The sequence below is a fragment of the Chamaea fasciata genome, unplaced genomic scaffold (assembly GCF_029207755.1).
Source record: "Chamaea fasciata isolate MVZ Bird 193981 ecotype frontalis unplaced genomic scaffold, bChaFas1.0.hap1 SCAF_43, whole genome shotgun sequence".
In the NCBI taxonomy this organism is placed as follows: Eukaryota; Metazoa; Chordata; class Aves; order Passeriformes; family Sylviidae; genus Chamaea; species Chamaea fasciata.
Genome location: NW_027094128.1, coordinates 869,000 through 941,088, shown reverse-complemented (window position 1 = coordinate 941,088; position 72,089 = coordinate 869,000).

Sequence of the window (72,089 nt, the reverse complement as noted above, 5' to 3'; positions counted from 1 at the left end):
AAAAAAAACAAAAAACCAAAAAACAAAACCCTCTGCAGCCACATGACAAGCAGTCTATAAGATGTGAACCTCAGATAAAATCATCCATTCCGTTCTTAAGATTGATTAATAGTTTAAATTCCTATTTAAAATATCTCCTTCTTTAGTTATTCTTTTAGGTTTAGGGAATGTTTTCCTCAAACAAAATCTTGCACTTGTAATACACCACTCTTAAAAGAGATTTTAACTCTTATGTACCTTCCTATCTCAATTTCATAGAGGGATTATAACAGGTTTCTTCCAGAGGGACAGCACAGGCCCCAAGATCCCAAACCCAGGGAAACAGAGAGAGTGAACACTCCCAACACTCCAGCTGTGGTTGGGAAAAGCCATAACAATGACACAAAGGACACATCTCACATCCCAGAGCACCAGCCCTGGAATGGCAACATCACCCAGACAGGCGTCTCTGAAAGGATCCAAAAAGGTGCAGTCTACAACAGGGTTATCCCACACAGGCAGTTGCAGCTACATTAGCAAAAACATTTCCAGAAAATCTCCATTTTCTACTCTGTCCCTCATTCCCGTTCTGAAAATTCCCTTTTTCCAGCTAAAATTCATTTGAAAACACAATCTACATGCACACGGCGAGCACAGGACTTTGCAGCAAGCCCAGCACCCTTGCTGGCACTCTGGAAATGCCAGCACAGTGTGCCGGGACAGTGGCGGCGGCCTCGGGGACACGCAGCGGGAAGGTGGGGCAATGCTGACACCCCATGGCTGCTCCTGCACCACCGACGGCAGCGGCACAGCCAGCACCCCAAAGGCTGCCTGCAAATTGCCTCACGTCTCACACACCTCCCACTGAGCCCCCGGTGCTCCGACAAAACCACCTCAGCGTCCTCCTGCTCAAGCTCCAACTTCCCCGGTGCTTTGCACGCATCCAAAACACGGCCCAGCAATCGCCGGCCCTTCTGTCCAGAACACAATTAAAACTCGGATTCAGCCCCCAAGGACAACTTGCAGAGCCCTGTATACAGCAAGTCTGGCCTGATCTCACCGTGCATTTACAGGCATGGCATTTCTCCTGGGGGTTAAGGAACAGAACCTGGTCATTGCACGCAATCACAGACATAAGGCAAAATAAATCTGGAAGTCTCTTCAACATTTGTTGCTTAAAGCTCTTTAAACCAGCCTATTCTCTGGCTCAGAAATTAAGTGGAAAATGACAAATGCAATCACTTGCAGTGCATCTGAGCCCTGAATGATCTCATGACACAAGTCAAGCCTGTCTAGGCCCAACACCATCTTTCGAGAACATTTCATTCAAGCTGAAAGAACACTCATTTCCACCTACAAGAACCCTAAAGAAATCATTGCAGGAAAAAAGCTGTCATTAGTACCAGAACATGTCTCAAATACCTGCAATGTCATTTAGAAACTGCATTGCACCATGACAGCAACTTATTTCTAGAACACTCTTTTGGACAGATACAGTGCTATTGCACTAAAAATAACCTGGGTCAAACAATGAGGAAAGGAGGATGTTCTAACACAGACACAGCTTACCGCATTTGGACAATATTTCAGCATCATCTAGAAAGAAGGGAAATCTTGTTTGAAGGCCTGACAGCAAGTTAAAAGTTGAGCATTCTGGTTGGGTCACAGGGTGCAAGTAACTCAGCCACCACCACAGGCCTGCTGGCAGGAGGGCTTCCCTGCTGGCAGGAGGGCTTCCCTGGCACAGTTGATCCTCCAGAGCCTCCTGAGGCCTCCCCCTGCCCTCAGGCACAAGGCTGCTCTGCCCAGGGCCGTACCCAGCACTGCACACTGACCCCAAACACTCCAGGAGCCCACTGGGGCCACAGCAACCGCCTGGCGCCCCCAACACTCGATGGACGTCAACCCATTATGAGCATTGCAACAGCCTGGCACCCAAACATTCCCACCACTGCTGTCTCCTGGGAAACAGATGCAGAACCCAGCAATAGGATTACCCCTATTAGCAGTACCACAGACACAGGCTGCCATTGCAACCAGTGATAAAAATTCAACCAAAATCCCATCCATTTCATTCTGCTGCCAACCCTCTCTGATTTAGCTAAGAGAATCATCTGCGTTTCTTCCCAAGATCTGATCTACTTCATAAACCATTTCTTTCCAGTTTCAAACCAAACGACATGCATATCAATATTTTTCAATTTCCCTAAATAATATCCACATTTACCTGAAAACCATTTACTGCATCTCTACCTTAAGTGTTGTTTCTCACAGCTGAAAGTTAATTACAAATACAGGCTCCAATTTAGCCCAACATTTCCAGCCTCTCCAAAGTGCACTTCCATTTGTACACTGGATTTCCATCTTATCTCAATACATAGGATGTAAAAGAAAGGACATCATGCATTCCCTTGAATTTTATCCACAAATTTGGGGAAGACAACACCACCAAAAAAAGCAAATCCAGACTCCTACCTTGTCACTGTTGTAGATGTGCTCTCAGTAGAGCACATTTCTGCCATTTCTGCACTATTTCCTCTCTCTGCTTGATACTCCTCCTCTTCTTTTCAAAATCCTTTCACACTGAATTGACCATACAAGTGGGATGTCACCCGTATTAGTACCAAATGCCCCTCTGCTGCAACTAAATTCTACTTTTCCTATGAATTTATCATCATTCAGGTTTTGTCCGCAAAGAGTCACACCGAATAGTCACAATAAATTTTGAAGCTTTGCTCAGAAAGTGCCTTGTAACCCAAGAATGCCCCTGCTCACAAAAAGTGCACTGAGTAATAATACACTGGTCTGTGTTAGCACAGCTCACTAAACGGCCCAGTTATTCTGCCTAACGGTGTCATCTCCCCCATTTACCAAACCATTCATTCTTATCACCCACAGTACCTGTCATTTAAGTGTTATCATTAGTTCTGCTTCAACAATGAACATACATAGAGATGCTCTGCCAGCCTGGGCAGACCATCCTGTTTCCCCACACACACACACACACAACTTCTCTGAGCTCTCTATTTAAGCTCTAGGAACACTTGGAGAATAGTTTTTTAATCTTCAATTATTGCAATTTACCCCCGTATCCACAGCACTATTAAAATGCTTTCTCTTAGCAAGATGAAATACTGCTCCTATTTCTGCAATTCATCAGCTGATAAAGGGCAGTGCTACAGAGAGCTTCTAAACCAAACACCACTGACATGGCATCAGGATCAATTTAAAAGCATTTGATTTTCTAGTTGCAATTATGCTTGAACCAGATTTTTCACAAAAGAAAACCAAAAAACAAAAAAAATAAAACCCTCTGGAGCCACATGACAAGCACTCTGTAAGATGTGAACCTCAGATCAAATCATCCATTCCATTCTTAAGATTGATTAATAGTTTAAATTCCTATTTAAAATATCTCCTTCTTTAGTTATTCTTTTAGGTTTAGGGAATGTTTTCTTCAAACAAAATCTTGCACTTGTAATACACCACTCTTAAAAGAGATTTTAACTCTTATGTACCTTCCTATCTCAATTTCATAGAGGGATTATAACAGGTTTTTTCCAGAGGGACAGCACAGGCCCAAAGATCCCAAACCCAGGGAAACGGAGAGAGTGAACACTCCCAACACTCCAGCTGTGGTTGGGAAAAGATATAACAATAACACAAAGGACACATCTCACGTCCCAGAGCACCAGCCCTGGAATGGCAACATCACCCAGACAGGCGTCTCTGAAAGGATCCAAAAAGGTGCAGTCTACAACAGGGTTATCCCACACAGGCAGTTGCAGCTACATTAGCAAAAACATTTCCAGAAAATCTCCATTTTCTACTCTGTCCCTCATTCCCGTTCTGAAAATTCCCTTTTTCCAGCTAAAATTCATTTGAAAACATCATCTACATGCACACGGCAAGCACAGGACGTTGCAGCAAGCCCAGCACTTTTGCTGGCACTCTGGAAATGCCAGCACAGTGTGCCGGGACAGTGGCGGCGGCCTCGGGGACACGCAGCGGGAAGGTGGGGCAATGCTGACACCCCATGGCTGCTCCTGCACCACCGACGGCAGCGGCACAGCCAGCACCCCAAAGGCTGCCTGCAAATTGCCTCACGTCTCACACACCTCCCACTGAGCCCCCGGTGCTCCGACAAAACCACCTCAGCGTCCTCCTGCTCAAGCTCCAACTTCCCTGCTGCTTTGCACGCGTCCAAAACACGGCCCAGCAATCGCCGGCCCTTCTGTCCAGAACACAATTAAAACTCGGATTCAGCCCACAAGGACAACTTGCAGAGCCCTGTCCACAGCAAGTCTGGCCTGATCTCACCGTGCATTTACAGGCATGGCATTTCTCCTGGGGGTTAAGGAACAGAACCTGGTCATTGCACGCAATCACAGACATAAGGCAAAATAAATCTGGAAGTCTCTTCAACATTTGTTGCTTAAAGCTCTTTAAACCAGCCTATTCTCTGGCTCAGAAATTAAGTGGAAAATGACAAATGCAATCACTTGCAGTGCATCTGAGCCCTGAATGATCTCATGACACAAGTCAAGCCTGTCTAGGCCCAACACCATCTTTCGAGAACATTTCATTCAAGCTGAAAGAACACTCATTTCCACCTACAAGAACCCTAAAGAAATCATTGCAGGAAAAAAGCTGTCATTAGTACCAGAACATGTCTCAAATACCTGCAATGTCATTTAGAAACTGCATTGCACCATGACAGCAACTTATTTCTAGAACTCTCTTTTGGACAGATACAATGCTATTGCACTAAAAATAACATGGGTCAAACAATGAGGAAAGGAGGATGTTCTAACACAGACACAGCTTACCGCATTTGGACAATATTTCAGCATCATCTAGAAAGAAGGGAAATCTTGTTTGAAGGCCTGACAGCAAGTTAAAAGTTGAGCATTCTGGTTGGGTCACAGGGTGCAAGTAACTCAGCCACCACCACAGGCCTGCTGGCAGGAGGGCTTCCCTGCTGGCAGGAGGGCTTCCCTGGCACAGCTGATCCTCCAGAGCCTCCGGAGGCCTCCCCCTGCCCTCAGGCACAAGGCTGCTCTGCCCAGGGCCGTGCCCAGCACTGCACACTGACCCCAAACACTCCAGGAGCCCACTGGGGCCACAGCAACCGCCTGGCGCTCCCAACACTCCATGGACGTCAACCCATTATGAGCACGGCAACAGCCTGGCACCCAAACATTCCCACCACTGCTGTCTCCTGGGAAACAGATGCAGAACCCAGCAATAGGATTACCCCTATTAGCAGTACCACAGACACAGGCTGCCATTGCAACCAGTGATAAAAATTCAACCAAAATCCCATCCATTTCATTCTGCTGCCAACCCTCTCTGATTTAGCTAAGAGAATCATCTGCGTTTCTTCCCAAGATCTGATCTACTTCATAAACCATTTCTTTCCAGTTTCAAACCAAACGACATGCATATCAATATTTTACAATTTCCCTAAATAATATCCACATTTACCTGAAAACCATTTACTGCATCTCTACCTTAAGTGTTGTTTCTCACAGCTGAAAGTTAATTACAAATACAGGCTCCAATTTAGCCCAACATTTCCAGCCTCTCCAAAGTGCACTTCCATTTGTACACTGGATTTCCATCTTATCTCAATACATAGGATGTAAAAGAAAGGACATCATGCATTCCCTTGAATTTTATCCACAAATTTGGGGAAGACAACACCACCAAAAAAAGCAAATCCAGACTCCTACCTTGTCACTGTTGTAGATGTGCTCTCAGTAGAGCACATTTCTGCCATTTCTGCACTATTTCCTCTCTCTGCTTGATACTCCTCCTCTTCTTTTCAAAATCCTTTCACACTGAATTGACCATACAAGTGGGATGTCACCCGTATTAGTACCAAATGCCCCTCTGCTGCAACTAAATTCTACTTTTCCTATGAATTTATCATCATTCAGGTTTTGTCCGCAAAGAGTCACACCGAATAGTCACAATAAATTTTGAAGCTTTGCTCAGAAAGTGCCTTGTAACCCAAGAATGCCCCTGCTCACAAAAAGTGCACTGAGTAATAATACACTGGTCTGTGTTAGCACAGCTCACTAAACGGCCCAGTTATTCTGCCTAACGGTGTCATCTCCCCCATTTACCAAACCATTCATTCTTATCACCCACAGTACCTGTCATTTAAGTGTTATCATTAGTTCTGCTTCAACAATGAACATACATAGAGATGCTCTGCCAGCCTGGGCAGACCATCCTGTTTCCCCACACACACACACACACAACTTCTCTGAGCTCTCTATTTAAGCTCTAGGAACACTTGGAGAATAGTTTTTTAATCTTCAATTATTGCAATTTACCCCCGTATCCACAGCACTATTAAAATGCTTTCTCTTAGCAAGATGAAATACTGCTCCTATTTCTGCAATTCATCAGCTGATAAAGGGCAGTGCTACAGAGAGCTTCTAAACCCAACACCACTGACATGGCATCAGGATCAATTTAAAAGCATTTGATTTTCTAGTTGCAATTATGCTTGAACCAGATTATTCAAAAAAAAAAAAACAAAAAACCAAAAAACAAAACCCTCTGCAGCCACATGACAAGCAGTCTATAAGATGTGAACCTCAGATAAAATCATCCATTCCGTTCTTAAGATTGATTAATAGTTTAAATTCCTATTTAAAATATCTCCTTCTTTAGTTATTCTTTTAGGTTTAGGGAATGTTTTCCTCAAACAAAATCTTGCACTTGTAATACACCACTCTTAAAAGAGATTTTAACTCTTATGTACCTTCCTATCTCAATTTCATAGAGGGATTATAACAGGTTTCTTCCAGAGGGACAGCACAGGCCCCAAGATCCCAAACCCAGGGAAACAGAGAGAGTGAACACTCCCAACACTCCAGCTGTGGTTGGGAAAAGCCATAACAATGACACAAAGGACACATCTCACATCCCAGAGCACCAGCCCTGGAATGGCAACATCACCCAGACAGGCGTCTCTGAAAGGATCCAAAAAGGTGCAGTCTACAACAGGGTTATCCCACACAGGCAGTTGCAGCTACATTAGCAAAAACATTTCCAGAAAATCTCCATTTTCTACTCTGTCCCTCATTCCCGTTCTGAAAATTCCCTTTTTCCAGCTAAAATTCATTTGAAAACACAATCTACATGCACACGGCGAGCACAGGACTTTGCAGCAAGCCCAGCACCCTTGCTGGCACTCTGGAAATGCCAGCACAGTGTGCCGGGACAGTGGCGGCGGCCTCGGGGACACGCAGCGGGAAGGTGGGGCAATGCTGACACCCCATGGCTGCTCCTGCACCACCGACGGCAGCGGCACAGCCAGCACCCCAAAGGCTGCCTGCAAATTGCCTCACGTCTCACACACCTCCCACTGAGCCCCCGGTGCTCCGACAAAACCACCTCAGCGTCCTCCTGCTCAAGCTCCAACTTCCCCGGTGCTTTGCACGCATCCAAAACACGGCCCAGCAATCGCCGGCCCTTCTGTCCAGAACACAATTAAAACTCGGATTCAGCCCCCAAGGACAACTTGCAGAGCCCTGTATACAGCAAGTCTGGCCTGATCTCACCGTGCATTTACAGGCATGGCATTTCTCCTGGGGGTTAAGGAACAGAACCTGGTCATTGCACGCAATCACAGACATAAGGCAAAATAAATCTGGAAGTCTCTTCAACATTTGTTGCTTAAAGCTCTTTAAACCAGCCTATTCTCTGGCTCAGAAATTAAGTGGAAAATGACAAATGCAATCACTTGCAGTGCATCTGAGCCCTGAATGATCTCATGACACAAGTCAAGCCTGTCTAGGCCCAACACCATCTTTCGAGAACATTTCATTCAAGCTGAAAGAACACTCATTTCCACCTACAAGAACCCTAAAGAAATCATTGCAGGAAAAAAGCTGTCATTAGTACCAGAACATGTCTCAAATACCTGCAATGTCATTTAGAAACTGCATTGCACCATGACAGCAACTTATTTCTAGAACACTCTTTTGGACAGATACAGTGCTATTGCACTAAAAATAACCTGGGTCAAACAATGAGGAAAGGAGGATGTTCTAACACAGACACAGCTTACCGCATTTGGACAATATTTCAGCATCATCTAGAAAGAAGGGAAATCTTGTTTGAAGGCCTGACAGCAAGTTAAAAGTTGAGCATTCTGGTTGGGTCACAGGGTGCAAGTAACTCAGCCACCACCACAGGCCTGCTGGCAGGAGGGCTTCCCTGCTGGCAGGAGGGCTTCCCTGGCACAGTTGATCCTCCAGAGCCTCCTGAGGCCTCCCCCTGCCCTCAGGCACAAGGCTGCTCTGCCCAGGGCCGTACCCAGCACTGCACACTGACCCCAAACACTCCAGGAGCCCACTGGGGCCACAGCAACCGCCTGGCGCCCCCAACACTCGATGGACGTCAACCCATTATGAGCATTGCAACAGCCTGGCACCCAAACATTCCCACCACTGCTGTCTCCTGGGAAACAGATGCAGAACCCAGCAATAGGATTACCCCTATTAGCAGTACCACAGACACAGGCTGCCATTGCAACCAGTGATAAAAATTCAACCAAAATCCCATCCATTTCATTCTGCTGCCAACCCTCTCTGATTTAGCTAAGAGAATCATCTGCGTTTCTTCCCAAGATCTGATCTACTTCATAAACCATTTCTTTCCAGTTTCAAACCAAACGACATGCATATCAATATTTTTCAATTTCCCTAAATAATATCCACATTTACCTGAAAACCATTTACTGCATCTCTACCTTAAGTGTTGTTTCTCACAGCTGAAAGTTAATTACAAATACAGGCTCCAATTTAGCCCAACATTTCCAGCCTCTCCAAAGTGCACTTCCATTTGTACACTGGATTTCCATCTTATCTCAATACATAGGATGTAAAAGAAAGGACATCATGCATTCCCTTGAATTTTATCCACAAATTTGGGGAAGACAACACCACCAAAAAAAGCAAATCCAGACTCCTACCTTGTCACTGTTGTAGATGTGCTCTCAGTAGAGCACATTTCTGCCATTTCTGCACTATTTCCTCTCTCTGCTTGATACTCCTCCTCTTCTTTTCAAAATCCTTTCACACTGAATTGACCATACAAGTGGGATGTCACCCGTATTAGTACCAAATGCCCCTCTGCTGCAACTAAATTCTACTTTTCCTATGAATTTATCATCATTCAGGTTTTGTCCGCAAAGAGTCACACCGAATAGTCACAATAAATTTTGAAGCTTTGCTCAGAAAGTGCCTTGTAACCCAAGAATGCCCCTGCTCACAAAAAGTGCACTGAGTAATAATACACTGGTCTGTGTTAGCACAGCTCACTAAACGGCCCAGTTATTCTGCCTAACGGTGTCATCTCCCCCATTTACCAAACCATTCATTCTTATCACCCACAGTACCTGTCATTTAAGTGTTATCATTAGTTCTGCTTCAACAATGAACATACATAGAGATGCTCTGCCAGCCTGGGCAGACCATCCTGTTTCCCCACACACACACACACACAACTTCTCTGAGCTCTCTATTTAAGCTCTAGGAACACTTGGAGAATAGTTTTTTAATCTTCAATTATTGCAATTTACCCCCGTATCCACAGCACTATTAAAATGCTTTCTCTTAGCAAGATGAAATACTGCTCCTATTTCTGCAATTCATCAGCTGATAAAGGGCAGTGCTACAGAGAGCTTCTAAACCAAACACCACTGACATGGCATCAGGATCAATTTAAAAGCATTTGATTTTCTAGTTGCAATTATGCTTGAACCAGATTTTTCACAAAAGAAAACCAAAAAACAAAAAAAATAAAACCCTCTGGAGCCACATGACAAGCACTCTGTAAGATGTGAACCTCAGATCAAATCATCCATTCCATTCTTAAGATTGATTAATAGTTTAAATTCCTATTTAAAATATCTCCTTCTTTAGTTATTCTTTTAGGTTTAGGGAATGTTTTCTTCAAACAAAATCTTGCACTTGTAATACACCACTCTTAAAAGAGATTTTAACTCTTATGTACCTTCCTATCTCAATTTCATAGAGGGATTATAACAGGTTTTTTCCAGAGGGACAGCACAGGCCCAAAGATCCCAAACCCAGGGAAACGGAGAGAGTGAACACTCCCAACACTCCAGCTGTGGTTGGGAAAAGATATAACAATAACACAAAGGACACATCTCACGTCCCAGAGCACCAGCCCTGGAATGGCAACATCACCCAGACAGGCGTCTCTGAAAGGATCCAAAAAGGTGCAGTCTACAACAGGGTTATCCCACACAGGCAGTTGCAGCTACATTAGCAAAAACATTTCCAGAAAATCTCCATTTTCTACTCTGTCCCTCATTCCCGTTCTGAAAATTCCCTTTTTCCAGCTAAAATTCATTTGAAAACATCATCTACATGCACACGGCAAGCACAGGACGTTGCAGCAAGCCCAGCACTTTTGCTGGCACTCTGGAAATGCCAGCACAGTGTGCCGGGACAGTGGCGGCGGCCTCGGGGACACGCAGCGGGAAGGTGGGGCAATGCTGACACCCCATGGCTGCTCCTGCACCACCGACGGCAGCGGCACAGCCAGCACCCCAAAGGCTGCCTGCAAATTGCCTCACGTCTCACACACCTCCCACTGAGCCCCCGGTGCTCCGACAAAACCACCTCAGCGTCCTCCTGCTCAAGCTCCAACTTCCCTGCTGCTTTGCACGCGTCCAAAACACGGCGCAGCAATCGCCGGCCCTTCTGTCCAGAACACAATTAAAACTCGGATTCAGCCCACAAGGACAACTTGCAGAGCCCTGTCCACAGCAAGTCTGGCCTGATCTCACCGTGCATTTACAGGCATGGCATTTCTCCTGGGGGTTAAGGAACAGAACCTGGTCATTGCACGCAATCACAGACATAAGGCAAAATAAATCTGGAAGTCTCTTCAACATTTGTTGCTTAAAGCTCTTTAAACCAGCCTATTCTCTGGCTCAGAAATTAAGTGGAAAATGACAAATGCAATCACTTGCAGTGCATCTGAGCCCTGAATGATCTCATGACACAAGTCAAGCCTGTCTAGGCCCAACACCATCTTTCGAGAACATTTCATTCAAGCTGAAAGAACACTCATTTCCACCTACAAGAACCCTAAAGAAATCATTGCAGGAAAAAAGCTGTCATTAGTACCAGAACATGTCTCAAATACCTGCAATGTCATTTAGAAACTGCATTGCACCATGACAGCAACTTATTTCTAGAACTCTCTTTTGGACAGATACAATGCTATTGCACTAAAAATAACATGGGTCAAACAATGAGGAAAGGAGGATGTTCTAACACAGACACAGCTTACCGCATTTGGACAATATTTCAGCATCATCTAGAAAGAAGGGAAATCTTGTTTGAAGGCCTGACAGCAAGTTAAAAGTTGAGCATTCTGGTTGGGTCACAGGGTGCAAGTAACTCAGCCACCACCACAGGCCTGCTGGCAGGAGGGCTTCCCTGCTGGCAGGAGGGCTTCCCTGGCACAGCTGATCCTCCAGAGCCTCCGGAGGCCTCCCCCTGCCCTCAGGCACAAGGCTGCTCTGCCCAGGGCCGTGCCCAGCACTGCACACTGACCCCAAACACTCCAGGAGCCCACTGGGGCCACAGCAACCGCCTGGCGCTCCCAACACTCCATGGACGTCAACCCATTATGAGCACGGCAACAGCCTGGCACCCAAACATTCCCACCACTGCTGTCTCCTGGGAAACAGATGCAGAACCCAGCAATAGGATTACCCCTATTAGCAGTACCACAGACACAGGCTGCCATTGCAACCAGTGATAAAAATTCAACCAAAATCCCATCCATTTCATTCTGCTGCCAACCCTCTCTGATTTAGCTAAGAGAATCATCTGCGTTTCTTCCCAAGATCTGATCTACTTCATAAACCATTTCTTTCCAGTTTCAAACCAAACGACATGCATATCAATATTTTACAATTTCCCTAAATAATATCCACATTTACCTGAAAACCATTTACTGCATCTCTACCTTAAGTGTTGTTTCTCACAGCTGAAAGTTAATTACAAATACAGGCTCCAATTTAGCCCAACATTTCCAGCCTCTCCAAAGTGCACTTCCATTTGTACACTGGATTTCCATCTTATCTCAATACATAGGATGTAAAAGAAAGGACATCATGCATTCCCTTGAATTTTATCCACAAATTTGGGGAAGACAACACCACCAAAAAAAGCAAATCCAGACTCCTACCTTGTCACTGTTGTAGATGTGCTCTCAGTAGAGCACATTTCTGCCATTTCTGCACTATTTCCTCTCTCTGCTTGATACTCCTCCTCTTCTTTTCAAAATCCTTTCACACTGAATTGACCATACAAGTGGGATGTCACCCGTATTAGTACCAAATGCCCCTCTGCTGCAACTAAATTCTACTTTTCCTATGAATTTATCATCATTCAGGTTTTGTCCGCAAAGAGTCACACCGAATAGTCACAATAAATTTTGAAGCTTTGCTCAGAAAGTGCCTTGTAACCCAAGAATGCCCCTGCTCACAAAAAGTGCACTGAGTAATAATACACTGGTCTGTGTTAGCACAGCTCACTAAACGGCCCAGTTATTCTGCCTAACGCTGTCATCTCCCCCATTTACCAAACCATTCATTCTTATCACCCACAGTACCTGTCATTTAAGTGTTAATATTAGTTCTGCTTCAACAATGAACATACATAGAGATGCTCTGCCAGCCTGGGCAGAACATCCTGTTTCCCCACACACACACACACACAACTTCTCTGAGCTCTCTATTTAAGCTCTAGGAACACTTGGAGAATAGTTTTTTAATCTTCAATTATTGCAATTTACCCCCGTATCCACAGCACTATTAAAATGCTTTCTCTTAGCAAGATGAAATACTGCTCCTATTTCTGCAATTCATCAGCTGATAAAGGGCAGTGCTACAGAGAGCTTCTAAACCCAACACCACTGACATGGCATCAGGATCAATTTAAAAGCATTTGATTTTCTAGTTGCAATTATGCTTGAACCAGATTATTCAAAAAAAAAAAACAAAAAACCAAAAAACAAAACCCTCTGCAGCCACATGACAAGCAGTCTATAAGATGTGAACCTCAGATAAAATCATCCATTCCGTTCTTAAGATTGATTAATAGTTTAAATTCCTATTTAAAATATCTCCTTCTTTAGTTATTCTTTTAGGTTTAGGGAATGTTTTCCTCAAACAAAATCTTGCACTTGTAATACACCACTCTTAAAAGAGATTTTAACTCTTATGTACCTTCCTATCTCAATTTCATAGAGGGATTATAACAGGTTTCTTCCAGAGGGACAGCACAGGCCCCAAGATCCCAAACCCAGGGAAACAGAGAGAGTGAACACTCCCAACACTCCAGCTGTGGTTGGGAAAAGCCATAACAATGACACAAAGGACACATCTCACGTCCCAGAGCACCAGCCCTGGAATGGCAACATCACCCAGACAGGCGTCTCTGAAAGGATCCAAAAAGGTGCAGTCTACAACAGGGTTATCCCACACAGGCAGTTGCAGCTACATTAGCAAAAACATTTCCAGAAAATCTCCATTTTCTACTCTGTCCCTCATTCCCGTTCTGAAAATTCCCTTTTTCCAGCTAAAATTCATTTGAAAACACAATCTACATGCACACGGCGAGCACAGGACTTTGCAGCAAGACCAGCACCCTTGCTGGCACTCTGGAAATGCCAGCACAGTGTGCCGGGACAGTGGCGGCGGCCTCGGGGACACGCAGCGGGAAGGTGGGGCAATGCTGACACCCCATGGCTGCTCCTGCACCACCGACGGCAGCGGCACAGCCAGCACCCCAAAGGCTGCCTGCAAATTGCCTCACGTCTCACACACCTCCCACTGAGCCCCCGGTGCTCCGACAAAACCACCTCAGCGTCCTCCTGCTCAAGCTCCAACTTCCCTGCTGCTTTGCACGCGTCCAAAACACGGCGCAGCAATCGCCGGCCCTTCTGTCCAGAACACAATTAAAACTCGGATTCAGCCCACAAGGACAACTTGCAGAGCCCTGTCCACAGCAAGTCTGGCCTGATCTCACCGTGCATTTACAGGCATGGCATTTCTCCTGGGGGTTAAGGAACAGAACCTGGTCATTGCACGCAATCACAGACATAAGGCAAAATAAATCTGGAAGTCTCTTCAACATTTGTTGCTTAAAGCTCTTTAAACCAGCCTATTCTCTGGCTCAGAAATTAAGTGGAAAATGACAAATGCAATCACTTGCAGTGCATCTGAGCCCTGAATGACCTCATGACACAAGTCAAGCCTGTCTAGGCCCAACACCATCTTTTGAGAACATTTCATTCAAGCTGAAAGAACACTCATTTCCACCTACAAGAACCCTAAAGAAATCATTGCAGGAAAAAAGCTGTCATTAGTACCAGAACATGTCTCAAATACCTGCAATGTCATTTAGAAACTGCATTGCACCATGACAGCAACTTATTTCTAGAACACTCTTTTGGACAGATACAGTGCTATTGCACTAAAAATAACCTGGGTCAAACAATGAGGAAAGGAGGATGTTCTAACACAGACACAGCTTACCGCATTTGGACAATATTTCAGCATCATCTAGAAAGAAGGGAAATCTTGTTTGAAGGCCTGACAGCAAGTTAAAAGTTGAGCATTCTGGTTGGGTCACAGGGTGCAAGTAACTCAGCCACCACCACAGGCCTGCTGGCAGGAGGGCTTCCCTGCTGGCAGGAGGGCTTCCCTGGCACAGCTGATCCTCCAGAGCCTCCGGAGGCCTCCCCCTGCCCTCAGGCACAAGGCTGCTCTGCCCAGGGCCGTACCCAGCACTGCACACTGACCCCAAACACTCCAGGAGCCCACTGGGGCCACAGCAACCGCCTGGCGCTCCCAACACTCCATGGACGTCAACCCATTATGAGCACGGCAACAGCCTGGCACCCAAACATTCCCACCACTGCTGTCTCCTGGGAAACAGATGCAGAACCCAGCAATAGGATTACCCCTATTAGCAGTACCACAGACACAGGCTGCCATTGCTACCAGTGATAAAAATTCAACCAAAATCCCATCCATTTCATTCTGCTGCCAACCCTCTCTGATTTAGCTAAGAGAATCATCTGCGTTTCTTCCCAAGATCTGATCTACTTCATAAACCATTTCTTTCCAGTTTCAAACCAAACGACATGCATATCAATATTTTACAATTTCCCTAAATAATATCCACATTTACCTGAAAACCATTTACTGCATCTCTACCTTAAGTGTTGTTTCTCACAGCTGAAAGTTAATTACAAATACAGGCTCCAATTTAGCCCAACATTTCCAGCCTCTCCAAAGTGCACTTCCATTTGTACACTGGATTTCCATCTTATCTCAATACATAGGATGTAAAAGAAAGGACATCATGCATTCCCTTGAATTTTATCCACAAATTTGGGGAAGACAACAACACCAAAAAAAAGCAAATCCAGACTCCTACCTTGTCACTGTTGTAGATGTGCTCTCAGTAGAGCACATTTCTGCCATTTCTGCACTATTTCCTCTCTCTGCTTGATACTCCTCCTCTTCTTTTCAAAATCCTTTCACACTGAATTGACCATACAAGTGGGATGTCACCCGTATTAGTACCAAATGCCCCTCTGCTGCAACTAAATTCTACTTTTCCTATGAATTTATCATCATTCAGGTTTTGTCCGCAAAGAGTCACACCGAATAGTCACAATAAATTTTGAAGCTTTGCTCAGAAAGTGCCTTGTAACCCAAGAATGCCCCTGCTCACAAAAAGTGCACTGAGTAATAATACACTGGTCTGTGTTAGCACAGCTCACTAAACGGCCCAGTTATTCTGCCTAACGGTGTCATCTCCCCCATTTACCAAACCATTCATTCTTATCACCCACAGTACCTGTCATTTAAGTGTTATCATTAGTTCTGCTTCAACAATGAACATACATAGAGATGCTCTGCCAGCCTGGGCAGACCATCCTGTTTCCCCACACACACACACACACAACTTCTCTGAGCTCTCTATTTAAGCTCTAGGAACACTTGGAGAATAGTTTTTTAATCTTCAATTATTGCAATTTACCCCCGTATCCACAGCACTATTAAAATGCTTTCTCTTAGCAACATGAAATACTGCTCCTATTTCTGCAATTCATCAGCTGATAAAGGGCAGTGCTACAGAGAGCTTCTAAACCCAACACCACTGACATGGCATCAGGATCAATTTAAAAGCATTTGATTTTCTAGTTGCAATTATGCTTGAACCAGATTATTCAAAAAAAAAAAAACAAAACAAAAAACCAAAAAACAAAACCCTCTGCAGCCACATGACAAGCAGTCTATAAGATGTGAACCTCAGATAAAATCATCCATTCCGTTCTTAAGATTGATTAATAGTTTAAATTCCTATTTAAAATATCTCCTTCTTTAGTTATTCTTTTAGGTTTAGGGAATGTTTTCCTCAAACAAAATCTTGCACTTGTAATACACCACTCTTAAAAGAGATTTTAACTCTTTTGTACCTTCCTATCTCAATTTCATAGAGGGATTATAACAGGTTTCTTCCAGAGGGCCAGCACAGGCCCCAAGATCCCAAACCCAGGGAAACAGAGAGAGTGAACACTCCCAACACTCCACCTGTGGTTGGGAAAAGCCATAACAATGACACAAAGGACACATCTCACGTCCCAGAGCACCAGCCCTGGAATGGCAACATCACCCAGACAGGCGTCTCTGAAAGGATCCAAAAAGGTGCAGTCTACAACAGGGTTATCCCACACAGGCAGTTGCAGCTACATTAGCAAAAACATTTCCAGAAAATCTCCATTTTCTACTCTGTCCCTCATTCCCGTTCTGAAAATTCCCTTTTTCCAGCTAAAATTCATTTGAAAACACAATCTACATGCACACGGCGAGCACAGGACTTTGCAGCAAGCCCAGCACCCTTGCTGGCACTCTGGAAATGCCAGCACAGTGTGCCGGGACAGTGGCGGCGGCCTCGGGGACACGCAGCGGGAAGGTGGGGCAATGCTGACACCCCATGGCTGCTCCTGCACCACCGACGGCAGCGGCACAGCCAGCACCCCAAAGGCTGCCTGCAAATTGCCTCACGTCTCACACACCTCCCACTGAGCCCCTGGTGCTCCGACAAAACCACCTCAGCGTCCTCCTGCTCAAGCTCCAACTTCCCCGGTGCTTTGCACGCATCCAAAACACGGCCCAGCAATCGCCGGCCCTTCTGTCCAGAACACAATTAAAACTCGGATTCAGCCCCCAAGGACAACTTGCAGAGCCCTGTATACAGCAAGTCTGGCCTGATCTCACCGTGCATTTACAGGCATGGCATTTCTCCTGGGGGTTAAGGAACAGAACCTGGTCATTGCACGCAATCACAGACATAAGGCAAAATAAATCTGGAAGTCTCTTCAACATTTGTTGCTTAAAGCTCTTTAAACCAGCCTATTCTCTGGCTCAGAAATTAAGTGGAAAATGACAAATGCAATCACTTGCAGTGCATCTGAGCCCTGAATGATCTCATGACACAAGTCAAGCCTGTCTAGGCCCAACACCATCTTTTGAGAACATTTCATTCAAGCTGAAAGAACACTCATTTCCACCTACAAGAACCCTAAAGAAATCATTGCAGGAAAAAAGCTGTCATTAGTACCAGAACATGTCTCAAATACCTGCAATGTCATTTAGAAACTGCATTGCACCATGACAGCAACTTATTTCTAGAACACTCTTTTGGACAGATACAGTGCTATTGCACTAAAAATAACCTGGGTCAAACAATGAGGAAAGGAGGATGTTCTAACACAGACACAGCTTACCGCATTTGGACAATATTTCAGCATCATCTAGAAAGAAGGGAAATCTTGTTTGAAGGCCTGACAGCAAGTTAAAAGTTGAGCATTCTGGTTGGGTCACAGGGTGCAAGTAACTCAGCCACCACCACAGGCCTGCTGGCAGGAGGGCTTCCCTGCTGGCAGGAGGGCTTCCCTGGCACAGCTGATCCTCCAGAGCCTCCGGAGGCCTCCCCCTGCCCTCTGGCACAAGGCTGCTCTGCCCAGGGCCGTGCCCAGCACTGCACACTGACCCCAAACACTCCAGGAGCCCACTGGGGCCACAGCAACCGCCTGGCGCCCCCAACACTCCATGGACGTCAACCCATTATGAGCACGGCAACAGCCTGGCACCCAAACATTCCCACCACTGCTGTCTCCTGGGAAACAGATGCAGAACCCAGCAATAGGATTACCCCTATTAGCAGTACCACAGACACAGGCTGCCATTGCTACCAGTGATAAAAATTCAACCAAAATCCCATCCATTTCATTCTGCTGCCAACCCTCTCTGATTTAGCTAAGAGAATCATCTGCGTTTCTTCCCAAGATCTGATCTACTTCATAAACCATTTCTTTCCAGTTTCAAACCAAACGACATGCATATCAATATTTTACAATTTCCCTAAATAATATCCACATTTACCTGAAAACCATTTACTGCATCTCTACCTTAAGTGTTGTTTCTCACAGCTGAAAGTTAATTACAAATACAGGCTCCAATTTAGCCCAACATTTCCAGCCTCTCCAAAGTGCACTTCCATTTGTACACTGGATTTCCATCTTATCTCAATACATAGGATGTAAAAGAAAGGACATCATGCATTCCCTTGAATTTTATCCACAAATTTGGGGAAGACAACACCACCAAAAAAAGCAAATCCAGACTCCTACCTTGTCACTGTTGTAGATGTGCTCTCAGTAGAGCACATTTCTGCCATTTCTGCACTATTTCCTCTCTCTGCTTGATACTCCTCCTCTTCTTTTCAAAATCCTTTCACACTGAATTGACCATACAAGTGGGATGTCACCCGTATTAGTACCAAATGCCCCTCTGCTGCAACTAAATTCTACTTTTCCTATGAATTTATCATCATTCAGGTTTTGTCCGCAAAGAGTCACACCGAATAGTCACAATAAATTTTGAAGCTTTGCTCAGAAAGTGCCTTGTAACCCAAGAATGCCCCTGCTCACAAAAAGTGCACTGAGTAATAATACACTGGTCTGTGTTAGCACAGCTCACTAAACGGCCCAGTTATTCTGCCTAACGGTGTCATCTCCCCCATTTACCAAACCATTCATTCTTATCACCCACAGTACCTGTCATTTAAGTGTTATCATTAGTTCTGCTTCAACAATGAACATACATAGAGATGCTCTGCCAGCCTGGGCAGACCATCCTGTTTCCCCACACACACACACACACAACTTCTCTGAGCTCTCTATTTAAGCTCTAGGAACACTTGGAGAATAGTTTTTTAATCTTCAATTATTGCAATTTACCCCCGTATCCACAGCACTATTAAAATGCTTTCTCTTAGCAAGATGAAATACTGCTCCTATTTCTGCAATTCATCAGCTGATAAAGGGCAGTGCTACAGAGAGCTTCTAAACCAAACACCACTGACATGGCATCAGGATCAATTTAAAAGCATTTGATTTTCTAGTTGCAATTATGCTTGAACCAGATTATTCAAAAAAAAAAAAACAAAAAACCAAAAAACAAAACCCTCTGCAGCCACATGACAAGCAGTCTATAAGATGTGAACCTCAGATAAAATCATCCATTCCGTTCTTAAGATTGATTAATAGTTTAAATTCCTATTTAAAATATCTCCTTCTTTAGTTATTCTTTTAGGTTTAGGGAATGTTTTCCTCAAACAAAATCTTGCACTTGTAATACACCACTCTTAAAAGAGATTTTAACTCTTATGTACCTTCCTATCTCAATTTCATAGAGGGATTATAACAGGTTTCTTCCAGAGGGACAGCACAGGCCCCAAGATCCCAAACCCAGGGAAACAGAGAGAGTGAACACTCCCAACACTCCAGCTGTGGTTGGGAAAAGCCATAACAATGACACAAAGGACACATCTCACATCCCAGAGCACCAGCCCTGGAATGGCAACATCACCCAGACAGGCGTCTCTGAAAGGATCCAAAAAGGTGCAGTCTACAACAGGGTTATCCCACACAGGCAGTTGCAGCTACATTAGCAAAAACATTTCCAGAAAATCTCCATTTTCTACTCTGTCCCTCATTCCCGTTCTGAAAATTCCCTTTTTCCAGCTAAAATTCATTTGAAAACACAATCTACATGCACACGGCGAGCACAGGACTTTGCAGCAAGCCCAGCACCCTTGCTGGCACTCTGGAAATGCCAGCACAGTGTGCCGGGACAGTGGCGGCGGCCTCGGGGACACGCAGCGGGAAGGTGGGGCAATGCTGACACCCCATGGCTGCTCCTGCACCACCGACGGCAGCGGCACAGCCAGCACCCCAAAGGCTGCCTGCAAATTGCCTCACGTCTCACACACCTCCCACTGAGCCCCCGGTGCTCCGACAAAACCACCTCAGCGTCCTCCTGCTCAAGCTCCAACTTCCCTGCTGCTTTGCACGCATCCAAAACACGGCGCAGCAATCGCCGGCCCTTCTGTCCAGAACACAATTAAAACTCGGATTCAGCCCACAAAGACAACTTGCAGAGCCCTGTATACAGCAAGTCTGGCCTGATCTCACCGTGCATTTACAGGCATGGCATTTCTCCTGGGGGTTAAGGAACAGAACCTGGTCATTGCACGCAATCACAGACATAAGGCAAAATAAATCTGGAAGTCTCTTCAACATTTGTTGCTTAAAGCTCTTTAAACCAGCCTATTCTCTGGCTCAGAAATTAAGTGGAAAATGACAAATGCAATCACTTGCAGTGCATCTGAGCCCTGAATGATCTCATGACACAAGTCAAGCCTGTCTAGGCCCAACACCATCTTTCGAGAACATTTCATTCAAGCTGAAAGAACACTCATTTCCACCTACAAGAACCCTAAAGAAATCATTGCAGGAAAAAAGCTGTCATTAGTACCAGAACATGTCTCAAATACCTGCAATGTCATTTAGAAACTGCATTGCACCATGACAGCAACTTATTTCTAGAACACTCTTTTGGACAGATACAGTGCTATTGCACTAAAAATAACCTGGGTCAAACAATGAGGAAAGGAGGATGTTCTAACACAGACACAGCTTACCGCATTTGGACAATATTTCAGCATCATCTAGAAAGAAGGGAAATCTTGTTTGAAGGCCTGACAGCAAGTTAAAAGTTGAGCATTCTGGTTGGGTCACAGGGTGCAAGTAACTCAGCCACCACCACAGGCCTGCTGGCAGGAGGGCTTCCCTGCTGGCAGGAGGGCTTCCCTGGCACAGTTGATCCTCCAGAGCCTCCTGAGGCCTCCCCCTGCCCTCAGGCACAAGGCTGCTCTGCCCAGGGCCGTACCCAGCACTGCACACTGACCCCAAACACTCCAGGAGCCCACTGGGGCCACAGCAACCGCCTGGCGCCCCCAACACTCGATGGACGTCAACCCATTATGAGCATTGCAACAGCCTGGCACCCAAACATTCCCACCACTGCTGTCTCCTGGGAAACAGATGCAGAACCCAGCAATAGGATTACCCCTATTAGCAGTACCACAGACACAGGCTGCCATTGCAACCAGTGATAAAAATTCAACCAAAATCCCATCCATTTCATTCTGCTGCCAACCCTCTCTGATTTAGCTAAGAGAATCATCTGCGTTTCTTCCCAAGATCTGATCTACTTCATAAACCATTTCTTTCCAGTTTCAAACCAAACGACATGCATATCAATATTTTTCAATTTCCCTAAATAATATCCACATTTACCTGAAAACCATTTACTGCATCTCTACCTTAAGTGTTGTTTCTCACAGCTGAAAGTTAATTACAAATACAGGCTCCAATTTAGCCCAACATTTCCAGCCTCTCCAAAGTGCACTTCCATTTGTACACTGGATTTCCATCTTATCTCAATACATAGGATGTAAAAGAAAGGACATCATGCATTCCCTTGAATTTTATCCACAAATTTGGGGAAGACAACACCACCAAAAAAAGCAAATCCAGACTCCTACCTTGTCACTGTTGTAGATGTGCTCTCAGTAGAGCACATTTCTGCCATTTCTGCACTATTTCCTCTCTCTGCTTGATACTCCTCCTCTTCTTTTCAAAATCCTTTCACACTGAATTGACCATACAAGTGGGATGTCACCCGTATTAGTACCAAATGCCCCTCTGCTGCAACTAAATTCTACTTTTCCTATGAATTTATCATCATTCAGGTTTTGTCCGCAAAGAGTCACACCGAATAGTCACAATAAATTTTGAAGCTTTGCTCAGAAAGTGCCTTGTAACCCAAGAATGCCCCTGCTCACAAAAAGTGCACTGAGTAATAATACACTGGTCTGTGTTAGCACAGCTCACTAAACGGCCCAGTTATTCTGCCTAACGGTGTCATCTCCCCCATTTACCAAACCATTCATTCTTATCACCCACAGTACCTGTCATTTAAGTGTTATCATTAGTTCTGCTTCAACAATGAACATACATAGAGATGCTCTGCCAGCCTGGGCAGACCATCCTGTTTCCCCACACACACACACACACAACTTCTCTGAGCTCTCTATTTAAGCTCTAGGAACACTTGGAGAATAGTTTTTTAATCTTCAATTATTGCAATTTACCCCCGTATCCACAGCACTATTAAAATGCTTTCTCTTAGCAAGATGAAATACTGCTCCTATTTCTGCAATTCATCAGCTGATAAAGGGCAGTGCTACAGAGAGCTTCTAAACCAAACACCACTGACATGGCATCAGGATCAATTTAAAAGCATTTGATTTTCTAGTTGCAATTATGCTTGAACCAGATTTTTCACAAAAGAAAACCAAAAAACAAAAAAAATAAAACCCTCTGGAGCCACATGACAAGCACTCTGTAAGATGTGAACCTCAGATCAAATCATCCATTCCATTCTTAAGATTGATTAATAGTTTAAATTCCTATTTAAAATATCTCCTTCTTTAGTTATTCTTTTAGGTTTAGGGAATGTTTTCTTCAAACAAAATCTTGCACTTGTAATACACCACTCTTAAAAGAGATTTTAACTCTTATGTACCTTCCTATCTCAATTTCATAGAGGGATTATAACAGGTTTTTTCCAGAGGGACAGCACAGGCCCAAAGATCCCAAACCCAGGGAAACGGAGAGAGTGAACACTCCCAACACTCCAGCTGTGGTTGGGAAAAGATATAACAATAACACAAAGGACACATCTCACGTCCCAGAGCACCAGCCCTGGAATGGCAACATCACCCAGACAGGCGTCTCTGAAAGGATCCAAAAAGGTGCAGTCTACAACAGGGTTATCCCACACAGGCAGTTGCAGCTACATTAGCAAAAACATTTCCAGAAAATCTCCATTTTCTACTCTGTCCCTCATTCCCGTTCTGAAAATTCCCTTTTTCCAGCTAAAATTCATTTGAAAACATCATCTACATGCACACGGCAAGCACAGGACGTTGCAGCAAGCCCAGCACTTTTGCTGGCACTCTGGAAATGCCAGCACAGTGTGCCGGGACAGTGGCGGCGGCCTCGGGGACACGCAGCGGGAAGGTGGGGCAATGCTGACACCCCATGGCTGCTCCTGCACCACCGACGGCAGCGGCACAGCCAGCACCCCAAAGGCTGCCTGCAAATTGCCTCACGTCTCACACACCTCCCACTGAGCCCCCGGTGCTCCGACAAAACCACCTCAGCGTCCTCCTGCTCAAGCTCCAACTTCCCTGCTGCTTTGCACGCGTCCAAAACACGGCGCAGCAATCGCCGGCCCTTCTGTTCAGAACACAATTAAAACTCGGATTCAGACCACAAGGACAACTTGCAGAGCCCTGTCCACAGCAAGTCTGGCCTGATCTCACCGTGCATTTACAGACACGGCATTTCTCCTGGGGGTTAAGGAACAGAACCTGATCATTGCACACACTCACAAACAAAAGGCAAAATAAATCCGTAAGTCTCTTCAACATTTGTTGCTTAAAGGTCTTTAAACCAGCCTATTCTCTGGCTCATAAATTAAGTGGAAAATGACAAATGCAATCACTTGCAGTGCATCTGAGCCCTGAATGACCTCATGACACAAGTCAAGCCTGTCTAGGCCCAGCACCATCTTTCGAGAACATTTCATTCAAGCTGAAAGAAAACTCATTTCCACCTACAAGAACCCTAAAGAAATCATTTCAGGAAAAAAGCTGTCATTAGTACCAGAACATGTCTCAAATACCTGCAATGTCATTTAGAAACTACATTGCACCATGACAGCAACTTCTTTCTAGAACTCTCTTTTGGACAGATACAATGCTATTGCACTAAAAATAACATGGGTCAAACAATGAGGAAAGGAGGATATTCTAACACAGACACAGCTTACCGCATTTGGACAATATTACAGCATCATCTAGAAAGAAGGGAAATCTTGTTTGAAGGCCTGACAGCAAGTTAAAAGTTGAGCATTCTGGTTGGGTCACAGGGTGCAAGTAACTCAGCCACCACCACAGGCCTGCTGGCAGGAGGGCTTCCCTGCTGGCAGGAGGGCTTCCCTGGCACAGCTGATCCTCCAGAGCCTCCGGAGGCCTCCCCCTGCCCTCAGGCACAAGGCTGCTCTGCCCAGGGCCGTGCCCAGCACTGCACACTGACCCCAAACACTCCAGGAGCCCACTGGGGCCACAGCAACCGCCTGGCGCCCCCAACACTCCATGGACGTCAACCCATTATGAGCACGGCAACAGCCTGGCACCCAAACATTCCCACCACTGCTGTCTCCTGGGAAACAGATGCAGAACCCAGCAATAGGATTACCCCTATTAGCAGTACCACAGACACAGGCTGCCATTGCTACCAGTGATAAAAATTCAACCAAAATCCCATCCATTTCATTCTGCTGCCAACCCTCTCTGATTTAGCTAAGAGAATCATCTGCGTTTCTTCCCAAGATCTGATCTACTTCATAAACCATTTCTTTCCAGTTTCAAACCAAACGACATGCATATCAATATTTTACAATTTCCCTAAATAATATCCACATTTACCTGAAAACCATTTACTGCATCTCTACCTTAAGTGTTGTTTCTCACAGCTGAAAGTTAATTACAAATACAGGCTCCAATTTAGCCCAACATTTCCAGCCTCTCCAAAGTGCACTTCCATTTGTACACTGGATTTCCATCTTATCTCAATACATAGGATGTAAAAGAAAGGACATCATGCATTCCCTTGAATTTTATCCACAAATTTGGGGAAGACAACACCACCAAAAAAAGCAAATCCAGACTCCTACCTTGTCACTGTTGTAGATGTGCTCTCAGTAGAGCACATTTCCGCCATTTCTGCACTATTTCCTCTCTCTGCTTGATACTCTTCCTCTTCTTTTCAAAATCCTTTCACACTGAATGGACCATTCAAGTGGGATGTCACCCGTATTAGTACCAAATGTCCCTCTGCTGCAACTAAATTCTACTTTTCCTATGAATTTATCATCATTCGGGTTTTGTCCGCAAAGAGTCACACCGAATAGTCACAATAAATTTTGAAGCTTTGCTCAGAAAGTGCCTTGTAACCCAGGAATGCCCCTGCTCACAAAAAGTGCACTGAGTAATAATACACTGGTCTGTGTTAGCACAGCTCACTAAACGGCCCAGTTATTCTGCCTAACGCTGTCATCTCCCCCATTTACCAAACCGTTCATTTTTATCACCTACAGTACCTGTCATTTAAGTGTTATCATTAGTTCTGGTTCAACAATGAACATACATAGAGATGCTCTGCCAGCCTGGGCAGAACATCCTGTTTCCCCCCACAGACACACACAACTTCTCTGAGCTCTCTATTTTAATTCTAGGAACACTTGGTGAATATTTTTTTAATCTTCAATTATTGCAATTTACCCCCGTATCCACAGCACTATTAAAATGCTTTCTCTTAGCAACATGAAATACTGCTCCTATTTCTGCAATTCATCAGCTGATAAAGGGCAGTGCTACAGAGAGCTTCTGAAACAAACACCACTGACATGGCATCAGGACCAATTGAAAAGCATTTGATTTTCTAGTTGCAATTATGCTTGAACCAGATTATTCAAAAAAAAAAAAAAAACCAAAAACCAAAACCCTCTGGAGCCACATGACAAGCCGTCTGTAAGATGTGAACCTCAGATAAAATCATCCATTCCATTCTTAAGATTGATTAATAGTTTAAATTCCTATTTAAAATATCTCCTTCTTTAGTTATTCTTTTAGGTTTAGGGAATGGTTTCCTCAAACAAAATCTTGCACTTGTAATACACCACTCTTAAAAGAGATTTTAACTCTTATGTACCTTCCTATCTCAATTTCATAGAGGGATTATAACAGGTTTCTTCCAGAGGGACAGCACAGGCTCCAAGATCCCAAACCCAGGGAAACAGAGAGAGTGAACACTCCCAACACTCCAGCTGTGGTTGGGAAAAGCTATAACAATGACACAAAGGACACATCTCACGTCCCAGAGCACCAGCCCTGGAATGGCAACATCACCCAGATAGGCGTCTCTGAAAAGAATCCAAAAAGATGCAGGCTACAACAGGGTTATCCCACACAGGCAGTTGCAGCTACATTAGCAAAAACATTGCCAGAAAATCTCCATGTTCTACTCTGTCCCTCATTCCCGTTCTGAAAATTCCCTTTTTCCAGCTAAAATTCATTTGAAAACATCATCTACATGCACACGGCAAGCACAGGACTTTGCAGCAAGCCCAGCACCCTTGCTGGCACTCTGGGAATGCCAGCACAGTGTGCCGGGACAGTGGCGGCGGCCTCGGGGACACGCAGCGGGAAGGTGGGGCAATGCTGACACCCCATGGCTGCTCCTGCACCACCGACGGCAGCGGCACAGCCAGCACCCCAAAGGCTGCCTGCAAATTGCCTCACGTCTCACACACCTCCCACTGAGCCCCCGGTGCTCCGACAAAACCACCTCAGCATCCTCCTGCTCAAGCTCCAACTTCCCTGCTGCTTTGCACGCGTCCAAAAAACGGCGCAGCAATCGCCGGCCCTTCTGTCCAGAACACAATTAAAACTCGGATTCAGCCCACAAGGACAACTTGCAGAGCCCTGTCCACAGCAAGTCTGGCCTGATCTCACTGTGCATTTACAGACATGGCATTTCTCCTGGGGGTTAAGGAACAGAACCTGATCATTGCATGCAATCACAGACATAAGGCAAAATAAATCTGTAAGTCTCTTCAACATTTGTTGCTTAAAGCTCTTTAAACCAGCCTATTCTGTGGCTCAGAAATTAAGTGGAAAATGACAAATGCAATCACTTGCAGTGCATCTGAGCCCTGAATGACCTCATGACACAAGTCAAGCCTGTCTAGGCCCAACACCATCTCTCGAGAACATTTCATTCAAGCTGAAAGAACACTCATTTCCACCTACAAGAACCCTAAAGAAATCATTGCAGGAAAAAAGCTGTCATTAGTACCAGAACATGTCTCAAATACCTGCAATGTCATTTAGAAACTGCATTGCACCATGACAGCAACTTATTTCTAGAACACTCTTTTGGACAGATACAGTGCTATTGCACTAAAAATAACCTGGGTCAAACAATGAGGAAAGGAGGATGTTCTAACACAGACACAGCTTACCGCATTTGGACAATATTTCAGCATCATCTAGAAAGAAGGGAAATCTTGTTTGAAGGCCTGACAGCAAGTTAAAAGTTGAGCATTCTGGTTGGGTCACAGGGTGCAAGTAACTCAGCCACCACCACAGGCCTGCTGGCAGGAGGGCTTCCCTGCTGGCAGGAGGGCTTCCCTGCCGGCAGGAGGGCTTCCCTGCTGGCAGGAGGGCTTCCCTGGCACAGCTGATCCTCCAGAGCCTCCTGAGGCCTCCCCCTGCCCTCAGGCACAAGGCTGCTCTGCCCAGGGCCGTGCCCAGCACTGCACACTGACCCCAAACACTCCAGGAGCCCACTGGGGCCACAGCAACCGCCTGGCGCCCCCAACACTCCATGGACGTCAACCCATTATGAGCATTGCAACAGCCTGGCACCCAAACATTCCCACCACTGCTGTCTCCTGGGAAACAGATGCAGAACCCAGCAATAGGATTACCCCTATTAGCAGTACCACAGACACAGGCTGCCATTGCTACCAGTGATAAAAATTCAACCAAAATCCCATCCACTTCATTCTGCTGCCAACCCTCTCTGATTTAGCTAAGAGAATCATCTGCATTTCCTCCCAAGATCTGATCTACTTCATAAACCATTTCTTTCCAATTTCAATCCAAACGACATGCATATCAATATTTTACAATTTCCCTAAATAATAGCCACATTTACCTGAAAACCATTTACTGCATCTCTACCACAAGTGCTGTTTCTCACAGCTGAAAGTTAATGACAAATACAGGCTCCAATTTAGCCCAACATTTCCAGCCTCTCCAAAGTGCAGTTCCATTTGTACACTGGATTTCCATCTTATCTCAATACATAGGATGTAAAAGAAAGTACATCATGCATTCCCTTGAATTTTATCCACAAACTTGGGGAAGACAACAACACCAAAATAAAGCAAATCCAGACTCCTACCTTGTCACTGTTGTAGATGTGCTCTCAGTAGAGCACATTTCCGCCATTTCTGCACTATTTCCTCTCTCTGCTTGATACTCCTCCTCTTCTTTTCAAAATCCTTTCACACTGAATGGACCATTCAAGTGGGGTATCACCAGTATTAGTATCAAATGCCCCTCTGCTACAACTAAATTCTACTTTTCCTATGCATTTATCATTATTCGGGTTTTGTCCGCAAAGAGTCACACCGAATAGTCACAATAAATTTTGAAGCTTTGCTCAGAAAGTGCCTTGTAACCCAAGAATGCCCCTGCTCACAAAAAGTGCACTGAGTATTAATACACCGGTCTGTATTAGCACAGCTCACTAAATGGCCCAGTTATTCTGCCTAACGCTGTCATCTCCCCCATTTACCAAACCATTCATTTTTATCACCCACAGTACCTGTCATTTAAGTGTTATCATTAGTTCTGGTTCAACAATGAACATATATAGTGATGCTCTGCCAGCCTGGGCAGAACATCCTGTTTCCTCACACACACACACACAACTTCTCTGAGCTCTCTATTTAAGCTCTAGGAACACTTGGAGAATAGTTTTTTAATCTTCAATTTTTGCAATTTACCCCCGTATCCACAGCACTATTAAAATGCTTTCTCTTAGCAACATGAAATACTGCTCCTATTTCTGCAATTCATCAGCTGATAAAGGGCAGTGCTACAGAGAGCTTCTAAACCAAACACCACTGACATGGCATCAGGACCAATTGAAAAGCATTTGATTTTCTAGTTGCAATTATGCTTGAACCAGATTATTCAAAAAAAACAAAACAAAACAAAACAAAACCCTCTGAAGCCACATGACAAGCAGTCTGTAAGATGTGAACCTCAGATAAAATCATCCATTCCGTTCTTAAGATTGATTAATAATTTCAATTCCTTTTTAAAATATCTCCTTCTTTAGTTATTCTTTTAGGTTTAGGGAATGTTTTCCTCAAACAAAATCTTGCACTTGTAATACACCACTCTTAAAAGAGATTTTAACTCTTTTGTACCTTCCTATCTCAATTTCATAGAGGGATTATAACAGGTTTCTTCCAGAGGGACAGCACAGGCCCCAAGATCCCAAACCCAGGGAAACAGAGAGAGTGAACACTCCCAACACTCCACCTGTGGTTGGGAAAAGCTATAACAATGACACAAAGGACACATCTCACATCCCAGAGCACCAGCCCTGGAATGACAACATCACCCAGACAGGCGTCTCTGAAAGGATCCAAAAAGGTGCAGTCTACAACAGGGTTATCCCACACAGGCAGTTGGAGCTACATTAGCAAAAACATTTCCAGAAAATCTCCATGTTCTACTCTGTCCCTCATTCCCGTTTTGAAAATTCCCTTTTTCGAGCTAAAATTCATTTGAAAACATCATCTACATGCACACGGCAAGCACAGGACTTTGCAGCAAGCCCAGCACCCTTGCTGGCACTCTGGAAATGCCAGCACAGTGTGCCGGGACAGTGGCAGCGGCCTCGGGGACACGCAGCGGGAAGGTGGGGCAATGCTGACACCCCATGGCTGCTCCTGCACCACCGACGGCAGCGGCACAGCCAGCACCCCAAAGGCTGCCTGCAAATTGCCTCACGTCTCACACACCTCCCACTGAGCCCCCGGTGCTCCGACAAAACCACCTCAGCGTCCTCCTGCTCAAGCTCCAACTTCCCTGCTGCTTTGCACGCATCCAAAACACGGCGCAGCAATCGTCGGCCCTTCTGTCCAGAACACAATTAAAACTCAGATTCAGCCCCCAAGGACAACTTGCAGAGCCCTGTCCACAGCAAGTCTGGCCTGATCTCACCGTGCATTTACAGACATGGCATTTCTCCTGGGGGTTAAGGAACAGAACCTGATCATTGCACGCAATCACAGACATAAGGCAAAATAAATCTGTAAGTCTCTTCAACATTTGTTGCTTAAAGCTCTTTAAACCAGCCTATTCTGTGGCTCAGAAATTAAGTGGAAAATGACAAATGCAATCACTTGCAGTGCATCTGAGCCCTGAATGACCTCATGACACAAGTCAAGCCTGTCTAGGCCCAACACCATCTTTTGAGAACATTTCATTCAAGCTGAAAGAACACTCATTTCCACCTACAAGAACCCTAAAGAAATCATTGCAGGAAAAAAGCTGTCATTAGTACCAGAACATGTCTCAAATACCTGCAATGTCATTTAGAAACTGCATTGCACCATGACAGCAACTTCTTTCTAGAACACTCTTTTGGACAGATACAATGCTATTGCACTAAAAATAACCTGGGTCAAACAATGAGGAAAGGAGGATATTCTAACACAGACACAGCTTACCGCATTTGGACAATATTTCAGCGTCATCTAGAAAGAAGGGAAATCTTGTTTGAAGGCCTGACAGCAAGTTAAAAGTTGAGCATTCTGGTTGGGTCACAGGGTGCAAGTAACTCAGCCACCACCACAGGCCTGCTGGCAGGAGGGCTTCCCTGCTGGCAGGAGGGCTTCCCTGGCACAGCTGATCCTCCAGAGCCTCCTGAGGCCTCCCCCTGCCCTCAGGCACAAGGCTGCTCTGCCCAGGGCCGTGCCCAGCACTGCACACTGACCCCAAACACTCTAGGAGCCCACTGGGGCGACAGCAACCGCCTGGCGCCCCGAACACTCCATGGACGTCAACCCATTAAGAGCACGGCAACAGCCTGGCACCCAAACATTCCCACCACTGCTGTCTCCTGGGAAACAGATGCAGAACCCAGCAATAGGATTACCCCTATAAGCAGCACCACAGACACAGGCTGCCATTGCTACCAGTGATAAAAATTCAACCAAAATCCCATCCACTTCATTCTGCTGCCAACCCTCTCTGATTTAGCTAAGAGAATCATCTGCATTTCCTCCCAAGATCTGATCTACTTCATAAACCATTTCTTTCCAATTTCAATCCAAACGACATGCATATCAATATTTTACAATTTCCCTAAATAATAGCCACATTTACCTGAAAACCATTTACTGCATCTCTACCACAAGTGTTGTTTCTCACAGCTGAAAGTTAATGACAAATACAGGCTCCAATTTAGCCCAACATTTCCAGCCTCTCCAAAGTGCAGTTCCATTTGTACACTGGATTTCCATCTTATCTCAATACATAGGATGTAAAAGAAAGTACATCATGCATTCCCTTGAATTTTATCCACAAACTTGGGGAAGACAACAACACCAAAATAAAGCAAATCCAGACTCCTACCTTGTCACTGTTGTAGATGTGCTCTCAGTAGAGCACATTTCCGCCATTTCTGCACTATTTCCTCTCTCTGCTTGATACTCTTCCTCTTCTTTTCAAAATCCTTTCACACTGAATGGACCATGCAAGTGGGATATCACCAGTATTAGTATCAAATGCCCCTCTGCTACAACTAAATTCTACTTTTCCTATGCATTTATCATCATTCGGGTTTTGTCCGCAAAGAGTCACACCGAACAGTCACAATAAATTTTGAAACTTTGGTCAGAAAGAGCCTTGTAACCCAAGAATGCCCCTGCTCACAAAAAGTGCACTGAGTAATAATACACCGGTCTGTGTTAGCACAGCTCACTAAATGGCCCAGTTATTCTGCCTAACGCTGTCATCTCCCCCATTTACCAAACCATTCATTTTTATCACCCACAGTACCTGTCATTTAAGTGTTATCATTAGTTCTGGTTCAACAATGAACATACATAGAGATGCTCTGCCAGCCTGGGCAGACCATCCTGTTTCCCCACACACACACACAACTTCTCTGAGCTCTCTATTTAAATTCTAGGAACACTTGGTGAATAGTTTTCTAATCTTCAATTATTGCAATTTACCCCCGTATCCACAGCACTATTGAAATGCTTTCTCTTAGCAAGATGAAATACTGCTACTATTTCTGCAATTCATCAGCTGATAAAGGGCAGTGCTACAGGGAGCTTCTAAACCAAACACCACTGACATGACATCAGGACCAATTGAAAAGCATTTGATTTTCAAGTTGCAATTATGCTTGAACCAGATTATTAAAAAAAAAAAAAAAAACAAAAAACAAAACCCTCTGGAGCCACATGACAAGCAGTCTGTAAGATGTGAAGCTCAGATCAAATCATGCATTCCATTCTTAAGATTGATTAATAGTTTAAATTCCTATTTAAAATATCTCCTTCTTTAGTTATTCTTTTTGGTTTAGGGAATGTTTTCCTCAAACAAAATCTTGCACTTGTAATACACCACTCTTAAAAGAGATTTTAACTCTTATGTACCTTCCTATCTCAATTTCATAGAGGGATTATAACAGGTTTCTTCCAGAGGGACAGCACAGGCCCAAAGATCCCAAACCCAGGGAAACAGAGAGAGTGAACACTCCCAACACTCCAGCTGTGGTTGGGAAAAGCTATAACAATGACACAAAGGACACATCTCACGTCCCAGAACACCAGCCCTGGAATGGCAACATCACCCAGACAGGCGTCTCTGAAAGGATCCAAAAAGGTGCAGTCAACAACAGGGTTATCCCACACAGGCAGTTGCAGCTACATTAGCAAAAAACATTTCCAGAAAATCTCCATTTTCTACTCTGTCCCTCATTCCCGTTTTGAAAATTCCCTTTTTCCAGCTAAAATTCATTTGAAAACATCATCTACATGCACACGGCAAGCACAGGACTTTGCAGCAAGCCCAGCACCCTTGCTGGCACTCTGGAAATGCCAGCACAGTGTGCCAGGACAGTGGCGGCGCCCTCGGGGACACGCAGCGGGAATGTGGGGCAATGCTGACACCCCATGGCTGCTCCCGCACCACCGACGGCAGCGGCACAGCCAGCACCCCAAAGGCTGCCTGCAAATTGCCTCACGTCTCACACACCTCCCACTGAGCCCCCGGTGCTCCGACAAAACCACCTCAGCGTCCTCCTGCTCAAGCTCCAACTTCCCTGCTGCTTTGCACGCATCCAAAACACGGCGCAGCAATCGCCGGCCCTTCTGTCCAGAACACAATTAAAACTCGGATTCAGCCCACAAGGACAACTTGCAGAGCCCTGTCACCAGCAAGTCTGGCCTGATCTCACCGTGCATTTACAGACATGGCATTTCTCCTGGGGGTTAAGGAACAGAACCTGATCATTGCACGCAATCACAGACATAAGGCAAAATAAATCTGTAAGTCTCTTCAACATTTGTTGCTTAAAGCTCTTTAAACCAGCCTATTCTGTGGCTCAGAAATTAAGTGGAAAATGACAAATGCAATCACTTGCAGTGCATCTGAGCCCTGAATGACCTCATGACACAAGTCAAGCCTGTCTAGGCACAACACCATCTTTTGAGAACATTTCATTCAAGCTGAAAGAACACTCATTTCCACCTACAAGAACCCTAAAGAAATCATTGCAGGAAAAAAGCTGTCATTAGTACCAGAACATGTTTCAAATACCTGCAATGTCATTTAGAAACTACATTGCACCATGACAGCAACTTATTTCTAGAACACTCTTTTGGACAGATACAATGTTATTGCACTAAAAATAACATGGGTCAAACAATGAGGAAAGGAAGATATTCTAACACAGACACAGCTTACCACATTTGGACAATATTTCAGCGTCATCTAGAAAGAAGGGAAATCTTGTTTGAAGGCCTGACAGCAAGTTAAAAGTTGAGCATTCTGGTTGGGTCACAGAGTGCAAGTAACTCACCCACCACCACAGGCCTGCTGGCAGGAGGGCTTCCCTGCTGGCAGGAGGGCTTCCCTGGCACAGCTGATCCTCCAGAGCCTCCTGAGGCCTCCCCCTGCCCTCAGGCACAAGGCTGCTCTGCCCAGGGCCGTGCCCAGCACTGCACACTGACCCCAAACACTCCAGGAGCCCACTGGGGCCACAGCAACCGCCTGGCGCCCCCAACACTCCATGGACGTCAACCCATTATGAGCACAGCAACAGCCTGGCACCCAAACATTCCCACCACTGCTGTCTCCTGGGAAATAGATGCAGAACGCAGCAATAGGATTACCCCTATTAGCAGTACCACAGACACAGGCTGCCATTGCTACCAGTGATAAAAATTCAACCAAAATCCCATCCATTTCATTCTGCTGCCAACCCTCTCTGATTTAGCTAAGAGAATCATCTGCATTTCCTCCCAAGATCTGATCTACTTCATAAACCATTTCTTTCCAATTTCAATCCAAACGACATGCATATCAATATTTTACAATTTCCCTAAATAATAGCCACATTTACCTGAAAACCATTTACTGCATCTCTACCATAAGTGTTGTTTCTCACAGCTGAAAGTTAATGACAAATACAGGCTCCAATTTAGCCCAACATTTCCAGCCTCTCCAAAGTGCAGTTCCATTTGTACACTGGATTTCCATCTTATCTCAATACATAGGATGTAAAAGAAAGTACATCATGCATTCCCTTGAATTTTATCCACAAATTTGGGGAAGACAACAACACCAAAATAAAGCAAATCCAGACTCCTACCTTGTCACTGTTGTAGATGTGCTCTCAGTAGAGCACATTTCCACCATTTCTGCACTATTTCCTCTCTCTGCTTGATACTCTTCCTCTTCTTTTCAAAATCCTTTCACACTGAATGGACCTTTCAAGTGGGATGTTGTTGAAGAATGGTTAGCAGAGCAAGGCCACCGATATTTAGAGGCCTTATGGCCCGATACGAAGTGCTAGCAGCCTACGCGCTGCTGAGACAAGCTGTCTTTGGGACAGCAGTAAGCATGGATACAGGCCAAAGATAAAAAGAACTTGTAGTTAATACAGCGTAGCAGTAGCACATATACAAAGTTTTCAGCATGCCAAGAGGAGGAACCTTCTCACGCTTGATATAGCCAATCAAGTATAGATGAGTAGTGTATGCTAACCAATTATAATTTGACAAGTATGCTAAATGCTTCAGGCAAAAGTATAAGAACGGATGTTATGAGCAATAAAGTTGAACAATGCTTTACCAATCATATTGATTGATTGCATTCTTCCCTCGTCGAAATCCTCTGCAGTTGGTGAGCCCCGACGTGGTAGCGACTGGGACTGCACTCGTGATACTCACCCGGAGGTAAGCGAGCGGCGGAGCTCCGAGAAGCAGCGCTCGGAAGGCAGAAGGGCTCCTGTACGCTGGCGTACACCCCGCTCTGTGCCTAGGCTGACCTTACAGAAGGAAGCTTGCTAAACCGACGTAGTGCCATCTCGCACAGGCTGCATGCGCGCGCACTGGTAAAAGGTACAGCTTTTCCTGACTGCTCCCCTTGAGATAGTTTGTTAGGGGTAGCAGTGGAGAAACAGGTGGCCTATGATTTGTTTAAATGCTTTTTAAAAAAGCGGGGCGTGCAGGAGGTAGATTTGAAAAAGGAACTTCCTGGCCTCCTAGAGTATGCCGAGAAAAAGGTTTTTTTCCGAGACCCTGACAGCGTATATCAGTTCGAGGAATGGCAAAAGGTGGGGGATTGCCTGTGGCAGGCTGTAAGAGATGATGATAAGGCGGCAATAAAGTTAACTCGACCGTGGCACGCTGTTGTTAATTGCCTAGAAAAATTTAAAGCAGAAAGACGCGTTGCCGTAGCAGCAGCCTTGCACTTGGAAGGGAAATCAGCTCCTGCAAAGGAGGGAATGATTACGTTTGGTGGGGAAAACATGCCACAGCCGATCACTGTGAATGGGCTGACATTACCACCTAGGACCCCAGATGAGCCCTTGCCGTCCGCCCCGCCGCATCCGAGCGATTGGGGGGGAGGACTGTCACCCTCTGAGGAAGCTACCTTAGAGGATGAGGCAGCCCGTTATCATGAGAATGGAAACAGTGCTCAAAAGGGTCGGTGCAAAATTAGGGGCAGAGTTGATTGGCAGAGCATTATGAGGGAAGCTTTGGAGAGCGGAGATTCAGGTGCTGTAGCAACATGACAAGAAATACAGGAAGATAAACAAGCGTTTCCAGTGGTATACATGCCTAACGCTGCAGGAGGGATGGATGTAACAGTATCCCCTTTAGATTGGAAGCTATTAATGCAATTGCGGAACACGGTCAATGAATCTGGACTGCAGGGTGAGCCTACCAAACAAGTGCTAAATTATATTTGGGGAGCTGGACTGTTGCTCCAGGAAGACATGAAAAATCTTTTGAAAATGATTATGTTTCAATCACAAATAATGCTTTGGCAGGCTCATTGGCAGGCATTGTGTCAAGAAGCAATTAATGTGCAGAGGGGGCCAGGTGATCCTTTGCGGGGGGCCACACTAGAGCATTATATGGGAACAGGAAATTTTTCAACACCACAGGCTCAGGCAATGTTAGGTCCTGATCTCATAAGAGAGACTCTGCGGCTAGCAAGGCTGGCATACAGAAAGGTTAGAACTGATAGTGCTGCACCGTCTTATATGAATGTGAAGCAGGGAAACCAAGAGTCATTTTCTGCATTTGTCGATCGTGTCTCAGCAGCAATTGAAAGGGCTGGTGTTCCTTTATACATGCAAGGAGCACTTTTGCGGGAGTGTGTCATGCAAAATTGTAATCCCCAAACAAAAGCAATTCTTGTTACTCTCCCGGGCGATTGGGGTGTAGTGCAGTATTTAGATCATATGAGTAGGATCCCTCAGGGAATGCAGGCTATGCTAGTTGAGGCTGTTAAGGACCTGACAGAAACTATCAAGGGGGGGCAGTCACAAACTCAGGCTTTTGCTGCTGCCGTGCTGCAACCATTACGTGCAGGAAGGAACCAAGGGTCCACTAAGCCTAAGGCGCAGTTAAAATGCTTCCGATGTGGCAAGTCCGGACATATGAGGAAGGAGTGCCGAGTGGGACAAGTCTGGTGCCAGAATTGTCAAGCGGACAACCACTCAACAGACGCCTGCCGAAAGAAGTCGGGAAACGGAGGGCGGAGCGCGAGGAGCCGCGGCGCAACGACACCAACAGCAGCTCAAGTCTACCCAGCCTCCCCCTCCTCCCTGCCGGCAGCCTACGCCCTGCCACAAGGAGAAGCATGGGCCTGGACTTGGCAGCTGCAGTAGATGTTGCGCTAAAGGACAATAAACCTATTAAAATCCCTACTGGAATTAAAGAACCTGTTAAAGTTAATGGACAGTCATTTGGAGCTTTGTTACTGGGACGGTCATCTGCCGCCCTGAAAGGACTAATGATAATACCCGGAGTAATTGATGCTGATTACACTGGAGAAATCATGATAATGGCATTCACACATTTTCCTCCACTAAGAATTCCAGCAGGAAGCCGAATAGCCCAACTACTTCCAGTGCCTCAGTTGGTGCAAGAAGCTAAGGGACCACTGCGGGGAACAAGAGGATTTGGTTCCACCGGAGGACTGGTTCTGCTCACCCTCTCTATGGAACAGCGTCCGCTTGTAATAGCTTTTCTTCAACAAGAACAACATCGCATTCGCCTTCGAGTGCTTCTAGACACAGGTGCAGATCTAACTATTGTTTCCAGATGCTGTTGGCCATTACAGTGGCCTCTCCAGAGTAGGGCAGATTCAGTTGAAGGAGTGGGAGGCATGAAACCAGTACAAAGAAGCCTCAAACCAGTCTCTATCACCATTGACAGAAAATCTGCATCCACAACAGTGACAGTAATGAACCTCCCTACAGGAGTGCAGGCCCTGATCGGTAGAGACATTTTATCCCAGCTGGGCCTCAAATTGACCACGGGTGATGGCCCTTTTTGAGTGCGGTCACTTCTTGGGCTTTCCCAATCCAATTGACATGGTTGACGGATACACCTGTATGGATTGAGCAGTGGCCGCTGAAAAAGGAAAGCCTCTGCCAAGCACATGCCTTGGTCAAGGAACAATTATAGGAGGGGCATGTACGGCCTTCCACAAGCCCATGGAATACCCCTATCTTTGTCGTAAGGAAGAAATCTGGCAAATATCGGCTGCTTTGCAACCTTCGTGCCGTCAATAACCAAATGCAGCCAATGGGGGCATTGCAACCAGGGCTACCCAATCCGGCTATGATGCCTCAAAACTGGTTTATTTTGATTGTTGATCTTAAGGATTGTTTTTTCACAATTGCCTCGCACCCAAAGGACACTCAGCGGTTTGCCTTTACCCTGCCTGCAGTTAACAGGGAGGCAATTTCTCAACGCTTTGAATGGGTGGTCCTTCCGCAAGGCATGCGCAATTCACCGACTCTGTGTCAGCTGTTTGTTGCTACTGCCTTACAGCCCTTGCATCAAGCTTGGCAGCACACGGTGATTTACCATTATATGGATGATATTCTCCTTGCGCAAAAGGACCCATTCACCGGGCAGCAGGAGGAAATTCTTGTTACCACACTGGCAAAGAATGGACTGGTAGTAGCTCCTGAAAAAATCCAGCGCACTGCTCCTTGGAGGTATTTAGGGTGGATGATAGCTGACATTACCATCTCACCACAGAAGCTGGAGCTGCGGACTCAGATTGCCACTCTACATGATGCACAGCACCTTCTTGGAGATCTCCAGTGGCTCCGGCCTGTGGTTGGCTTCTCCAAGGACGATTTGGAAGCCCTTCGTCCACTGCTGAAAGGCACTGATCCTGCATCGCCAGTTGTGCTGTCTCAGCAACAGCACGGACTGCTGCAACAGTCAGCAGATACCATAGCTAACCGAACTGTGTCACGGATGCTACCCGATACTGCAGTGGATCTCACGATTCTTGCTGGGCCAAACCATTTTATGGGAGCTCTCACCCAGCTGGATGCCAAGGATATGCCACTGGTGCTGGAATGGCTTTTCACAATGGTACAGCCCCGTACCAAGATTCAGAGCCGTGTTGCTAACCTTGCTGCCTTAATTAAAAAAGGCCGAATTCGGTGCCGACAGGTTACAGGGGCAGAACCGAACACAATCTATCTGCCACTTCAGAATGAGGACCTGACGTGGTATCTTTATCATTCCCCTGAATTACAGGACAGTCTTTTGGGAACAGCACAGGATGTGCAGTTAAGATCGCTCAAAAACCCTGTACTACAGTGGGTGCGCTCCAATGAATGGATAGACAAACCACGTGTGTCCCACAGAGCGTTGGAAAATGCGCTGACTGTATACACAGATGCGGGCAGAAAATCCAGACGAGCAGCAGCTGTTTGGATGGAGGAGGGCACGTGGATGAAGAAATCATTGGACGCGACTACTGAGGACACATTGCAGACGCTAGAATTAAGGGCTGTCCTTTGGGTCATTATGAATTGGCCTGGTCCTGGTGTAAATGTTGTCACAGACTCATTATACGTAGTAGGGGTGGTGCTGCGGATTGCGGATGCATTGATAAAGGATATAAGGAATGACAGGTTATGGGAACTTTTGAGACAGCTGAGGCAAGCTGTTCGGCTGCGCTCAGCTCCTTTTGCAATTTTGCATATTCGAAGCCACAAATGGTCAGAAGGTTTGGGTCAGGGTAATGCCATAGCTGATCAGTTGGTTTCTGTTGCAGTACCACAAGACGAATTTCAGCAGGCACGTATTGCTCATGAGACTTTTCACCAGAATGCGCGAGGCCTAAAGAAACAGTTTCGCATATCTCTGAATGATGCCCGTGGTATTGTCAGATCCTGTCCTCTCTGCAGTCAGCATGGGCCTGGACTAGGGATGGGAGTAAACCCAGGGGACCTTGGACCCAATCAGATCTGGCAGATGGATGTAACTCACGTATCCTCCTTTGGTAGATTGAAATATGTGCATGTTACAATTGATCCTTTCAGTAAATTTATTTGGGCTTCAGCGCAGCCGGGAGAGAAAGCTCTCCACGTGGTACAACACCTAACTACTTGCTTTGCGGTGATGGGGGTGCCAGAACAGATTAAGACAGACAATGGCCCTGCATATGTGAGCAGCAGGATCCAAAGGTTCTTACAGAAGTGGGGTGTGACACACATCACAGGTATCCCACATTCACCAACAGGTCAGGCGACTGTGGAGCGAGCCCACCAAACACTCAAGGATTATCTGTTAAAATAGAAGGAGGAGGTGGATGTGCAGACCATGCTATCAAAAACACTATTTGTATTAAACTATCTGTGTGTAATGGGGGACTACTCGGAGCCCCCTGCGGTCATCCACTCAGGGGAAGTAAAGGAGGAAGCAACTAAGCCATTGTTTAAAGTCATGTACCGAGATCCCACAACTGGAGTATGGGAAGGTCCCGCAGAGGTTCAGTACATGGGTAGAGGTTATGTTTGTGTTCTTACCCCCACAGGGCCCCAGTGGATACCTAGTAAATGGATCCGTCCTGCTAATGACCCTGCAAGAGCGACATCGATACGGGACATCCAGGGTTAGAGGCAGTACACTTAATTGAAGACTTAAGGGCAAGAGAAAACCTACAACTGCTCTGGCAGTTTGACAAGGTAGTACAGAGAGATCACTCCATGTCAATTCATACCCAAATAGCTAAGTTGCAAGAACTCACTAGTCATTTGCAGCAAGACACAGGCTTGGCTTTAACAGATTGGCTATGATCTTTCGGGCTAGGGCCTTGGATAACCTCCCTACTGCAACATGTAATCAATATTGTGACTGTTATTTTACTGCTTGTCCTTTTTGTACCTTGCTTTTTTCGCTGCTTGCAACAGATGATGTATCGCGTAGCAGAAACAGTAACTACTCAACGCGCTGCGTTTGTTGCACAAAATAAAAAAGAGGGAATTGTTGAAGAATGGTTAGCAGAGCAAGGCCACGGATCATTAGAGGCCTCATGGCCCGATACCAAGTGCTAGCAGCCTACGAGCTGCTGAGACAAGCTGTCCTTGGGACAGCAGTAAGCACGGACACAGGCCAAAGATAAAAGAACTTGTGGTTAATAGAGCATAGCAGTAAGCACGTATACAAAGTTTTCAGCATGCCAAGAGGAGGAACCTTCTCACGCTTGATATAGCCAATCAAGTATAGATGAGTAGTGTATGCTAACCAATTATAATTTGACAAGTATGCTGAACGCTTCGGGCAAAAGTATAAGAACGGATGTTATGAGCAATAAAGTTGAACAATGCTTTACCAATCATATTGATTGATTGCATTCTTCCCTCGCCGAAATCCTCCGCAGTGCAGCACATCCTGCGTGGGAGACGGTCCTGGTGTCCCAGAGGGAATTGTGCGTGGCTTTGCGGACAGTGGTGCAGATGGAGCCCAGGTCGCTGAGGGCCAGGTTGAGCAGGAAGAAGAACATGGGGCTGTGCAGGTGGTGGCCGCAGGCTACGGCGCTGGTGACCAGGCCGTGGCCCAGGAGGGCAGCCAGGGAGATGCCCAGGAAGAGGCAGAAGTGCAGGAGCTGCAGCTGCCGCGTGTCTGCCAACGCCAGCGGGAGGAAGTGGCTGATGGAGCTGCTGTTGGACATTTGCTGTGGCTGCATATGGGGACATGTTCATGGATAAAGGACAGTGACAAGTCAGGACTGGCTGCTTTGAGCCAAACCCGTGCCATTCCCTGTAGCCTGTCCTGCTGGTGTTGGTGTCTTTGGGGCGGACCCTGACTGCCGACACAACAGCAACACATTCGCTTAAGAGCTGGACTAGGTCAGTGCAAAAGATGGCGGCCAGGGCTGAGGGAGCCACACACAAGATGGCGGCCAGGGCTGGAGAACCACACACAAGATGGCGGCTGGGGCCGGGCTGCCAGGGCGGCTGATCTCACTAGGAGGCGCAGCCTCAGCCCTCTGGCTGCCATCCTGTGTGGGGCAGGCTGAGCCCCCCTGAAGTGTCTGTTGGAATGGACATTAACGGACACCCGGGAAAAGGACACGGTCTGGCACCTTTGCTCTGTGCACACAAACACAGACCAGCCAGTTTGGAACGCCAACTGGCAGTACTTTGATGTCAAGGCAATTCAAATAGGGGAAAATAGAATGAAACTCCAGGCACTGAACGTTTTAAAATAAAAACTTTTTTTTTTTTTTTTGAAAGAGGGCTAAAAGCACTTCTTGTGCACATGGACTCCAATTAGCATCAAGCAGCATCACAAGTGGTTTCATCCAGGCAGGAGTCACAGTGAGTGTGAGGTGATGAAAACGGAGATGGGATCTGCTTGAGGCGGATGGTGCAGCGGCTGCTCACCTGCGACGTGTATCCCTCAGGGTACCCATTTCTTTAGAACACTATGAAGAATAGAGGGAATTGAAAGTCCACTGCAGTTTAGGTTGTTCTTCACGAGATTGTTCAAGTCGAGCACAGCCATTCTGTTCAGCAGACACACGGGCAGGGGCTTCTTGGAGCGCTGCTCTGGCACCCATTCTTTGGAGGAGGGGATTGCAGGAAAGAAGAAAAGAAGCTCATCAACTACTGAAGAGGAAGAGTCACTGACAGGAAGCAGTGGGTTAAGAAATGTGAGGGGAAAAAAGGCAGAAAACATGAGGTGACAAGTGTGAGAAATGGGAGTGGAAAAAGGAGGGAAGTGTGAGGGAGGAAAAGGGAAGGAAACCTGAGTGGGAAAGGCTGAGAAAACTGAGGGGAAAATGGTGAAGATGTGAGTGAAAATAGGAGAGGAAGGTGAGAGGAGGAAAAGGCAGGACATATGACGGGAAAATTCTAAGAAACATGATCAGGGAAGGCTGAAAAACATAGAGGAAAAAATGGAGGGAAATGTGAGGGGAAGAGAGTGAGAAAATTACTGGCAGAGAGAGAGAAACAGGCAGCAAATGTGAGGGGAACATTGTGAGAATCCTGAGGGGAAAAGAGGGAGAAACCAGAGGGCAGAAAAAGGCAGAAAACATTAGGGGGGAAAAAAGGGTGGGAAGTTGGATGGGAAAAGTGGCAGAAAACAGGAGTGAAAAAAGGGCACAAAATGCTAGAGGAAAAGTATAAGCAACATGAGGGGGAAAGAATGATGAACGTGAGGGGAAAAGTGGGAGAAATGTAAGAGGGAAAGCCTGGGAAACATGAGGGCAAAAGTGAGAAACATGAGGAGACAACTTGGAGAAAAATGACTGAGGAAAGGAGAAAAGCATGAGGGGAGAAAAGGGCAGGGTAAGTGAGGGGAAAATTGTGAGAATCATGAGAGAACAAAAAAGCAGGAAAAAGCGGGAAGTTGGGGAAATGTGAGAGGCAAAGTGTGAGGAAAGGGAGCTGAAAAGGGTGGGGAAAAGAAGTAAAACTTGGGAGGCAAACATGACAGGAAAACTGTGAGACTCGAGAGGGGGAAGGGGTGGAAATGTGAGAGGGAAAAGAACAGGAAACGTGAAGGGAGAAAAGGAGAGAAGGCAGGATTGGCATGACAGCTGAAATGATTCCTAACACATTCCCCCATGCATTTGCCCATTTATTGCACTAGCCCAGGGCTTCTCTGTATGTCCGTCTCCCCCTGTGCCTTGATTCCTGTTTGGAAGCAGTAGAAGTGCAGGATGTGCCCACCAGCAGGAGCTGCTCCAGGCTGGGAAGGGGCCAGGTGGTGCTGATTTCCAGTGGCTTCTGTGTCCCAGGTGAGGCCAGGGCAGGAGTGGGTTGAAAGGTGCTGCTGCTGCTCCTCTGTGCCAGAGAGCCCTGGCTGGGCAGGGCACGGCGCCCACTGCACTGCGGGCTCTTTCTCCTGCCACAGCTGGGCACACCTGGCAACAAATCATGATGACTTGTGGGGAAACCAAGGGCTTTGTGGAGGCTGCATTGCTCTGCACACACCCGGGCCACCTGCAGCACAGAGCTTTGGCCCCCAGAAATGTAAACCCGAGGGGAACAGCTGGAAACGGTTTCATTTTCACCTGTCAATAGAAGCGACTAAAATCAAAGTTACCAAGAAGGGCTCCGATCCCTGGTGCCAGCTCGGTGTGAGAAAGGAGGCATGACTTTATTTCAGTGCTGGGTGCGTGGGGAATCACTTTCCTAACACGTGCTCAGCCAGAAATCCCACCTACTCATTTGTAACCATGGAAATAAGACCTACTCATTACTTTGCTGAAACTCACAGGTTAAACATTCCCTCAAATTAGTTGACATATTTAAACCACTTCTCAGAAGTTACTGACAGGAGAGTAGGGCTCTCTTGAGAGTCTCGGGTGGTCATTTGGGGAACATCCCATTCCTGCAATTCTCCTCTGATGCCCAAGAGCCTCCTACAACCACTCTTTTCCCCTTGAATGCATTCCAGCTACATTCTTAGGAGGACTATTCTATTCTCAAGGCTAAGGTAGCCACTTGCACACATCAATCACTGCTCCGGAGGAATAGAGGGCTCAACACTCTGTTAATGCAAAGGGAATTCACAATTTGTTACAGTTCAACATTTTCTCAAAACCTGCCTTCTCTGGGAATTGCTCACAAGCATGTCCTCAATGCACCTTGAAAATGTTTTTGCTGACTGAAGCCAGAGTGTGTCTTTCCTTCAGCAATTCAGAAGAAAAACACAAACTGCCTACTGAAACCCTTCTGCTCCCTTCCAAATCAGTTCACTGCTCAAGCACGAGCCACAGGCTCATGCCCGATTCCCTCAGTGAGATAGGAGGTAATATTTTGCTGCAGCTGCAGAGTTATTAGAAGAAAGAACGAAAGCTGTTGGTTCTTGGGGTTGTTATTAAGAGTTTGGATTGGTTCTAGTTGATTTGTTGGGTGTTGCTGTGAGCTGGGAGAAAGGCCAGCGTGAAGACCAAACCAAAAGGGAAGTAGGAGAAGAGGGGAGGGGACAGAAAAGGAGGCGGTGGGGACAGAATACAAGTTTCCTATTTCCTGGCCAAAGGGAAAGGGGACATGGTTCGCCCTGGGCTGGGAAAGGCAGTAAAAAGCAGCATTTTCTGTGTGTGTGTTGTGTGTGTGTTTGGCTCTTGGGAGAGGGAGATACACACCCAGCTCAGGTGAATCCTTCCTAAGAAACAGTTCTCTTTGGCTTTGATGACTTTGTCTCCCCATTTAATTTCATCTAAGAGTTGGCTCCTTTCTAACACCCCTCTCCCAACAGCTCAGGGCTGCATTGCACAGTGCTTGCTGTGTGCCAGAGAGCTCAAAGCAGGCTGGCCTGGTGCCCCGGAATATTTCTGCAGAACACTCTGCATTTCACCCCTTTGCTCTGGCTCAGTGCACAACTCCAGCACTGCAGGCGCTTCCTCCCAGAGCCGTGTGAGACCCCGGCTCCTGCAGATGTGACCTGACAAGCTGTCCCTGCCTGCCGCTGGCCTCAGTTCCCCCGGCAGAAGCGCCGTGCCTGAAGGAGGCTGCCCTGTGCCGGAGCCTGCGGAGCAGCCCGGCTCCCTCCCCTGTGCCCAGAGCGCTGCACACACTGCTCACCTTGGCCAGGAGTAAGAGGGCAGCCGGCACAAGGGTGGCAATCCTCAGCCAGGCCTGCAGCCCTCGGCTGTGGTTTGCCTTTCTCTGCTCCTGTGCACGCTCCGGACGGCCGTTGCCACCGGTCTGTGCTGTGCCCAGCACGGCCACGCTTCCCCTCGGGAGCAGCCGGCTGTCAGCTGGGCTCTGAGAGCGCAGGATTCGCCCGGGGCCCCCAAGAGGCACCCAGGGCCGGGCTGCTGCCTCTTGCAGCTCCAAGGGCCTCCTTGCAGCTGCCTCTGCCCCGGCTCAGGCTGCTCCGGGCTCTGCCAGGGCTCTGCTGGGGCTCCAGCCTGGGCAAGGTGGGGCCTGGGCTCACCCTGCAGCCGCTGACAGCTCTGCACCAGCTCTGCGCCTTTCCCAGCAGCCTCCCTGATCTTTCTGCTGTCTCACTTGGGCAAAACTCTCCCCCAGACAGAGAGATTGCACTTAGGGATACAAATGCAAGTGGCAGCAACCCAAAGGCTCTCGAGTCAGAGCTCAAGGCCTGCATCTGCACAGGGTATTTGGGCTGCCCCACTCGTCCTTTGGTTCTGCCTGCAAATGCCACTGCCCTTTCTGCCTCAAACACAAGTGCCACAGCTGGGTAAAACCCAGCCCCTGGGCCATATTCCAAAGGCACTGCGGTCCGGAGAGCATGACGAAAGAAGAGCCTACTCCCCCTTCAAACCGTACCAAAGAAGGCATCAATGTCACTTTCCACCTCTAAGCAAAAATGGACAGTTCAGAAGGAAATGTTGAGCATTCTCACAGGCTCAGAAGGAGGAGAATCTTCAAAATGACTTGAGGTTTCAGAAACTTTATTTACAATCCTAAGCCAAAATACTACCCTACAATCCTAGGCTAAAATCCTACTCTACAGTCCTAGCTACAATCCTACTCTACAATCCTCAACAATGCTGGTGATGGAAGAAAAAATTTTTAAGTGACTGGTCCATTCCTGTCAACTCCTTCCACTTCTTAAATGTAAGGATGAGTGGCACCAGGCTGGATGTAGGCTTGGCCGATGTTACAAATGGATGCTGCACAAAAAAAAAAAAAAAAACAAGAATGAACCATTACTTTTCAAGCTAAGAGCCCCAAAGGCAGGGTAATCTTTTTTTCAATGAAAAGGGGATTGAGTCAGAGTAGGTCTAAGGAGCAACAGTGGGACAACAGTGGCACAGCTTACTGCAAGAGCTGCTAAATGCCCCAGGCCTGGAAACATTTCAGGTCTGAGCATCCTGATCTCTTGAAAGACGCCCCTGCTCATTGCAGGGCACTTGGACCAGATGACCCTTACAGGCCCCTGCCAGCCCAGCCCAGTCTAGGATTCCTGGCTGTTCTCATTTGAACAGCACCAAGAGTGGAGGCGAGGAGGAGGAGGCTCATCTGATGCCTGGCACTTCAGTGCAGGAGGAGCCCGTCCCTGGGACACTGTTTCCCCTGCAGCCCCTTGGCATTTTACCTGCAGCAGCTCCTTGGCAGACCAGCGCCGCTCCTCGTCTCTCTGCAGGCAGCAGCTCAGGAAGTCACGCAGAAAAGGGGAGAGGAGCTTGGGCTGCCGCAGCTCTGGGATCCCTTTGATGGCTATCAGGAATCGAGCCTGGAGAAAAAGGAAATATGAGTCTCTCAGATGCTTCTTTCACATCTGGAACTGCTCTCCCAGATCCCATTGTTTCAGCTGCACTCTGCAGTGGCTGTTTCTGCCGTGGCACAGAGGCAGAGATGACTTTCCTGGACCAACAAAAAACCCAAAGCCTGATGCAGTCACAGCTTTTCCAGCATCCAGCAGATCTTGCCCTGGCAGCTGATTTCATTGACTGACCTCCTTAGTGGAAACTACATCAGCAAAAGCACCTTTGCTTCTCCGAGGATTCACCTGACCAGCTTGACAGGCTAGTTGGAAGAGGGACTTTGCTCTACTAACTCACTCTAGTATTTCCAAGGAGTATTATATGAAAAGCATCTCTGCAGCACTTGTTGGTCCCTTAAGCACAGCTGCTATAAAAGTCATCAAGCTTTTTCCTTGGTTCTTGAAAACAATGGTAATTAAAAGTAAAGAAAGGAAATCCCTCAGTTAAGGCAAGTTTCCCTGTGAGAAGAATGGGGGTACACTTCTCTCCAAACCACTGTTTTAGAAACTTTGTTGGGTTTAGGTTTCTTTCTTTCATTTCAGGAAAGATAACAGCAGCTCTAAGATGCTTGTTTGCTGCTATTAGGGCCATCTACAAAGCCAAAAGAGCTGGAACGACTTCTAAGCCAAAGCCCAGTGTTGCCTGAGAAGGGAGATGGTTTACCTGGGCTAAGGCTTGAGTTCCCCCACGGATGCAACCAAAACCCCAGCAGATGCTGATGTGCTGCAGGGACATTTTCAGAAAGGGACCGTGGTGGAAGTAGTTCCAGCAGATGGCAATGGGATTTTGTCCAATGGCACACAGAACGTGGGATGGGGGAGAAAGACAGCGGGATCAGAGAGTATTTACACCTTACCACGAGAGGACCTTTATTCCAGTAAGGAGGTTTTCCTTCCACCATTTCAATGCCCACAATTCCAAAAGACCAGATGTCTGCTTTGGGGCCATAGGACTCAGCTTTTGCAATTTCAGGCGCCATCCACCAATCAGTCCCGGTCACCGATCTCCGTCTACTCTGCTCAGGGGTGAGTTGAGCAGAGAGGCCAAAATCAGCTGGGGAGAAAGCAAAAGAAGGTTTTTATTTGAATCCTGTGCAATTAGGAAAGCAAGGAAAAGAATTGCCCAGTTGAAGTTGGAGAATGTGCTGCTGAATCTCCTGGACAACTGTCCCTGCTCTGTTTCCTCAGGACTTTAGCCAAGGAAATATGGTGCTGGCTGCTTCAAAAATCCCCACATTTTTTACACGGCCTCCAGCAGTGTCTTTTGTTCCCCTGAAGCTTTAGACCTGTAGCCCCCTCCCTCTGGAAGGGACACGCACAGAGCAATGCCACTGTGCACTGCTCGATCCTTGCCATAGGTCTGTGCACGTTGCCACTGCGTGGTCAGCTCACAACAGGCTCCCTGCACTGCCACCAGCACCATTTTGGGGGGGCTGGCACTCACTCAAAAGCAGCCCCACAGCCCACATATCCCTGGAACGCTGCACCTGCCCAAGAATATACTGACCCAGCTTGACAGAGCCATCCGTTTTGAGGAGAATGTTGAGGCTCTTCACATCTCGGTGTATCACGTGGTTGGAATGGAGAAAATGCAGTCCTTGCAGGCACTGAGAGAGAAACCAGAAACAGGAGGGCAAAAATCAGTGATGTGATTTCATCACACAAGAAAGGAAAGAGCTCTCCAAGATTCCCTCTCCAGGGGAATGAGGAGTAATGGCAGAAGACAGTGCCATTGAGGGCAAGAGCTCGCTGCTCCAACACAGGCAGAGCAGCACCTTTCTAAAGAAAGGCATGTCAGCTTGTCAAAGAGCAACAGCAACTGCTGGTGTAGACTCTGCCCTGCAAACCAGCCAGGACGACTGCTGCTGCAGTGGATGTGCTCAGAAGTACAGAGCATTCTGGCTGCACTGCTAACCTTTCCAGCTGAGGACTCAGAGAAATGAGTCTCTCTTTCTTCTTTGCTGCTGCTTTCAAACAGTGCCACCCCCACCTTTGCTTTTACAGGCAAGGAATGCAGTGCAGACAGACCAAAGTTTAGAGAGGCAAGATGGAGAAGAGCAAATACAAGAGCCAGAGTGAGAATGCAACAGCAGGAGAGAAGAGGACAAGAACAGAGTCCAGTGAGTGCAGGGGCACTGGCAGGCACTTCGCTTGAGAGGCTCTTGCTTGCCCAGAGCATATCAGCCACACAGAAACAAAGCCTGGCTCACGGAATCGCTCCTGTCCTGAGCCCCTTTCCCAGACAATACTGCCCAAGCCCTGGGACGCACAGATGGGATCCCTCACCTCTCGACTGATGGTTGCAACGTGGTGTTCACATATGGGAACCTCAGCGATGACATCATCCAGAGAGCCTCCATCCATGTACTCCATCACCAGCCAGAGTTCGTTGAGCACAAGGTAGCTGAAAGAAGGGAACAAGGCCATGCAGATGAACATGCATACATTGGTTTCTTTGCTTGATTCTTGTTTCCGGGTCCCTTTGTGACATAGACAGAATTCAAGGAATAGACATTCCCTCCAGGCTGTGCATTGTTTGCAGTCTGTGCAGTCTCAAGGAGAACAGCACATCTGTGAAAAAGGAGATATTTTAGATGGCCAGCAAGCAAAAAGTACAGTTTAGTATCAGCCAAGATGAAAAACCTGTCCCGCATGGTATTTCTGGAAAGGAACACCTAGTGTTCCTGGCATGGCCAGCCCTGGAAAAGAGGCAACAATCCAAGGGAAATCCTCTCTAGCATGCTTCATCAGCATTGAAGAAACTTGAAAAAATCAATCCTGAGACAACATGGAGGCAGTGAGCTTACTTAGTATGGGAGGGTTGATTCAGGTTTTTGGCCAATGTTCCAACTCAGTGTTTGAAAGCCAGGGAAGACACATGCAGGCAAAATACACTCTCTTCCCATCCACTGGAGATGAGTAGAGAAATAATAATTAACTGATTATTAACAGCTCTATTTTCTGCCAGTGTCCAAAGTGGGTTTTTAACCTCGCATGCTTTAACTATGTAAACAAACCTTCATGGGAAGAGACCATGACCACTCACCTGTCTAAATAATCCACAATATGGGGACTCTTATTCTTCTTCATGATCATGATTTCATTTAGTGTTTGTTGATTCCTATTCAGTCCTTGAAGATTGATTTTCTTGATGGCCACCTAGAATGACACAGAAAATCAGTAACTTTAGAAGCTGGTGGAAGGAGACCAAAACACACATGGAGCGAGTGATTTTGCAATGACACAGGTGAGCTCTGCCAAAGTGCCTTGCGATTAGACAAAGGAGTAATTAGGAACTGACATTCCTACAGCTCATTTCTCTGCTCTTTTGGGGGCCAGTTCCAGGACACGTGGCCACTGACCACATTTTGCCTTGTCCACTTGTTAGCAATGGTGTGTCAACTCTCATCCCCAAAGCTCTGAGCACACTCTCTGTTTCTCTGTCCGTACTTCAGAGGAAGAAATGCGTGCCTTGGTACTCTGTGGATACATCTTGGGCTCTAGGCAGGGCTTGGGGCTTTCAGGGACGCCTTGCAGATCTCTCCCTATGTGCAGTTCCCAAGTGCAGCACTGCAGGTGGCTAAGGAACTGCCAGGAACATTCAGATGTATTTGCTGGAAGCCAGAAATGGGAATTCAGGACTCTGAAGCCGTAGCCCCAGAGAGCAGTGAGATGCTCCAAGGCACCACCTTTGTTGGAGCAACTGAGAGCCAGGGAGAGCGTCCTTCTCTGAAAGGAACCGCTGCCCTCCTTGCCTTCCTTCTGGCAGCTGAGCAGGACAAAGACTGTCCCAAATGCAGCTGGCTGGCTGGCACCAGTCTGTGCTTCTTGTGCCTTTGCAGCACAGCTCTAGCCACAGCTGCAGCCACAGCTGACACGAGAGAGGAAAGCCCTGGAGAGCAGCAGAATCTGCGGGGGCTCTTGACATTTACCTGTCGTCCTGTGGCAGTGTCGATGGCTCTGCAAACCTCTCCAAAAGCCCTAGAAACAAAACAGCAGCAAAGAAAGGAGAAGCCATTTAGACCTTGGAGTGAAAGCCAGCCCAGACAGGAGATGTCTGCTGGAAACGCCTCCAACCTGCAGCATGCAGGAGGGCTCTGCCAGAAGGCAGATGATGCATTTTCCTCTCCAGTGCATGGGCACTGGGCCTGTTTCTGAAGCATTGGGGTTTAGTGCCTCAGCTCAAAAGGCCAGGTGATTCTTTCGTCTTGGATTTCAGTTTCTAAACTGGGCAGTTTTTATCCTGATCACACTATTTCCTTCAGCAAACTCTTGGGAAGAAATGTTCCTTCAAACAGTTATCTGCCTGCTACAAAAAGGGGTGGTTGCTGTTTCTGGCAATGAAATCCAAGTGTCTTTGACAATTCCTTCTGACCACACTTCCAAATTCTGGCTGGTACTGAGAGATGGGGCAGACTAACCCCAGTGTCTGAATATGTTTGCAACTTGCCTGACTTCACCCTTGACAGATATTCCAGCAGCAAATCGTTGCCCCATGATTGCGTACAAGTAACTGTGGTTGGACTCACCCTCTGCCAACAATTTCCTCTTCCATGTATTTCCTTCGGGGATTTTCCATGCTCGCCCTTTGCCCTGAGGGAAACAAAATGCAAGATGCTCACTTGAAAGCAGACATCCCACCATCCAAGAGATACAAAAGGCAGCCCTGCTGGGGCTCTACAGTCTGGCCTTCTGAGTCCTTTGTGGCCAGCTGGGTAACAACAACAACAACAACAATTGCAACAAGACAGGCAGCTCTGCAGCACAAGCAGGCCAGCACAGAGAATGATTTTCTACAGTCCTTTGAAGAGATGCCTTGGCAGAAAACAAAGCACAGGGAGATGCATTCCCAGGAGAGGAGGGCATCTTCCCCACCTTGCAGCAGTTTGCCAAAAGAATGCCTTTCCCTTTGTAAACCCAAGCAGCTCATGCTCTAACCAACCCCAAGGGGCCTTCAGCAGCAGGACCCTCACCCTTGATGAGCAGGCTGAGCTGGAAGACGCCCTTGCCCGTGGCCCACGTGAAGAACCACACTGCTTCTCCTCCCCCTGACAGCAGGGATCAGTCCCTGCCATTGCACTCGCCCTCTCAGCCCCGCACACGTGCCCACCTTCCCGCAGCGGGCAAGGGCAGCAAGGACAGCAGTGCTCCTCAGGTGCCGGCGGGACACGGACAGCTGCCCAGAGGAGATGCTGACCCTCTGTGAGCCCAGCCCAGGCCGTGCAGGAGCCGGCCCAGAGCAGGGGCTGCTGCCTCGGGGCAGCTCCGCGCTGCAGCGGCCGGCCGGCAGCGGGACTCTCCCAGCTAAGGAAGGCTCCAGCCTCGGCACTCACACCAGCCCTCAGGGCCAGGGCAGCCACCGCCACAAAGCTGCCAAAGCCCAGGCACCAGCACTGACAAGCAATGGCAAGAAGGCACGGCCACACCCAGCCCCTTCCAAGCTGCTGCCCCCACTGAGGACACAGCAGGATTGGCTTGGAGAGCAGACACACCCAGGTGCACATCAGTGCCCTTTTGTGCCAACAGGTGACGGGAGACAGACAGTCAGCTGGGCTCTCTTCTCAGCCCCACCAGGTCTTATCTGAGGGCACAGGACCGGCAGCTGCTCTGGGCAAGAAGCAGCTTCAATGACTTGTGCTGTAGAATCACAAAGGGCTTGATGTGTTTTCCTTGAGACTGGTCTGAGCAGGGCTTGGGCCAGTGGGTAGCATTCTAACAGTCATGGGAATGACTGGGAATCAGGTAGGAAAAAGTGTCATGGATCTGAGGAATATACAGCAGAGGGGCTGGAGGCTCACTCCTGAGAAATGCCTACAGCGCACTTTTATCTGATCATGTCCCAGGCCTATGTCTCTTGGATGCATCTTTCTAGGAACAAAACTAGGATATGAAATACAGATTGTAATAAAAAGATCTGGTTTTTTTCATTGGGGGCACAAAAAAACCAGATCTTGCTCTCTGTTTCTGCTGTCACCTGATGTTCTTTCCAAAGAGTCCTCACTGACAAATATATAATATTCTCATTAAAAAACCTGCAGATGTAGTAGTGGTAAATAAGAACAGTCATCAAAATGACGCCACTAAGACACATGGGGCAGAATAGCTCCTTCAAGATGGAGAAAAAACCTCTACCCAAAAAAAATCCGTAAAAAAACCTAAACTAAAACCACAACCAGAAGACAAAATGCCAAAACCAATCAATTTCCGTGAAGGTTTTTTTTGCTCGGATGGCGGATGAGAAGTCAGGAGTCTAAGGAGAATTTAGGAAGCTGACTATTCTGTCCAGTTTGGCCACTAGCACACAGGACTTGCCCAGATCATTTGCTAGCTCACAGCCTTCTGCTGATGCAAGGACAACCCCTGCTTCTGCCTTTAGCAGCTGGGGAAGCTCAGGCAAACCCCAGGCACGTCCAAGCTGCCCTCAGAGGCAGCGGGAACACCCAGAGCACTCTCTTGCTGCCTTGGAGCACAGCCTTTCCTGTGGGGAGCCCTAAATGCTCCTGGGACACCAAAGTGAGGAGGATCATTGGGTCCAGCTGTGCTGGCACGTGCACACCATACACTGTCCCTCAGAGAAGAAAGACACAAGACATACTCAGGAGCTGCAGGGACTCATCCTCATCATGCTCCATCTCCTGTTGCTGAGCAGAAGCCGTGTCAGTGCTGGAGATGAACGAACTGCCCGGGTTCCACTGCACAGCTTGGCCAGCACTAGTGCCTTCAGGTGACACTGCTGCTCCTGCAGGTTCAACAGAAGAGCCTGTGGAGATCTGAGACAACAAAGGAGTTGGTGTCAGAAAGAAAAGTGGCTGGCAGAGATTAGCTCCAGATCCCATTTCAAATGCAAGCCCTTAGCAAGATGCTGTCAGCCACATGCAGGGCTCTGCCATGGGTTTGTTTTGATGTCCACTCCTCAAACTGGATGGCTCAAAGCCAAAGGCTGGTTTGACTGGAGTGCAAGGCCAGATTCATTGTCTATTTTCTCCAAAATGCATTTGCGTGGGTTTTCTGAAGGGTGACTGCAAAAATGACCATTCCACTTTCTCCCAAGGACGCTTTTCCCCCTCCAAGGGCTGCAGACACACTTGCAGCTCTTTGTTCAAATGTTCTACCTTCTCCCATGGAGTCCTCTTTTCCTCTGGCATCTTCTGAACGTGCCCAACCGGCAGCGCTGCTGCTTGGGACAGTTTCTGTGCCTCACAGGAATCTTGGGCCTCCTTGCTGCCAGTCACTTGACGGAAATCTTTGCAGGCTGCCAGGCGAGATGTCAACACTTCCACCTCAAGTCAAAGAGAACAAAGCAGTCAGAGAGTCCAGCTTGTCCCTGTCAGCCAAGAGTCATCGACTGTGAGGAAAGGGAGAGGACCAGATTCACAAGGGATACAGACAGCTTCTTTCCAGATCCATCTGGGTCACCGTGTTCACCTGCAAGAACATCTCAAGAAACAAGGAGAGCGGGAAGAGGCCAGCAGGAATGCATTCAGATGACTGCTGGCCAAAAGGCCAAAGCACTAGTGACACTGTGCAGGGCAGCAGCTGAGATTCAGCAGAGCAGGGAGTGTCCTTCAGAGTGCCTGTGACACACACTGGAGCAGGACGGCACTCAGAGGCATCACCCCACCCCCCTGCTGCTCTGCAGGGGAAAGGCAAGAAGGGCAGAAAGCACCAGGTTGGTGACTGCAGTGGCTATTGCTCTTTCACTCACTTGTTTCTGTAGAGCCTCTTGCTTCTCAAGGAGGAGACAAATTTTCGCTCGGCATTCTGTTTGAATCTCCATTTCTTCCTCCAGCCTCTTCTCCCATGCCTTGATCCTAGCCCGAGTTTTCTGCAGCTCTGCCTGCAGCTTGTCTCCAAAGTTCCGTAAAGAACAGGAGACAGAACCTTCCAGCAGGGGAGTGGCTACTACTCCTCCGCTTACATGGTTTTGTTGATTGCCCCTCTCCTGATGGAGTTTCCATTGATCCTCAGTTCTCCTGATGTCTTCCCTGCTCTTCCTCCTCGCTGCCATCGTGTCACTCGGAGGTTTGGGCGGTTCTGCTTGTGCCTCTGCCTCCACGTTCTGTACACACAAATGCAGAGCAAGTGACTGGGAGATGCCATCAGGCTCAGCTTTTTCCTTTTTCAGTGTACTAATCATATTCATTCAGCCACTTCTTTCTGCTTCCCTGCCCACCTCTGCTTCCATTGTAACCCTCCTGTCCCAGTGCTGATCTCTGCAGATGACAAGGCTCTGTGCTTTCAGTGCCTGGGGGACTCCTGGCCTCCTCAGTCCCAAGAGCTCCATTGAATTCCCCTCTCCCTGCCCTTCACTCTGTCCCACTGTGACACTAGCAGTACAATCAGCCTCCATCTGGGGCTGAAGCTCCAACAGCCTCTTTGGAAGCTGACAGGGAACGTGTCTTTTGCCACACAAGAGAAGAGATGCCCTCCAAAGATTCACGGACAACACATCATCTCTTAGCAGCTTATTAAAAGCCAAAAGACAGGTGGACTCCGAGTGCCTGTCAGCTCTGCTACTGACTGCTCCGCCTGAAGAGGCAAAAGAACAACCTGGCAACAAAGGCACCAAGATCCCTGTCTTCAAACAGCAACTCCACATCCCCAGCATGTCTCTGAAATGCTCCCGGGTAAGCACAGCCAAGAAGCTCATGGGCACGAACCACCCCAAAGAGCTTGTGTTCTCAGATCAAGACTTTTGGTGCCTGTGGGTACTTGGCACGTCTGTGGAGAGGGACAGGTGTCCCCAGACCACAGCGTCCCCCACGTATCCACCAAGGCTGAGCACAGTGCCTTTGACATGCTCCCTCCTCTGCACACAGGGAACCTTCCTGCTCCAGGCTGGCCCCTATCAGAATCCCAGCAAGCTGGGGCCTAAACATGGCAGCTCAAAGCCCATTTTCCAGCTGTCACTGGCTGAGGGGAATGGCTAGGTCTGGCAGGACTGCAGCACTCGGCATCCTCAGCCACCAACAGCAAGAGCTGGCTGCTCAGAAACTTCCAGCTCTGCCTCGCACTAAAGACAGCACCCTCCAGAAGTGGCACTTACTGTCTGGGAAAGTTCCAGCTGTGGTGTGACCACAGCTGAAGCCTTGGGGTCATTTGGCTCCGCGTTGGCTTCTTGTCCAGGAGCAGAGGAAGCCAGAGGAGAGTCTGCTCTTGGTTCTGGGATCTGTGGACAGACAGGAGCGTGAGACACAGGCTCATTTAGAACCTTCTTTCTCTTCAGCTCTAGAACCAGCTCTACTAAGCACAAATCATCAACTTTGAGAGCAAGGGGATTCTAAGTCACTCTGACTAAATTCTAATGACCTGATTCAACTGGACACTGCAAATGGCTCCAAATTACATATTCCCCCGACTACTATCAGGAAGCACATTCTCTCTGCAAAACTGATCTTTTTAGTTCTTTTAAAGCTCTGAAATGGAAAATTAGGAAATAGGCAGTGATGCCTTTGCTCTTGCTGCTGCAGACATGGAAATGGATTTTCTTGCAGCCTACTCAGCTGGCCCTCTACACTCTACTGCCACAGGCCAAGCTCACAGCTTGCTGCACAATTTTAAACACCAGGAACATCAAATGTTCTTTCCTTACTCACCTCGGGATCAGCACCTCTGAATACCTGGCTCAGGTGACCTGCAGTGGACAAGGGAAAATGAAGCAGATGCTTTGAGAAAACTGGAGACAACCGCAGCATTTTTAGAAGACCTTCCAAGAAGGCCTCCCAGTCTACATTTTCAAAGTTGTCCTGCTTGACCCAGCAATGGAGGAATTGGCAAACTCTGCTGCCACAGACTCTCCCACGGAGGGAACGCAACCCCTGCAGGCTCCCTTGCAAATGCTGGCCGCACGGCCGTGGCTACACACACCCCCTTTTGAGCTGAACGTGCTGACAGCACCTTTACCCAAGCGGCATCCCAATGGCCTTTCTGTTTCCAAATCAACTCAGTCACTAAGAAAGAGCAGGAAGACACAAAAACCAGGTGAGGTGACACCCAGGGAAAACCTCTACTTACGTGCCAGGTTAGTCAGGAAATAGCAGGAATAAGTAACTCCATAAACAGTGAAAACTGCAGCGGCGAGTTGCCCAATCATTGTGGCAACTGCTGTGCAAGTTTGCAGACTGCGCTCTAACGCTAGCTAAAAGGAGTCTCCTGTCAGTCGGCAGCTGCCCACTGACAAAAGCCTCAAGCACAGGACCAAGTTCCTGCACCGAGCAAGCCCAAGAGCTGCTCTGACACCCCTGAGGCCTTCCAGGCACCAAGGCAACCTTGCGATGTCACCACGACCACGTGGCAACCGTGCCCTGACATCACAAAGCAAAGCCCCGTGACGGTCTGTGAATTGATAGAGATGGATAGAGTGATGTTTGTGTTGGTCTAGGCTGCATTTTTACCTTTTCCCCCGCTCAGCTGCCTGTTTCAGCTCTTGTTTCTCCCCCTGTGCCCCCTGTGTCCCCTGTTGCCGCGCTGGGTCCGAGCTGGCGGCCGGGCCGGGCGGAGCAGCAGTTCCAGCCCCGGCTGTCCCTGGAGCGCTGGGAGCTGCCGGTGGCCCCAGGCACTGTCCCCTGAGCCAGTGCCATCTGCTGTCCTTGTCCAGGGGTGCTGCTCTGCAGGGGAGGAAGCAAGAACAGAGTGAAAGGCTTTGAAGATGGGGTGGCGGGAATCCCTCTGCTTAGATTTCTGTTTAAAGATATATGGACTGTAGCATAGAGAGGAATAATTACATGGATATTTATATATGCAAGTTACTATTTGTATAGGAATATTTCTGTATGTATCTTTGTATATTTATAAATGTACGCTACATATATATGTCTGTATATATGCATACATCTTTGTAATAACATATGTATGTATGGATGTAAGTATATGTATATGTAAGTATGCTGTTCTATGTGTGTTTTAATTTTATTCCCTATGAATAGAGTTGTGTAGGTATTTCTATTCATGCAGTTGGAGTTATATGGCTCTTTAAATAGGTATATTGGTATTCCTAGAAGTAAATATATCCAGTTTTCTATTTACATCTGTGTATTGACTTCTGTATTTTGAGGTGGGTGTATCTGGGTGTATCTTTCTATTTAAACATGTATGGAGATGTATAGTTGTGTCATTGTATCGATTGAGATCTTTGTAGACGACGGTTTAGATAGAAATACTGATATTTTTGTATTCCTAGATGGGCTTTAGGCTTGCAGTAATATGTAATAAATTAAGTTGCTAAACACCTAATTGATCTCTGTGTCTAGTGACTTGTTGTAGATGTTGGCAATAAATTAAGTTTTCTTAACTGAAGTGGATATTTCTATATTTTTACATGGCATTGTTGTAAAAATCTAATAAATTCCTTTTTTTTAAGACTCAAATTGACATCAGCATAGTTCTGTATTGTCAGCGCAGGTGTAGCAATTTGTAATAAATGACATTTTCCATGTGAAATCAATTCTGGTGTATTTGTCGATCAGCAGCGCAGCTGTAGGAATCTGCAAGAAATTACAATTGTCAACTGCGATGGGCGTTTTGTGATTTGTGCTGTCCAGAGCAATGAGCAGTTTTATATACTGGAGGATTTTGGCCATGGAAATCTCCATCCGTGCCCAGTACATGCCCCACTTGCACTCAGGCTGGGCAAGGCAGGTGCAGATTTGGGATGGCAGCAGAGCCACACCTTGGCTGAGAACTCGCTGCAAAGGCTGCTGAGAAAACTCCGGGATTCCACGGAGCATCCAGCTCCAACCAGAGGCACCCAGGGAGGACAAATCCACTCGCCATGCCACGGGCAGCTCTTCAGGAAGCGCTCCAAGTGTCCCTCTGAAGGTCATCCTGGAGCCCAGGAGCCAACAGGGATCCTGAGCCAGCTCCGCTGCCTTTGGCAGCACTTTGCAAACGAGCTGCAGCAAGGGGGAGGCCGCAGGGCTGTGAGTGCTGCAGGCTGGGGATGAAGGAAGGGCCATGGACACCTGTGCTGACATGCTCCAGAATCCACAAGGATTCTGGGGGAGAAATGGCAAGCAACAAGTTCCCACAGCCACGACAGTGATGGAAGGCCTTGCTGTGAAGTTCCCTGGAGGAACTCCCAGGGGAGTTGCTGCTATAAGAACTAGTACCAGAAGGCACAAATGTAGTAACACTAGGAGATGGCCTCTAGGACCCACAGGCAATAGCTTAGGGAAAGATCAACTCTTTATTTGATATATTCTATTGATTATGGCATATCAAAATATAGAATATGCAGCATTATATTTGATAAATTGCATCTATGATACATATAAATATGTACCATTGAGTGCATTTTCATAAATATTTTCATTTCATATAGATCTGATATATTCTTCCCACTTGGGGGAGTGAAGATGTACTGCTGTTGAGAACCTTCTGCCCACACAGCAGTCAGGCCACAGGGCTGTGCATGCACACCCACCCACCGTCCTTGTTCTTCTCGGCATCTTGGGGCTGCTGTTGGCACAGAACTGGGATGAATTGAACTCGACACACCTGTCCATGTCCAGCCTGTCATCAACGCTGATGTGGCAGGGCACAACACAGAGCTCTCAAATCACTCACATTATCATACATGCTTTCATTCCTGCTGGGGAATGGGGAACTTAGAAACACCAAAGACACAGAAAAGAGGTGGAAAAAGTTGGGATCTTTGGGACACTGCTGGTACCCTCATGTAGGAACATTTGTTGGGCTTTTTAAGGTGATAACTTTCCAAAAACTAGCAAAGCTGCTCAGCATCGGTCACCCAGTTGTGAATGGTTTTCTTGGCTTGGCAAAACTGCAGTGTTAACTGCGGACTCCGTCCTTGGTTCAAACCACCTGCCCTGACCTGCAGACAAAAGCACCAGCACCAGCAGAAGCTACATCAGCCACTTTTCTCAAAAAGCTCTCTTCAATATGCCAGAGGAAAGGAAAACATGTCAGACAGTGTGGACTAATGACAAGACTCTGAGCAACAGTTAAAAAGCCAAGGGCCGCAGCATTCTGGGACACCCCTCGTGCTCCAAGGCAGCCAGGCCGCCCTGGCTGCCCGGGACCCTGCGCTCCACGGGCTCTGCAGAGCTGCACAGCGGGGAGGCAGCCTCGGGCACCTCAGGCCCTGGGCACCAGTGGCCTTCTTGGTCTGGACGGCTGCCTCTGGGCAAATGCAGCCTGCTGGCCCTCTGCTCTTGGCCCTAGCCCGGCCTTGCAGGGCTAATCCTGCTCCCGCTCTGAAACGTGCTCAAGAGGGACTCATTTGTTTCCAGCTTTCCAGGGCATTGATTTGCACCACAAAATACTGAAGGACTAAGGCCTGAACAACAGGCCCTGAGCTAAATCTGCCCTCTGGATGACCCTTCCAACCAAACTTTCAATGGATCTGCTCCTTAACCAAGTGTTACTATCATTAGGATCTATGCATTCATTCATTGGTGAAACACGTCTTTACTTTTCAGCATGAAGAAACCAGACAAGGCCACATCTGGCCTTGCTTCCTCCTTGAGCCCTGGACAGGCTCAGGGAGAAAACCAAGAGGAGAAGGAAATCAGATCTCCTGCCCCAGAAGGTCTGTCAGATTGCTCGTTCAGCACTGTCAAAGCTGGGCTACTCTCACAGTGCAGTCAGAAGCCTGGTGGCCAAGAAAGGGGGAGGCAGTGTAGGATTTCCTAGTTCCTCGCAGTGACTTTCCCGAGCTTTGCTGGGACAGCTTTCCCCACCTGATGAGTGGATCTGGATGAAGGATAAAGTAAAAAGGGTGTCTGCTGATGTATCTTTCTTAACCACTAGAGGCAACCTTTTGTACCAGTGATAAGGTGCATTGCTTACCTTCTTCTTTTCTGATTTGTCTTTGCACTCCTGCATGATAGTAAATGACACTGTTGCTTCAGCTGGTGTCTGTGTCTGTGTCTGTGACTCTCCCTGTTGCAGACAGGTAAAAAATGTTATTAAAGAAAGGTCTTATGGAATATGGATGAGGCCATGCTACTTTAGCTAAGCAGCTAGCAATAGCCTGCAAGCTCCCAGTTGAAAACTGTTTAGAGAAAGAGAAGTTTGTTCACACAACAGCCTATTCTTAGGGAGAAAAACAAGTGCATCTGCATAAATATTAGCTCTGTTCCATCAGAACCCACCAAGGAAAAATGGAAACAACCTGAAACTTAGCACATCCACACAAATGACCTTCTGACCAATAAATGAGGCAGTAAGGAAACTACCCGTCAACGGGTGTGGTGCATGAGGCCCCTGAAAACTGGACAAAAGAAGCGATGTGAATAAAGAATTGGCTTTATCTGCATGAAGGATATGGAGTCTCAGCTGATTCATTACAACATCTCCCCACCACCAAAACAAACACACAGCCAGTTGAGCACAAGACCTGCCTCTCTGCCAGCCCATTTCTTGGAAAACACCCCTGATTGCCATCTCTGCAAGTGCAATCCCCACTTTCCAACTACCTTTTCTGCAGCCAGGCGAGAAAAGTAGTCGCTCTCAGCTCCGGACACCTCCAGACACCAACTGCTTTCAGCAGTCACAAGCCTGAAATATCAACTTCCTTACTGAACCAGCCCACTGGGAGCTCACACAGGGAGGCCTTTTGTCCAAGGATACCCACACCAGAGCTCGAGGCTGGAGCAGTTTGAAATGCAACACCTCCAGAGTTTAAACCTCCCTTTATCAAATGAGAACATACCAACCTGCCCCAAAGGGAAAGGAAAGAGAAGCTCTTCTCCCACAACAGCAAGCTCTGTGCTTCCTTTGGTTCCAGTGGAGAGTGGAGGCCATGGGCTACTCCTCACTTTGGGAAGGAACCTTGGGAAATGGCCTGACCTGGGAGACCAGCAGAGGGAAGTTCCCCAAAAGGTATGGAAAAGGATCTCTGCAGGGAAAAAGAAAAAAAAAAAAAAAAAAAAAAAAAAGGTTAATTGAAACTTTTCAAAAAGTTCTCAGACAGAAATTTCTGCCCCAACATGACAACCCCAAAGTCTCTGTGGTTTTTCAGGACACATCATTTTTGTCAGTCCCCCCAAGCACAATCAGCTCCCCAACAAGACTTCAAGACTAAAGGACAAACCTTCCCCCCTCACCTCTCCACACCAGCTCGAGGGAGTCTCTGTCCATTGCAAGATCTCCTTGGTCAGTCTGCATTGGCAAGAGCTGGCTGCAGGAGGCATTTGCATTGGAAATCTCCCCAGATGGGGGGAAAAACAGAAGAAGCGATTCCTGAGGAAAGAAAATGGCAACGTCATTTGGGAAGACAGCGGCGTGAGCTCCCTACAAGTGAAGGCCTTTCATCCCTTGCATAAAGCAACATCCATCCATGGGGCAGCACTAGCGTTTTGATGACAATGCTGACAAAATCACTGCCCCTTCCTGCTGCTGTTGCTGACAGCGAATCATGAGAAATGTTCCAACTCTGCAAAAAACAGGCAGAGATGGTGAGAAAAAAACAGTTAGTCTGCTGAAAAGGTGGCCAAAAGAATGCTTTCTAATGTCCCCTTTTCATCCTTTCCCCAGCCAAGACAAAGCAATGGCCTTTTCCTCCGTCACCGACGGTGACCCAGGCACAGGATGCAGCATGGGGACAGAGTCCACCACAGCTCCCAGAGCCCACCCTGCCCAGGGGCTTCCCGTGCCGAGCCGAACCGAGCCGAGCCGAACCGAGGCGAGCCGAACCGAGCTGAGCCGAACCGAGGCGAGCCGAGCCGAGCCGAGCCGAGCCGAGCCGAGCCGAGCCGAGCCGAACCGAACCGAGCCGAGCCGAGCCGAGCCGAGCCGAGCCGAGCCGAGCCGAGCCGAGCCGAGCCGAGCCGCGGCCGTTGGTCTCCGGTCGTTGTGGCCACAGTCGGCGATGGACGCCATGCCGGAGCTGCCGCTGCCCGCCGGGCTCAGCGCCGGCACCTTCCCCGCCAAGCTGTGGCGCCTGGCAAACAGCCCCCGCGTCCGCTCCGTGCGCTGGGACAGCCAGGCGCGGGGGCTGCTCATCGACCGCTCCCTCTTGGAGCGGGAGCTGCTCGGCCCGGGCGGCTCCCAGGGGCCGGCCCCGCACACCTTCCGGGCCACGCAGTTTCGCAGCTTCCTGCGCCAGCTGAACCGCTACGGCTTCCGCAAGGGGCCGGGCTGGGTTGGCGCAGCCGCGCCGGGCGATGCCGGCGCCTGGCTCCACTACAGGAACCCCTGGTTTCGCCGCGACCGCCCCGACCTCCTGCTCCGCATCAGGCGCCGGAGCGCGGCCAACAGGCAGCGGCCGGCGGCGGGGCGGGAGGGGCGCAGGCGCCCGCCCTGCTGCTTCAAGCCGCTGCCCAGGGAGCGGCCGCCGCTGCCGCCCGGGCGCCCGCCCCGCGGCTTCCTTCTGCTGCACAGGGAGCGGGTGCTGCCGGACGGCCGGGAGCTGCGCTGTCCCCGGCCCGGCCGCTTCCAGCAGCCGCCCAGGGAACGGCCGCCGCTCGCCTGGCGCCCGCCCTGCGGCTTCCACCTGCTGCCCAGGGAGCGGCCGGGGCCGGCCCGGCGGGAGGGGCCGAGCCGCTTCCAGGAGCTCTATGGGCAGCGGCCACTGCCCGCCCCGCGGGAGGTGCTGCGGATCCCGCCCTGCCACTTCCTCGGCTTCCACGGGGAGCGGCTGTGGCTGCACGGACAGGAGGGGGCCCCCAGCCGCTTCCTGGAGCTCTACGGGGGGCAGCTGCCCCCGCTCGACCGGGAGGTGCTCAGGATCCAGCCCTGCAGCTTCCAGCAGCTCCCCAGGGAGCAGCAGCCCCCAGCCTCCAACCCGCCAGCTAAGAAAAGAACTTTTGGCTGTTAGTGCCTCTTTGGTATTTGGTTGGTTTGTTTTCATTGTTTTCTCCTCTGTGCAGATCTTCAGGGCCGTGCTGAGGATCCCGTCTGAGCAGGGATGATGTCACAAAGCCTTTTCCACCTGCCGCCATCACCTGGCCGTGGTCTCCCTGTTCCTCAGCACGGTCATGTTTGCTCACCTGAAGCCCCCCCCAATCTCCTCCCCATCCCCGGATCTGGCCCTGTCAGTTCTGTTCTCGCTGGTGCCTCCAGCCGTGAACCCCCTCATCTGCAGCCTGAGGAAGCAGGAGCTCGAGGCTGCAGTGTGGAAGACTGATGGCTGGATGGTTTCACAAACATTAAACTGCTGGCCAGTTTCTCAAAATCACTGGTCATAAAAGTCATTTTTGATACCTCTTGTTGCTTTACTTTGGAGGTTCTTTTCCTTTGTTTTACTTGTGTAATATTGTCCACAAAGCAGTGTCACTGTTTGTGCCATTTCTCATTTTGTTTGTCTCCACCTTCCCTGTGACCACAGACTGTGTCAATGAGGGGCTGCACTCCTGGTGGCTTTAAAGGAACCCAAGGATCTGGCAGGCAAGTTTTCTGCAGAGATCCCCCTTTGGTTCTCTTCTCTGGATGAGAGCTGGGGGCAGATCAGTGCTGGCACAGCAGCTGTGCCCAGGAGCAGCAGCCCTTGGTGTTGGCAGCGCTGCTCCCGTGGCCCTGCCCCGCTGCCCTCCTGGCCCTGGTGTTGCTGTAGGGCCTGAGTGCTCTCGGCGCCGGGCACAGGGCTGGGGCTGGCAGTGCCGGGGCTGCAGCAGGGACAGGCCATGGGCTCCGCTGGGGCAGCGCTGACGCCTCAGGGCAGGGCCTCGCTGCTCCAGGCTCCTTGCCCAGGCTCTCTCCAGAACACGCCCAGGCCCAGTGCTGTGCACGGAAAAGCCCCGTGAGCAGCCCCAGGGTGGCCGTGGGCAGGCTGGGGGCAAACAGCCCGGCTGGGGCTCTGCAGGGTCCCTGGGGGAGACGGGAAGGAGCAGCAGAGCAGGGGCTGATCCATCCCCACTGTGCTGGACACCCCCGGGCAGCGTCCCAGAGCGTCCTCATGCACCTGCCAACAACATCCCCCCTCTGCAGCCCTGGCCTCTCTCCCAGCTCACACGGGGGCCGCATCCTTGCAGGCACAGACACGGCAGCTCTGGCTCAGGAGCCCCTGTTTGCAGTGCCCAGAGCAGGCCTGAGCACCCCCATGGTGTTGGTGTGGGGAGATGAACCTGAGGGAGCACAAATGCCATCAGCCCCTGGGGCCAGGAAGGGCTGGGGGACAGGAGGGAAACCACTCAGTTCTGTCGTGGCCTCTGAAGTCAGCCAGAAAGTTTGTTCCCATCAGCTGGGAGTTTCCTGTGCCACTGCTGACTTATTAAAATATGGATATTGATCTACTATCGATACCCAACTGTGACAGACAGAAGACTCTCTAACAGTTTAGAGTTAGAAAGTACATGTTTAATGCAACGCCAGGCAGTTGTGTGCGATCACTCCCTAAAATGCACTGCCAAGTTACAAAATCTTTCTTTTCAAAAGTGTTGAATATCCAAAATACTAATACATATTTATAGCACTAAAACCTCCCATTCTCTGCTTCATATTATAATTAGCTAAAAAGCTATTAAGCGTGTGTAGTTTGTTCTTTGAATTGGGTCAGTGGTCCTTTATATGGGGAGGGGGCGTAAAAAAAGGAAGTAAGTGGAGTCTTCCTCATTGGAAACTTTCAACCTTTTCAATGGATGTCAAGATAAATGATAACTGGTCAAACTCCTGTTTCCTTTCTCCGAGACTGTTGAATGGGTTTTAGGATGCTCGAGGATTTACAATTGTCTGTGTTCCTAAATCTATTTATCAGTTTCTTCTGTTTCTCATTATAAACACAGCTAAACAAACACAAAAATGACAAGCAATTAGTTATTTAGATCCAGGATCGTTATCCTTGATCGCAATCCTTTCATCTAACCATTAACTTCTAATTCTTTCCAGCACAGCTTATCTATCTACCTACTTGAACTAATTCTGGCAAAGCTTATCTTTAGCTAAAACATGAACTTTTCTCAAATCCTTACCTCCTTTGAAATTCATCTCTCAGCTCTCCCTTGATTTCCCCGTGGTCTGTTGCAATTCATTGGGAGATCTTTTTTCCTAGAGTTACGGAGAAATATTTCAAAGGGCTTCTAATAAACGCACATTCCTATTTTCAAGGGTGTATTTTTCTCTTGAGAGCAGAGGTGATTGCAGCATTCAGTGACTCATATTGACCCAGGGACTCTCCTAAGCAGGCAGGTCTGGCCTGCTCAGAGAAGCTGTGCCTTGAGCTCTGACCCAGTGGACAACCTTGCTCCACATTCCCCAACTCCATCCTGCCTCTCCTCGCTCACCTGGGACCTGCTTTGCTCGGAGAACTGGGTGCACTCAGGCAACGAGGGGGTTCCTTTCTTTTATTTTAGCAATCTAAAACCCCTGAGCTTCCCCATGGAAAACAGACAATCTCCTTGTAATGGATACATAGTATTAAATTCGTGGATTAAAATTGTGTGTATTAAAACTTTGCAGTGGAATGTAAAAAACCCCTGAATTCCTGGAAAGAGTTCCAGGGCATCTCTTCGCATACCACAGTCTTTTCACAGTCCAAAGGTGTTACCTCGACATCTGCCAGAGAGGTAACCGGGAAACGGCCCATTAAGCATGGGCTGACCACATCTTCACAGCTCATCAGGAGATCCGATACCAATCTGGGCAGAAACCTTCTGACAGAAGATTCGGAGACTTTTCATTCAGACGTCTTCTCAATTTCTCAGGAAACTCTTTCAGATATCCCTTGCGGACACCAGACATTTCAATGATTATGTTATGTACATGATGTCATGTTCTTCGGGTTCTTTGTTACCGTCTTGTTTTCGCCTCAGGGTAGAAAAATGGTATAAAACACCTCCCCTGAGACCCCGAATTTGTGGGCAGTACTCCGGAGAAGCACCCTTTGCTGCTCCCGGGTTGTCCACCCAACATTCGATTGATGTTATCCTGATTTATCGTGGCGTTTCCCGAAATTGCTTTTCAAATTTGTTAAATAAATCTTTGATTTTGGAAATTGGCTCTGATCATTTATAACATCCTCAGGTGTGTGCCAAGCCCAAGGTGCCACCAAGGAAGTTCCCCTTTCCCAAGGCAGAACCATGCAAGGAATGTTTTAGACACACAGGAAGTTCTAAAATAAACACAAATCCAGAGCCTGGGCTCTCTCACTGTTCCCGGCTCCTGCACAGTCCCTCTCTCAGTCCCTTGGCCCCCCGGATTCCCCTCTGGGGCTCAGAGAACAGCTTAGTACTGTTTTCGTTTGTTATTAATGCTGTAGTTGTTTGGTGGGGGTTTTTTTGTGTTTGCTTGCTTTGTAATACATACTAGTAAAGAACTGCTATTTCTATTACCCAAATCTTTGCCTAAGAGCCTCTGATTTTAAATTTATAATTGAAAAAGAAAAAAAAGGGGTGAAGGGGGGGTTTACACTCTCGATCCCAAAGGAAACTACAGTTGTTGTTTTTTTTTATTACCTAGCAAATACCTGTTTTCCCAAACCAAGACAGACTGTGAGATTTTTTTTTCCTGGGTTCATTTCTTGCTTTAGGAAGCACTGCCTTTTTAACAATATTTGCAAAAGAGGTTCAGGGATACACTGAAACACACTCTAAAATACTACAGAGATAAGCAGGGATCCACCATCCCTGTGCCCTGGATTCCTATCCCTCATTCCCACTCCTGGAAATGCTTTTGATAACAATAAAACGTGTTGAACTTTTTTTTGTACTTGCTGATACCACTGCTAAATCCCAATAAGAAATAAAAGATTTGCAGCTTGCTTGGATTTACATCCAAAAGAAACAAAAGGCACAAGACTGGGAAAGGGTGAAAAGTCCTCCACAAAAGCAGTCATGCTTTGCAATGTCCAAATGAAGGAAGACACACAAATATTTTCAGGAAGACCGAATGTAGAATGGAAACACTTGGAGATGGGCAAAAATAACAGAAAAGTGAGCAACCTGAAACTCCTGGCATGCCCAGAGACCTCCTGACACCACGCCAGCCTTAAAACAGAGCTACTGCTGCTCACAGAATAACCATTCGAGGGAGGCTATTTGGAATTATTTCACATAATTTCAGTTTCCAAAGGGGCTATAAAGCACTATTGGTAGTCATCTGTACTACAATCATTGACCTTAACTTTAACTATTATTAATGCAAAAATATTTATGAACCAAAGCTATTCCCTTCCATTTCTCTGTCCCTTTCAAAGCTGCTAAGAGCTGGATAACTAAGCGAAGGAGTGCCCTCTGGGAAGTCAGCGGTGATTGCCTCATCCTCAAACGGGAAATTGGAAATTCAGAGTAGGGCAAGAAGCTTAACTCCAGCTATTGAACAGCTGCCATAAAAGAAAGAGTTACGTAGACAAGGGCACTTGTGTGGAGAAGAGGCAGCTGAAGAAAAGGTAAAAACCAGACAGCTGTGAATGCAGGCACTGAACAGAAAGCAATGATTCTTTTTTAGAAGAATATGGAAACATCTAACTTCCAGAGCCAAAAGACTAGACTGGAAATCTCCTTAACTGGATTTAGCACACGCTTGCAGCTTCATTGTGTTCAGAGGAACACTCACCGTAAAGGTAAAATCCCCAGGAAGCCACACACAGCACACTGTGGAACAAGCAATTTCCTCTTAACCCATTTTAGTTCCTTCACCAAGACCCAAAACCAGAAGAATGCCAGCAAAGTGGATTTTTCCCCTGATATACCTAATCTTTCTATCAATTAAATGTATTCCCAAATCTTTTCATGGATGGGTTTTAATTATTACTTCTACCACTTAAAAAAATAGTCTCAATAATTTCCTTAAAAATCGCTGAAGCAAGGCACCGTTCAAATGAAGGATACAATTAAATGGGGCTATTGATAAAAATTTTCTCCATATTCAGAATTTTCTCTGTGATTTACATGCATTAGCAAAAGCAGTATCAACTCTTCCCTGCCAGAGTAGTTGAGCATCTTCCTGCTACTAATTCAGCACACTTATTTCAGCCATTACCCAGGGAATGCAGTGATTAGGCAGCTTTCCAGTAAACAGTCCTTAAAATAGTTCATAAAAATTCCATTTAGAAAAAGGTTGGTTTCCTGCTCGAGAATTTGATAAGATGTTGCAATTACTGCTTAGGGATATATTTCAAGTCCGCCAAGTGAGTTAAATTCCATTTCCACACACGCTATCATAGTGTTTGCAGGTTAAAATGCCATAAAGTAGTTCTTACGTACTGATAAGATGCAATTAATTTGGGTGCTGCTTTTTTAGAAACACACACTTAGAAAATCCTAAAAACTTGCAATGAAAAAAGTGAAAATACCCATAAAACAGGCCACAAAAGGCAGATTCTCAGGTAGAAATCTAGTGGCATTGTCTGAATCACAACTTGCCCAGATAAAAAACTGTTCCTAGTAATGGAGAGAAAACAGCATCACAATCTATATATTCTTTTGACATCCCGCCTGAGGTAAGACCCCTAGTTCAAAGGTCCCAGAATAACCAGAAACAGTCAGTTTTACGGGTTACAAGGAAATGAAAGAAATACTCAAATTTTGGCACAGTAATTCCTAAACTTAGAGCATCAGTTTGTTATCCATAAATGGAAAACATTTAGCTTGTTTTAACAACTTCCTAAAACAACCAAGATTCAATTGCAACATTTATTATCTAAAAGTGTTCTGGTCAAAATAAAAATGAAACTCAAAATTATGAACCCTTTTGATGATAATAGCTGATACTTATTAAGCAATTAACTCTTGCTCTCTCCTGTTTTTATTTCCTCAAGAAAGCAACATAAACTAAAACAATGTAATCTCATGTGTTCAGGCTCCATATTTGTTGTTTTAAGAAAAGGCTTTATAACAGCTTCATTGAAGGCTCTTTAAGAAACTAAATCTTTCTGGTTTAATAGAGTGACAAGGTGTATATGAGGGCATCAAATGAAAAGGGAAATGAGCTGTCACAATAAAGTACTACTGAAAGCCTTAGCACAAACTGCATGACAAGCTAAAAGAAAAAGAATTATTTTGTTCCTTTTGCTTTAACCAAAGTCCCAACACTTAGGACCTGCAAACCACTGCCATTTTAGAGTCAATCTGTATTTTAAGTGGATGTAACTAGCCCTAGCAAACGTAGCAAAACTTGAAATGTTCTCAAATTGGTCTTAGCATGTGCACTAATCCATCCACACCACATCAGATGTATCTTGTAGTTGATAATATTTTACATGCTTACAATAATTACTGTAATTCAGAACCTTGACACCCATTTTCCTAAGATAAATCAACGTAACAAAATTTATTCAACCTCCCTTTTCTTCTAAGGGTAAATGCAAAGCAGTTTGAAGCTCACTGTAGGTTGAAATTTTAATCCAAGGGCTGATGGTCTGCAACATGATTACAGTCTTTCCAATGTCAAAAACTAACAGAGAAGTGGAGTCTATTTCAAATGACTGGCTCTAAACATCTCATAATTACATTAGATAAATTACACTTCACACATAATTACAACAAGTTTTTGCATCATTAGGCACCGGTCTGAAATACTTGGCAGTTTCACAGTGAAACACTATTCCTGTTGATGCATTTGGATGAGGTCCTTACCCTTCTACCATCACAGTCAGGGATCTGCCACTGGCATAAAATTCCAGATGGAAAATGCCAGCAATCCTAACTACTTCACAAAACAACAGGTAAGGAGGCAAATTGATTAATATGCTGTTCTTATCCCCTTTCAACTGACAGAAGTTTTGCATGCTTAAAAAAAACAAACCGGTTTTTCCATGACATCATTTGGCTTGAATACTAATGCTTTTCCTTAATGCAGCTACATGCACATGGATGTACAACTTCTCTTTTCACAGAAGCAACACCCAACTTTACATGTTTTTCTTTACTCTGTTTCCCCTGATTATAATCCTAAGATCCTTTCTGATTTTTATGCCATTTCCCTGTCTTAATTCTTCAGTGTTGTTAAATGAAGTGCCCCTCTCCATTCTGTGAAGATAGAGTGATTTACAGCAGCTGAAAATCAGGGGATTGTCCAGTAATTGCAGCTTTTTTCAGTAAAGTAGTAGTACTGGATTCATTAACAGTGTTTGGATTCATTAACAATTAAAGTTTATTTCACTGAACAACAAGTACAAAGCTGGGTCAAGCTCCCTTGTTAGGCTTTGACACTTCCTTCAGGAAGACTACAATTCAACCCAGGGTTTCATTTTCTGTTTGGCTGCTTGTAAAATAGAAGGCATCTTGGAAATGATACTTCTATTTAGGGCTCTTACTATGGACCTTACAGGCACTGTAAATGTGGAGTGGCTTTGTCTTAAACAGCCTAATCCTGCCCATTCCACAGAACAGACATTTGGAGTACAGCGACGATGGGAGCATGAAAACGCAGCATTAACAACTTCTTCATTGCAAAGAGTAAGCACAATCCAAGTCTGGCTATTTCCTTGGTAAGACCATAAGAAATGAGGCAGGGAAAGTGAATGTTTTGGGCTTGCAACCCATTTTCCTTGAGCTGGGACATCTGCTGATTGCAAGGGGTTTCAGTTTGGAACTGAAGGCATGCTATTTACACCGCTGCCATTAGACAGATTCTATCTGACACCCTACTTCAAAATTAAAACAGCAGGCAAGTGGGTAAATAGGAGCAAAAATTGAAATTTTCAGTACTTGCTCACACCTTATTTTCAGATATTCTCCAAAATAGGGAGCAGCACCAGTGAAAAGCACGTTTGCATCAACAGGGCCTGGATGGACTATCC